The sequence below is a fragment of the Leucopleurus acutus genome (assembly GCF_964270905.1).
Source record: "Leucopleurus acutus genome assembly, chromosome: X".
NCBI classification, from domain to species: domain Eukaryota; kingdom Metazoa; phylum Chordata; class Mammalia; order Artiodactyla; family Delphinidae; genus Leucopleurus; species Leucopleurus acutus.
In genome coordinates this window covers 37,075,451-37,147,539 of record NC_139148.1, presented here as the reverse complement: position 1 = coordinate 37,147,539, position 72,089 = coordinate 37,075,451, and positions in this window count along the sequence as shown.

Sequence of the window (72,089 nt, the reverse complement as noted above, 5' to 3'; positions counted from 1 at the left end):
TCATACTCAAATTAATCCAATAGTATATTTTCTGACTCTCTCATCCCTTCTATTTTTAACCTTTTGATTCACTAGGCAAATTTACTGTGCATAGCTCATGGTCAAGGCTATGCGCCACACACTCTAATAGATACAATTTGTTGAACATGTGTAGACTCTTCCCTTAAGTGGCTTACAGTCCACTGGCCGCATAAGGCCCCCAAGTGGATATCTACAGTGTAGAGTAGCAAGCTATGCAAGTCACATGGGCAACAAGGAAGTAAGGGGCTTAGAAGTGTAGAGGAAGGACCAAGAACCTTTGGCTGGAGTACTAGACTGCATTGAAGGCCCAGCCTCCAAGCTGAAACTTGAAAGATGAGCGGGTCTTCTTCCCTAGTTGAAGCTGAAGGGAAAGCATAGGCCAGGCTGGCAGTAAAGCCAGAAGGTTGCCCAGGGGCACACTGCAGGCCACAAGTGTGTCTAAAACAAGAGGAGCAATTAAGGAGCCCAGGCTGATTCTTATCTGGAATTGAGGCAGAAGAATGGTGAGTTCAAAATAAGATGAGAAGGCTGTTTAAAGCCAGAGTCATTGTTTCAAAAGATTTCATTGGCATCTAGCTGTTCCTCCATATTCAGCCTCCTGTTCCCTCTAGAAGAAATCCCCGCATTGGGCTCTGAGTGCCAGGCTAGGCTCGGCGGACTTAACGTGCTCAGCCTCATGTGCACGAAGCAAAGAAAGCTTTGCTATTGAGGCAGGTGAGAAAGTAAGCTGGGGAGGCATGCTGACAATCCTGGGGGCAGACTGAGTCAGTTTCAAATGTTCTCCTGTTCCAACAGTGAAGAAAAATAAAAGCAAGGGCGGACCAAAGGGAATTGTGGCTCTGATTAGAGAATCAGAGGAGAGTTTATTTTCAGTTGCCTTTTGTAGGAGAGGAAAACAACTGGGGATGTGAGTAGAAAGCACAGAGACAGTGCCTGAGGATGGCCATGTGAACTTGCAAGCATACTGGCAAAAAAATTCCAAGGTTGTGATTATACTTTATGTTAGGAGTATTACGGAATATTCAGGGCTTTTCTTCCACTTGGCGTTATACATATACCCTAACACTGTGTAGTCAAATCTGTCTTCCTGTGTTTTTCTCACTCCACCCAATACCCACCCTCCTTCCCCTGTGGCCCCCTCAATGTGTGTTTGTGTGTGTGTGCGCACACACACACACACACACACACACACACACACACACACACACACGCTGGGAGTGCTTCCTTAGAGCCAAGAAAACTCCATAAACCTGTTCCTTGGCTTAGGGCCCAGCAAAAGAAAATGAGGGGCTAACTTGGAACAAGAATCACTGTGCTGTGTGTCACAGGCTTATTTCCCTAATGCTATTCAAGGGCTCTAAACAAGTTATCAAAAGAACTTGTGAAAGAGTGGGAGTAATTTTCCTTCCTGGAATTTGGTGGACCACAGGTGGGGCAGTGGGAAAGGTCAGTCCCAGTTGTAGGCCCTAAGGGGTTGCATTGTTTGTAGATAAGTTTAAAACAATAATAATGCCAACCAGCGGATCTGCTTTCTTTTCGCCATGCGGGGGCGATTCTACATAAGTCAGTGACAAAATAGTCCTCCTCCAAAAATTCTTTGGTTGCTGTTGCTCCTTTCAAGCTTTAATACTATGATACGTATGTAAACTTCAAAAGAGCAATCTTTAGTGATTATCCTTCAATCAACATGGGATTCTCTAAGGAAATGAATTCAGAGAACTCCCAGTCCTAGAGCCAGCCCTCACACAGACTCAGCTACATGAGTTCCTTTCTAGAGAAGATCCGACTCCAAATCGCTTGGGCTCACTTTTTGTTGTTGTTGTTTGTTTGTTTTCTTCAGTTTTTTAAACAGTTTTATTGGAGCATAATTGCTTTACAATGGTGTGTTAGTTTCTCCTTTATAACAAAGTGACTCAGCTATATGTATACATATATCCCCACATCCCCTCCCTCTTGCGTCTCCCTCCCACCCTCCCTATCCCACCCCTCTAGGGGGTCACAAAGCACTTAGCTGATCTCCCTGTGCTATGCAGCTGCTTCCCACTAGCTATCTATTTTACATCTGGTAGTGTATATATGTCCATGCCACTCTCTCACTTCCTCCCAGCTTCCCCTTCCCCTTCCCCGTGTCCTCAAGTCCATTCTCTACGTCTACGTCTTTGTTCCTGTCCTACCCCTAAGTTCATCAGAACCATTTTTTTTTAGATTCCATATATATGTGTTAGCATACGGTATTTGTTTTTCTCCTTCTGACTTACTTCACACTATAGGACACACTCTAGGTCCATCCACCTCACTACAAATAACTCAATTTCGTTTCTTTTTATGGCTGAGTAATATTCCATTGTATATATGTGCCACATCTTCTTTATCCATTCATCTGTTGATGGACACTTAGGTTGCTTCCATGTTCTGGTTATTGTAAATAAAGCTGCAGTGAACATTGTGGTCCATGTCTCTTTTTGAATTATGGTTCTCTCAGGGTATATGCCCAGTAGTGGCATTGCTGGGTCATATGGTATTTCTCTTTTTGGTTTCTTAAAGAACCCCCATGCTGTCCTCCATAGTGGCTGTATCACTTTAAATTCCCACTAACAGTGCCAGAGGGTTCACTTTTCTCCACACCCTCTCCAGCATTTACTGTTTCTAGATTTTTTTTAACATCTTTATTGGAGTATAATTGCTTTACAGTGGTGTGTTAGCTTCTGCTTTATAACAAAGTGAATCAGCTATACGTATACATATACATATATCCCAATATCTCCTCCCACTTGCGTCTCCCTCCCACCCTCCCTATCCCACCCCTCCAAGTCATCACAAAACACCGAGCTGATCTCCCTTTGCTATGCGGCTGCTTCCCACTAGCTATCTATTTACATTTTGTAGTGTATATATGTCCATGCCTCTCTCTCACTTTGTCCCAGCTTACCCTTCCCCCTCTCTGTGTCCTCAAGTCCATTCTCTACATCTGCGTCTTTGTTCCTTTCCTGCCCCTTGGTTCATCAGAACCATTTTTTTTTTTAGATTCCATATATATATGTGTTACCATATGGTATTTGTTTTTCTCTCTCTGACTTACTTCACTCTATAGGACAGACTCTAGGTCCAACCACCTCACTACAAATAACTCAATTTCGTTTCTTTTTACAGATGAGTAATATTCCATTGTATATATGTGCCACATCTTCTTTATCCATTCATCTGTCGATGGACACTTAGGTTACTTCCATGTCCTGGCTATTGTAAATAGTGCTGCAATGAACATTGTGGTCCACGTCTCTTTTTGAATTATGGTTTTCTCAGGGTATGTGCCCAGTAGTGGCATTGCTGGGTCATATGGTGGTTCCATTTTTAGTTTTTTAAGGAACCTCCATACTGTTCTCCACAGTGGCTGTCTCAATTTACATTCCCACCAACAGTGCAAGAGTGTTCCCTTTTCTCCACACCCTCTCCAGCATTTATTGTTTGTAGATATTTTGATGATGGCCATTCTGACTGGTGTGAGGTGGTACCTCATTGTAGTTTTGATTTGCATTTCTCTAATGATTAGTGATGTTGAGCATCCTTTCATGTGTCTGTTGGCAATCTGTATATCTTCTATGGAGAAATGTCTATTTAGGTCTTCTGCCTATCTGTGGATTGGTTTGTTTGTTTTTTTGATATTGAGCTGCATGAGCTGCTTGTAAGTTTTGGAAATTAATCTTTTGTCAGTTGCTTCATTTGCAAATATTTTCTCCCATTCTGAGGGTTGTCTTTTCATCTTGTTTATGGTTTCCTTTGCTGTGTAAAAGCTTGTAAGTTTCAATAGGTCCCATTTATTTATTTTTGTTTTTATTTCCATTTCACTAGGAGGTGGGTCAAAAGGATCTTGCTGTGATGTATGTCATAGAGTGTTCTGCCTATGTTTCCCTCTAAGGGTTTTATAGTGTCTGGCCTTACATTTAGGTCTTTAACCCATTTTGAGTTTATTTTTGTGTATGGTGTTAGGGAGTGTTCTAATTTCATTCTTTTACATGTAGCTGTCCAGGTTTCCCAGCACCACTTATTGAAGAGGCTGTCTTTTCACCATTGCATATTCTTGCCTTTTTGTCAAAGATAAGGTGACCATATGTGCATGGGTTTATCTCTGGGCTTTCTATCCTGTTCCATTGATCCATATTTCTGGTTTTGTGCCAGTACCATACTGTCTTGATTACTGTAGCTTTGTAGTATAGTCCAAAGTCAGCGAGCCTGATGCTCACTTTGAATGCAGTTCCTGTCTCCAATCCCCAGCCACAATGAAACAGTAGATTCAAAATAAAGAATGAGAGCCAATGATTATAAAGACAAGAAACAGAAAATGAGCTACTTCAGTTTTTTCACTTCATGGATGAAATCTCTGCACTTAGTGGCAGTCATCCTCTCGGAAATGTTTCCTCATGTGCTTTCCTTTTTTTGTGTCTTTTGCTTATTGCTTTTCAAAAATGACAGTAATGTAATTAAAATTTATCAATCTTGTACCTTTTGGGGTGTTTTTGGTACTGTAATATTTATTTTTTAAGTGGTGTAATATATTCGAAGTTCATTCAAAGCAAATGCTCATGTTTACCTTTCTTTTCTAACTAGTATATTGTTCATTTTATTTCCTGATTATTCCTGAAGATAATTTTGTTAAGAAATGATCTCCTCTGGTTGTCAATACACCAGGCACGGCACTGATTGAGACCCGCAGTTTCCCACTGGTGGAGCTGGAGGTCTAGAAGTCCTGGAGAAACTTGAACCATAACAGGTCTCAGTAACCCACCTGGGAAGATACAGCTCAGAAAAAGGGGAGCAGAGCCTGGGGCTCCATTAGATACACTGAGGGGTGGTCCCCGCTCCTTAAACCAAGGAGTGTTATACAGTAGGCAAGGAGGGCAAATTCCGTACTAGAAACCAGGCCAAAAAAAAAGACCAGTCCAGCATGGAAGATAGGATCTTTCTCAATAGCAACCAGCACTAAAATAAGTAAAATATAAATTCCACATGCAGCCAGAACACATACAAATATATATACATACATATTATTGAAATAGTACTTCAGCTATACTATGGGTGATGAAATCTGTCTATTCTATTCTACTTCACTATTTTAAAATGTTGATTGTGACTCAGTAAATTGATTCCATGACACACTATTAAGTAGTAAGCTGTAGTTTAAAAAATACTGATGTAAGGGAAGGGAATCTTGAACTTTCAGCATTCAGGTAATAATTTAGTTTGCTGGTCTTTTACTCCAGAGCAAGCTTTGAAGAACCATATATTCCTTCTTATTCTGTATCCTGGAGCAACCTAAGCTCAGCCTTCACTAAGAATCAGAAATGAGGATGAATCAGGGCCAAAATAAAATTAAAACAGGACCAAAAGGCATGTTAAGGTAAGAAAAGGAGACCTGGGAATTTTCTGACACTTTTAACTAATAAAATAAGCACTCTTCAACTAAGGATACCTCTGTAAGTCAAGGGCCTAATTTATTAGTGCAATAGAAAAACAATTATAAATTTCAAGGATAACTTCCCCCTCTCATTTTCTCTAGTCTCTCTTTCTGGAATTCTTAGTCAGATGTTAGACCTCCTGAATGAATCTTCTTATTTCTTTTCTTGTTGTTTTCATCTGTGTTGGTCAATTTTGTGTATCAACTTGGCTAAGCTAAAGTACCCAGTTATTCAGTCAAATGTAATCTGGGTATTGGTATGAATGTATTTTGTAGATGTAGTTAACACAATCAGATGACTTTAAGTAAAGGAGAGTATCCTCCATAATCTGGGTGGGTGACACAATCAGTTGAAAGGCCTTTTAAAAGCAGAACTGGGGTTTCCATGAGGAAGAAGAAATTCCACCTGTGGATGGCAGCATCAGATCCTGTCTAAGAGTTCCAGCCTACCCTTTCTAATGATTTTGAACTTGCCTAGTCAGTCCCTATAGGTCACATAAGCCAATTTCTTGATATAAATATATATGTCAAGGTTTTGTTTCTCTGGTAGAACCCTGACAGATAAACCATCTTTTTGTACTACTTTTTGGAAGATTTTCTTTACCTTATCTTCCAATTCTTTATACATATTTTTTATTTTAGTAATAATATTTTAAATTTCTAAGTGTTCTTTCTTGTTCTCAGATTTTTCCCTTTTCATAGTATCCCATACTTGTTTTATTAATACGATATTTACTTTATTTCTTCTGACTTTCAAACTCTCTTTTCTTGCTCAAATTATCTCTCATCTCTGGAATTGCTTTTTTTCTATTTATTTATTTAAGTCTCTTTTCATATTGGAGTTTTTCCTTAAATGCCCGCTGGAGGTGGGGAGAGGGGATAAAGAAAGGGAGTTCTCCATATTTGGATATTGTTGACCTGTAACCTCTGCCATTATAGTGTGTAGCTATTAGATGCTAGAATGTAGAAAATTTTTATCTGGGGGCATTTAATTTATTTTGAGAATAATTCTCTCATTTTCGCTTGAGTGAAAGATACACCGTATGTGCTGCATTCAAAGTAGATGGGTGAGTTTTGTGTTTCATAGAAACTAGTCCTCCATATCTCTCCCTTATCACCCCACGTTATATCTGTAGTTCTGCAGGATAGGCTGTGCCCTCCTTAATTGTAACCCCTTCATGCATGCTATGGGCTATGGCATCTTTTGCCTGCCTCCTTAGTGTAAACTCTTGCATATATTTTTCTGTCTTCCAGAAATTTGTTGAAATATCTCACCTGCTCCCAGCCCTCTCTATCATTCTTGTCATTGCCATGAGTTTAGACATTTTTATTCCCTTTCCGTCATTTTGGTGTTGGGAGGAAGAGGAGATAAACGCATGTGGCCGATTCATTAGATTTGATAGAGAATTTGGCTATTGTTTTTTATAATTTGAGTATTAAATATTGATTGAAGGTGATGATAGTGATGGTGATAAGAATGATAACTAAAAGACACAAATTCTGTCAAGCAAGATAATGATAGCTACTTTTGCAAAATACCATTTTCTCTCCTCTCTTTAAGAGCCCTGGATGGTTCCTCACTGATCATCAGATCAAAGCCAGATGAAGCCCTCAAGGCCTCCCATTAAGTGGTACCACCTTACCTTTAGGCCCTTCTCTTTCCTTGGTCACCAACTGAGAACTTGTTCTCATGACCTTTCTCTGTTTCCACCCTCAAACTCCAGACTCTCTACCTTTACCCCTACGGCTCCTTCTGCCTAGAACACTGCTGTCTACATTCTAAAATGTTCACTCCCAACTATACCCACTCAAAGTCCATGATGCCTTCCTAAATCAACCCCAACTGTATGCTCTTTTCTTCCCCTGCAGTCCTCATATACTTACACTCACCTGTTACCTCCATGCATTTATTCCTTCATGCTGTAAACATGTAGTGAGCACCAACTATGTACCAGACATTATGCTAAGCACTAGTGATGGAGAGATGAGTAAATCAGAGATGACCCTTACTTTTTCAACAGCGTGTTCTCATTGCATGTCACAAGTGCTCAAATTTTCTCCCCATATTCCATCATCTATTTTTTGACATTGGCCTTGAAGCAGCTACTCACATAGTAGGTGCCTACACACATTATTGAGTTAGATTTTTTCCTACATTCTCTTGCCCTTTAACATTTTTAGAAGCAGTTATTTCCCTTCAATTTTTCCTCCATTCCATTTAGAAACCCTTTATCCTCTCAAACAAGCTGGAGGTTTGATAGGCATTTCCCGATACCATCTGCCAAGGATATCAGAATGTATGTGTAATGCTCAAAACTGACAAATACACCAGCCAGAAAGGCACACGCAGGATCCACAGAGCCACAGGGCTTTTGGAGTCTCTCTGCTTGCAAGCAGCTACAGACATGAATCCAGCAAAGTGCTATATTCATGCCTATCCCTACCTCCATCTCTATCTGCCAACTGTCATTCCACTGCGGAGAGGCAGTCATTAGCAATGGTCAGCCACTATCCCAGTACACACAGCCTCACACACACTCATTTGTACAACATAGGCGCTCACCAAGTGCACACAGAAACAAAGAATACTTTGCTCGCCTATCTCTGTGTCCATTTTGCTCTATGTGGTCCTCAAGCCTTTTATGTAAGAGGTTCATGAGAATTATTGTAGTTTCTCACATTTCTTTCCTACCTACTTCTGTGTTCAGGCTATGTTTTGAAGTGTTCATGTCACAGTTTGGGCTTCCAGAGAGCAGAATTTGAGACAGAAATTAGCATGCCAAGGCATTTATTATGGAGTATTTTACAGGTTCATCCCTGTGAAAGGGAGAGGAAGAAAGCTAGAGTGGGCAGAAGGAGAAGCTGGGCTGTGCTGCCAGCGCATCAAAGGTTCAGCCAGTCCCACAGGTAGCTATGGAGCTGGGATGGCCTTCAGTGTTATCTGAAGTTAGGACAAGGGGGTCGAGCCTTCAGACTACACCCCAGAGGGAAGCAAGATCTTGGGCAAGGCAGTTTTATTCAGTGGAGGCAATCTCCAAAGACACAGTTGAAGACTGTCTACAGGCAGCATTTCCAGCAGCTGGGGGAGTAAGTACTTTGTTCCTAAAGGGGGATCAGCCCATCATGGCAACCACCACAGTTGAGTTTCCTGAAAGCCTGTGCTCTAGAGAATGGTGCATTACTGAAGTAGGTGTGGGCATATCAAAATCAACTCAAATGCTTCCTGGACTAAAGTGGTATTTTCTCATTCAGTTACCCTGAGGCCTTAGGGGGATGTTACTGGCGAGGAGGCTCCCACCGCTCTCCACTCAGCACAAGTTCTAAGAGCTTCTTTGCCACAGAAATAACAAGGGGATTAGGAGGAACGTCACAAGCTGTCAAGTTACAGTATATCCTTTCAGATCAATGAAGAAAAAAGAATCAGCGCAAGACAAAGGCAGGGAGAAATAAGAATCTGTGCTCATACATTTACATGAGTGCCGTTTGTCCCTTTTTAATATTTATCCATGTGCTGCTGTCATTTACACAAGGCCTAGGCTAATCTTTTGTGTATAGTAGGTGCTCAATAAACATTTATTTAAAGAATGAGCAAAGCAACCTCAGGAACGCCATTCCCCTATTCAACAACGGTGAAGAAAAAAAGTAGTGTTGGAGAATTAGTAGGAAAAGAGTATTTCATTACTTTACTGTTTTTTATTTATGGCTTATTTTCTTAAATGTTCTGGGTGGTGACTTTTTTGCTTGACCACTAAGAAGGTATATGTGGTTAAACTCACTAAGCAGTACTCACACTTACTCCTACCTTTTAGGGCGCCCATTTCAGTCTGTGTTCCAGAAATGATAAGTTAAAATCCTGCTTTGGATTGAGCCCTTGCTCACTGTACTGTCTGCTTTTCCTGTGGGTTGCCAGGAACGAATGGTGAAGGTCAAGGTATATGTCTCTGACATTGATGATATTTTCAAAGCTTGTTATTTCAACAATGAAAACAAATCAGAAAGACAGAAACGAAAATGTCCACTGAGTGCATCGTATCTAAATGCTGTTGGTGTTATTTGTTAGACAACAGATGAGTCCTGTGAACAAGAAACTTCTAAACTAAAAGGTTCCCCACGGAGAGCTTGCAGCAGTTTCTTTGTCTTTCTGTCCAAAATGTTTAATCAGCCTGACCCTGATAGCCAGTTGACTACTGTAAGGCAATTGAGCCACATTCTCCTCACACTCTAAGCCTTCTTTTTCAGTCATCTTAAAGAAATTACCCTTCCATGGCCGCACTGATGCTCTGGGCTTAACACTGAGCAAAATGACAAGAGCATGATGTTCTTTAGAAACACAAAGTGAAGACAGGCCTAACTGGAAACCTGTGTCATTTCTCTTGAGACTGTCCCAAGCACTCTCTTAAGGTCCTTGCCAACACATAAATCTCAAAATCACCAAGGCTGTACCCAGTGGCCATTACCCATTTGCTCACAGACACGTAAAGAGATGGGTTCTACCTATGAGATACTGCTGAGCACGCAGTGCATCGTATAAGCATTTTTCCTTCCCTGCTGCTGTTGCCACTGCTCTGACTGCTGAGAAATCCTCCCTCTATTTTTGTGGCCAGGCTGTACTCCTGGTGCCAACTCACAAGAACAAACTACAATCTGTACATCAATGGGTTACAATATCCTGGACTAAGGAAGTAACTATAACCCAAAATTGGAGCCTGGACTTTCACTACAGACCACAAGACATCAGTAAGTCCCCAAAGATTCCCTCAAGCTGGTTTCTAGAAAAGGTAATAAAAACAAAGAAGATAATTTGACTATTCACAAAGTACAAGGGTATTTGTAATATATGCTAAATGCCCAAACTTATGACCACAAAATTTGGCTTTAAATTACCAGGAACCATTCATGTCTAGAGTTTTTAGTTACAGAAATTTTCCAAGATCCTGCTGTTTTATAATTTAAGATCTAATTTCTGAGTCAAGTTCAGTTAATTCAGTTGTATGGAGAAATTGTTAAAAGAGTGAAAAAGAGCTCCTTATTTTTAATCAAATAAAAAATTTATTTCTACCATGGGAGAATAGGAAAAAGAGTGGAAAGAAGAAAATGAAGGTGTAGGAACACCTTTAAGGAGCTGCCTTCTTCATCCATAGGGATGGGGCAACTATGTATTATGTGACCCTGAGCCTCAGGTCAGAGCTGATTGGATCCAAGGATGACTCTGCCTCCAAACTGGATCAATCACAGTCTTTTTCCTTGGAATGTACAGTTGAGATTCTGAACAGCTGGTTAGTCTCCTGTGACTGGAAGAGAGGACAGATAAATGTGGGAACAGCAGGCCTTCTACCATGCATGGGGAGAAGGCAGCTTACAAATAATAAAGAGTAAGGAAGCCACATTGGGAGAGATCAAGAAGTGTGACAGACAGGCAAGCTCAACCTACTGTTTTAACTTTTTACTCTTGTTTCCAGTTCACAAAGAGGCTTGGCTCCATTTGCTTCATTTGAGCTCTGTGATTATCCCTGTATTCTCATAAAAAATTCCTCTTTTTGGCTTAAACAAGTTTGAGTGGGTTTCTATTTCTTACAACTAAAAGAACCTTGTCTATGACAAGCAGGATTCTTACTCTGTTAACATCACTGAGTAGTAACTATGATTCACACTCTATCATTTCTTGTTTGTAGAGTCTCCAGTATATGTTAGCTACAGATCTGAAAACTGTAAAACCTCTACATTTTCCATCTCAATCAGACATGAGACCAAATACACTGAGAAGAGAATGCACTTGGGAAACAGGCATGACACCAGAGTACAGAGGTTAGAAATCCCCCTGACCCATGGACTCATGCACTTAAGTTTCAGCAACAGAAATACTGTTTCACTTTCAAAGATGGAGAGCATGATTTAGTCCTCTAAATTATGAGGGGTGGAAAGGAGAAAGAGGAGAGAAGAGTCAAGAATCCTGGCATGGGCACTAACGCACTGGGTGCAACAAATGGGGTGAATGTGTGAACTTCTCAGAATTGATTCAAGTGTTCAGTTTCTCTCTGTTCCCCTAAATAATCTTGCACATGAGACCAGAGAAGCAGCCTGTTGTAAAGAAGATAGTCTTTCTAGCATTAAATGTAGTGTTGGGTCATGCTGTCTCTTACATGTTGGATAAGGGAACAAGAAGAAAGGATAATAATAATGATAACCACTATAATTGTAGCAGCTAACATATCCTAAGTCCTTATTGAGCTATTGTGAGCAATTCATTTACATTAACTCATTTAATCTTCAAAACAGCCCCAATGAGGTAGATACTATTATGATCTCTATTTTACAAATGAAAACCACTGAAGCTAAAAATGGTTGGGTGAATTTCCAAGGATGCATAGCTAGCAATTGTGGAATTGGTATTTAGACCCAAGCAATCTGACTCCAGGGTCGTAACTTCTGGATTGTGTCTCAACAATAGACAAATGGAAGAATTGGCCATTTGAAGTTAAATAATAGGTGTTGAAAACCCCTTTACCCAAATGACTCCCTAATGTCTTTCACTGGGCTTCTAATTCAAGCATCGTCCTCCACTCCTATGTGGGGCAGGATCCTGGCAGGAATTAAAGGGTATTCTCAAAGGGCATGATTTAAAAGAGTTTAATTAAGGAACTGTTTACAAGGTATGGGCAGAATTAAGAGAAAGTAGCAGGAAATGGTGAAGCACTCCAGGGTTAGCAAAAGCAGTAAACTACTATGACCCGCAGAGCTGAATGGGCAAGAAGAGGGAGCAGTTACCAGAACCTGGCAAGACCTGTGGCTACAGGAGAGAATCATGGGTAGGAGCCATGGCTATCAGCAGAGGAATGGAGCCTTACCAAACTTTCACCTTGACAGGGAGGCAACTGCGGGTATAAGTATCCTAACCTCTCTCATTCTCTTCCCGCTCTGTGTTCTCTTGCAAGTGCCTCCCACTGGCTGAAATCAACCAGAACAGAGGCAAAGGGATCCACTGACGCAGCCCATACCACTCAGCTCCTGGGGAAGAGAGCAGAGCAGAGCTGAGTGGAGCATGGATCTAAAGAGGCAAGTGCAGAATATCCAAAACACCTCCCTTCCAATGTCCCAAAGACAGGAAAATATAATTTTTTAACATAAAATAATGAAATAACACAAGACAGGAAATTGAGAGAAAAATTCTGAAACCCCAGAAGATGGAAAACTGATAGAATTTGTTTATGGAAAAAATAACTGGGAACCAGAAACTTAAAGTATCAGGGTAACCATCTTCAAGGGTTTAAGATTACAGCCAACTAATTTTAAGAGTGAAAAAGTCTCTAAGGTACTTCATTAAAGAATTGTCTTAGGTACACACTGTAATGGGCTTTCACACACCTCCCCTTCATTGTTATACAAGGTGTCAACCTTTTAAAAGAAAAAGGTAAGTGATTCAGCCAGCAAAATCAAGTTTATTTGGGAATAGCAGAGGAATTGCAACTGGGGACAACCAAACTATGGCAAACCATAGGCAAGTCCAGAGAACAAAGGAGGAGAGTGTTCTGTTACAGAGGAAAGGAGGAAGTTGGGAGGGGTTGTTTTAAACAAAAGTTCATTAGAGGAAAATGAGAGTTTGAAGTAGTGGTGGCTTCTCATTGGCTGCAGGCGAAAGCAGCTTGTTGTTGGCTGCCAAGAGGAAATCTTCCTTCTTCCTGCTGGACTATGCAAGTTTTGATGAATGGAACACGCGTGAGAGCCCTCCCTTCATGGCTTCCCAACTCCCATTCTGAGTTAGGTTTCCTTAACACATTTTCACAAGAGCATATATAGTGGATATAGCATCTAGCTAAATATGAATTGACCTCCAAGAATCTCTAGAAATTTGAGGAAAGCCATATTATAACAACACAAAGAAACAAAGATGAACAAATAGAACTGGCTTAAAAGGAAATGGGCATATTAAAGGAAAAGAGAACATTTTTTCAAGAATCAAGTTAATATTCAGATTCTTCTCTGCATCCAGATCTCCCCCTGAGAATCAAACTCATTTTCAAATGCCAGCTGGACATACAGCAAAGCAAAGTCCCAAAATAACTGGCTCCTTTTCATCCCCAAACATTTTATCATTCCTGAGTTCTTAATATCCATCTGTAGCATAACCATCTATGCAATCTCCAGACTATAAAACTCACCTTATATATATTTTTCTATTTCTCACCCTTACCTTAAGTCTCATCTCTAACTCCCATTGACTTCAGCTCAGAAATGCCTCCAAAAATACAATTTTCGTCTCAGTTCCCACCATCCCAGGTAAGTTTTCATTGCCTTTAATCTGAACTTTGTCAATGGCCCTTGTGTCAGTCGGGGTTCTGCCAGAGAAACAGAACTAACAGGAGAGAGATGTGTGTGTGTGGGAACTGACAAATCTAAAATCCAGAGGGCAGGCTAGTAGGCTGGAAACCCTTAGGCGGGAGCTTCTCCTGCCCCACACTGGCAGAATTTCTTCTTCTTTAGGGAAATCTCAGTTCTTCTCTTAAGGCCTTTCAACTGATTAGGCCAGGCCTACCTAGATTACCTAAAATCATCTCTTCTACTTAAAGCCAGTTGACTGTAGATGTTAATCATGTCTACAAAATATCTTCACAGCAACACCTAGATTAGTGTTTGATTGAGTAACTGGGTACTGTAGCCTTAACCAAGTGGATACATAAAACTGACCATCACAGCTCCTCATTGGTTTCTCCCTCTCAATGGCTCTTACCCTCCCCTTCAACCTGTGTGTCAATGGATCTCAAGACAGGAGCCACATCAGGATCACCTGGAGGGCTTTATACACACACACAAACACACACACAAAACACACACACTACTCCCACCATATTGCTCCAGGGTTATCTATCTCCAATGCCTATCTAATCATACTACTTTAAAATCTGTACCTCATCACTAAACATATGGTACAGCCCAAATTCCTTAGCTATACTTCCAAAGCCTCAAGATTTGGCCCTAATCTCTCCTAGTTTCAACTTCTGACACTTTGTTTTTTTTGTTTTTTTTTTGCAGTACGCGGGCCTCTCACTGTTGTGGCCTCTCCCGCTGCGGAGCACAGGCTCCGGACGCGCAGGCTCAGCGGCCATGGCTCACGGGTCCAGCCGCTCCGCGGCATGTGGGATCTTCCCGGACCGGGACACGAACACGTGTCCCCTGCATCGGCAGGCGGACTCTCAACCACTGTGCCACCAGGGAAGCCCAACTTCTGACACTCTTACCCACAGTCACAACAGTTACCTCTGGCTCCTCCTTATCAGCCTTGTCCATGCTTTTATTACTCCAGGGGTTACAAAGTAAATTCCTACAGAGGCCAAGCAGATAATTTAAACATGTGAGTTTAAATATGTGAGTTTGGGCAGTGTGAGACAATAGAAAATGTTGCCGGGTGGAGCAGACCTGATTGGAATGAGATTTGTGAGGCAAGGGAAGTGGGGTGGGAAATGGGATTGAGCAGACATAAAGGAAGCAGAATATAGGTGTTACAGCCACTGTTGGTTCCCCATTCTCATGAAGTCATGCAGCTTCGGTGGATAGTTTCCTTATTGTCACTACCCACCTAGAGTGACTTTCTATGACAAGTGCCTGTGACACTCCCTGGGGACTTTGGCTACAAGAAAATGCTCAGCCTACCTCAGGACAGGCTGCAAGCGTCAGGGAATTAACATCCCTTTGATTACTCTTCAACCAAAGAGAGATGGGAGCTGGCAGATAAACAACCCTGTTTCTTGCCTCTGAGGCACATTCCACAAAGTCTCTTAGAGGTTCCTCAGTGGGAATGCACCCCAGTTGCCCACAGAGGTAACCTGCTCAGTTACACCCCCTTCATTGGCATCCTCCGTTCCCTATCTCACTTCCTGTCTCTCACAGTGCTGCCTGGGATCACCTCCCAAATAAGCTGCCCCCAAATCCCCATCTCAGGGTCTGCTTCTTTTCTCATTTTTTTTTAACTGAAGTATAGTTGATTTACAATGTTGTGTTAATTACTGCTGTACAGCAAAGTGATTCATTGATACACAAATATACATTCTTTTTCATATTCTTTTCCATTATGGTTTATCCCAGGCTATTGAATATAGTTCCCTGTGCTACAGAGTAGGACCTTGTTGTTTATCCAGTCAGGGTCTGCTTTTGGGTGTGGTGGAGGATGATCCAAACCAAGACAGTAGGCTAGACATGCATAACAGTGGGAAGCAGGAGAAGTCTAAAAGAGGAAGCATCCAGAGGTTGGAGGGTCAACACAACCGTTTCCTGGAGTCTGAGTGACAGGGGAGAGGGCCTACGCACCTTCCTCTGGGTATGTTCAGCCCAGCTGGACCCGAAACCTCCACAGAGGGCACTATATAGATGATTTTACTGAACTATTTACCTTACCCATCTTTCACTTAATTTGTATTTCCACCTTAGAAAATTTAGATGGAATTGAGGTTTAACTCTAAGAAATTTACGTTAAACAGACTCAAAACCTAACTTGATAAAGCTGAGCCGTAAAAATATTGTTCCTGCAAATAAACAGAAACTTTTCCTTTCCCATCTGAAGTCAGATGGAGAGGAAATAAATTAGAAGGTGGCAGAGTGTTCTGCATCCCAACCATTGTTTATGGCTCTCTTTCCTTAGCTATTCTAAATCATGCATTGCCGCTAAGGGTCATAAAGATATCACTTTCTCCACTCAGCAAGAGAAACGAGAGGTGAGGAAGGAGAATGTTATTTTGCAGGAAGGGAAACAGAGCTCTGGAGATTTATCTGGGCCTGCCTCAGAGGAACTGGCTGACCAGGAAGTTTACATTCAGAGCATCAGAATTCCAGGCATTTGCTTAACCTAGAAGGCCCAGAAATGGATGAGATGCCAGGCCTTTTGCAAACACAGTCACAGCCAGATCACTAGTATCTTCCAATTAAGTGATATTACACAGCTCTTCCCCACTGAGAAACTTGTAGATATGTGATTGCTGGCAACCTCCAACCAAGAGTTTTCTGAAAGACTGATATTAATAAAATTTCAGTTCAAGCCATGGACACATTTAAATAGCATCTACTCTGTGTAGGCGCTGCAGTAGTAGAAGGTGTGGGACATCCATGGGTGTCCAGGTGGTTAATGAAGGCAACCATCTTTCCGTGAGGGGACTGCTTACCTCCTCTGCCCACTCAGTGCACCAAATCTTAGCAGCAATTGCAATTCTGGAACTTCCTTTATGAATTAGCTATATTTAATGAGACCTAGAGGGATTCATTAACAGAGGACTTTGTGAAGAAAACAAAAGGTTCATTCAAATAATTGAATCCACCTTTAGTAGCAATTAAAATATATGTGTTCCTCTATATATTCGTGTGATAATATAAAAATCCTAGTCATGCACATGCTGTATATATTTGTGATATGTATATCTAAAACTCTGAGAACTCCCATACCTTGATCACTTTGTATGGGCCAAGGACTGTGCTAAGCATTTTCTATTCATGAACTCAGTTAATACTAACAAAACCCTATGCAGTAGCTATTATTACCATCATTTTGAAAATCAGGACAATGAGGCTCGGAGAGATGAATCAACTTGCCCAATGACACACAACCAAGAAGTGGTAGAGATTGGATTTGCACCCATAAACAGTGATTCAAAAGCCCATGCTCTTAATTACTATATTAAAAAAATTAATTTACAAGCTCTCCTCACATTATTTAACTAGATGCACAGACTTGGGATTAGAGATTTACTTAATCTTTGAAACGAGATTATAAGGCCCTCAAGAGAAGATAGCTATTCATTCTTTTCTAATTAATTAACAGACATTATTGAACGTTTGTTAGATACAGAGAACACTATACCACGTACCCAGGAAACAAAGATAAATAGGACAGAAAGCCTTTCTTACACTGAATTTTATTTATATCTATCTATATCTGTATCTGCATCTGCACCTATACCTGTACCTATGTTTTTAACCAGAGAAACTAGTGTAACTCACATAGAGTTGACAGGAAATGGTCAAGGAACAAAACCTAGGCTCCCGGGGCCAAGGAAGATGTTTAATGCTTCCTCAGTATATCATAAAGGGGGCAATTTCTGGGTAGTAGGGAGATGTTTGATGTTGTACTATAGAGAAAAAGGAGAGTATATTTGTTAAATATTCTGGCTCTAGAATCAGACAGACCTTGTTTCAAGCCATGGCTTCAACAGTGTGATTTTAAACAAGCTACTTAACACCTCTGTATTAGTTTCCTAGTGCTGCTATAACAAATGACCACTAACTGCGTGGCTTAAAATAACAGAAATTTCTTCTTTCATAATTCAGGAGGCCAGAAATCCTAAGTCAAGGTGTTGGCAGGGATGGTTCTTTTTGCAGGCTCTGAGAACCGGTCCCATGCCTCTCTCCCGACTTCTGGGGGTTGCTGGCAATCCTTAGCTTTCCTCAACTTACAGCTGCATCACTCCAATCTGTTTTTACAGGGACTCTTCTCTCTGTGTCTCTGTGTGCCCTCTCCTGTAATGACTTCTGTCCTTGGATTAGAGGCCCACTCTACTCTTGTATGACCTCATTGTAACTAATTACATTTGCAAAGGCTCTATTTCTAAATGAAGTCACATTCTGTAGTTCTGGGTGGACATGAATTTGGCAAAGACACTATTCAACCTACTACACCCTCTAAGCCTCAGTTTCCTCACCTGTAAAATGTAGATAACAGTAGTACCTCCCTTATGAAGTTATTGTAAAAATTAAATGAAAGAATACATGTATAGTCCCAGTACATAGTAAGAAGTCAACAAATGTTAGTAATAAATAACAGCTGTAACCTTAATGACCAGCCTGAGATATCTTGCTACCATAAGACAGAGCAGGCTCCATGGCCACTCTGAGCAAAGACCTAAGGCAGAAAGATAGAGGAACTGGGGATGACAGGTAGCTGGAGCATACTCTATATATTTATTTCAGTGTGTCGCATTGCATGAGCTAAGGGATAAACCATTTCAAAACAGGAATAACAGAGTGATGTAAGTAAGGCATTGGTCAACTGTACACCAAGTGTGGAGACTGAACAACCACAGATAGACCAGCTCTTTTAATTAATATAATAGCTCTTTTACAAAGAAGGGGCCAATTTGCACTGGCATGGATTATAGAATAGAAAAGAACCACAAGAAGACAATGTAAGTGACCCGGTGTTTCAGTTATCTATTACTACATAACAACCCACCCCAAAGTTTAGTAGCTTATAACAACCATAATCCTTTATTCTCTGGAAGAGATTGTGTAAAACTAGTGTTAGTTATTTAAATGTTTGGTAGAATTCTCGAATGAAACTATCTGGGCCTGAAGATTGCTGTTTTGGGAAGCCTTCGATTACAAATTCAATTTCTTTAATGATTATAGATCTATTCGTATTGTCTATTTCATCTTGGTGAGTTTTGGTAGTTTGTGCTTTTTTGAGGAATTAGTTCATTTCCTCTAAACTGTTGATTTCATGAGTGCAAAGTTATTCATAGGGGTTGTGGGATCTGTACTAATAGTCTATTTCATATCATTACTGATATTGGTGATTTGCATCTTTTCACTTTTTATCTGTATCAGTCTTGTTAGAAGTTTATCTATTTTATTGATTTTTTAAAAATAACTGGCTTTTTGATTCATTGATTTTCTCTGTTCTTTTCCTATTTTCAACTTCATGTACTTCTGTTCCTTATTATTTCCTTCCTTATGCTTGATTTGGACTATTTTGCTCTTGTTTTTCTAGTTTCTTGAAGTAGTTGTTTACTGACCTGACACCTATCTTCTTTTCTGATATAAAAATTTAGTGCTATAAATTTCTCTCTCAGTACTGCTTTAACTGCATCCCACATATTTTGATATGTTGTCTTTTCATTTTCATTATGCTCTGCTTTTTATTTTCTTTGAGACTTCCTCTTTGACCCATCAATTATTCACATGTTTTTATTGGAGTATAATTGCTTTACAATGTTGTGTTAGTTTCTGCTACACAATGAAGTGAATCAGCTATATGTATACATATATCCCCTCCCTCTTGGACCTCCCTCCCATCCCCCCCAAACCCGCCCATCTAGGTTAGGCATCCCCAACCCCCTGGGCCATGGACTGGTACTGGTCCAAGGCCTGTTAGGAACCAGGCTGCACAGCAGGAGATGAGCGGTGGGCAAGTGAGTGAGAGAAGCTTCAACTGCTGCTACCCATTGCTCCCCATCACTCGCATTACTGCCTGAACCATCCCCCCCATTGCTCATATTACTGCCTGAACCATCCCCCCATTGCTCATATTACTGCCTGAACCATCCCCCCCATTGCTCATACTACTGCCTGAACCATCCCCCCCACCCCCAGTCCATGGAAAAACTGTCCTCCACGAAACTGATCCCCGGTGCCAAAAAGGTTGGGGACTGCTGATCTAGGTCATCACAGAGCACCGAGCTGAGCTCCCCGTGCTATACCGCAGGTTCTCACTAGCTATCTATTTTACACATGGTAGTGTATTTATGTCAAACCTAATCTCCCAATTCATCCCACCCTCCCCTTCCCACCTTGTGTCCACACATCCATTCTCTATGTCTGCATCTCTATTCCTGCCCTGGAAATAGGTTCATCTGTACTATTTTTCTAGGTTCCACATGTATGTGTTAATATACGATATTTGTTTTTCCCTTTCTGACTTACTTCACTCTGCATGACAGACTCTAGGTCCATCCATGTCTCTGCAAATGACCCAATTTCATTCCTTTTTATGGCTGAGTAATATCCCATTGTATATATGTGCCACATCTTCTCTATCCATTCATCTCTTGATGGACACTTAGGTTGCTTCTGTTCCCCGCCCAGACAGGAGGGGGTTAAAGCAGTGGCTGATTAGGGTTCTCTTGCTTGCTCAGGCCAGGGAGAGGGAGGGGTATGGTTGTCATAATTGGAATGCAGGGCGAGCCTGAGGCCGCAGAGGCCAGCGTGACATTGCAACAGCCTGGGGTGCACCGTGTATTCTCCTGGGGAAGTTGTCCCTGGATGTCGGGACCCTGGCAGTGGCGGGCTGCACAGGCTCCTGGGGGGGTGTGGATAGTGACCTGTGCTTGCACACAGGATTCTTGGTGGCGGCAGCAGCAGCATTAGTGGTTCACACCTGTCTCTGGGGTCCAAGCTGATGGCCTCGGCTTGCACCTGTCTCTGGAGCTTGCTTAGGCAGTGCTCTGCCTTCTGTGGGCACACGGGGAAGGAATCCCCTCTCCTTTCACACCCTGAAACAAAGGTCTCTTGCCTCTACGGCAGGTCCAGACTTTTTCCCGGACTCCCTCCCGGCTAGCCGTAGCCGTGGTGCACTAACCCCTTCAGGCTGTGTTCACGCAGCCACCCCCAGTCCTCTCCCTGGGATCTGACCTCCAAAGCCCGAGCCTCAGCTCCCAGTCCCGCCCATCCCAGCAGGTGAGCAGACAAGCCTCTCAGGCTGGTGCAGGCTGGTTGGCACTGATCCTCTGTGTGGGAATCTCTCCACTGTACTCTCTGCACCCCTGTTGCTACGCTCTCCTCCATGGCTCCAAAGCTTCCCCCACCACCCCCCATCTCCACCAGTGAAGGAGCTTCCTGGTGTGTGGAAACTTTTCCTCCTTCACAGCTTCCTCCCAGAGGTGCGAGTCCCGTCCCTATTCTTTTGTCTCTGTTTTTTCTTTGCTCTTTTGCCCTACCAGGTACTTGGGGAGTTTCTTGCCTTTTGGGAGGTCTGAGGTCTTCTGCCAGTGTTCAGTAGGTGTTCTGTAGGAGTTCTTCCACATGTCGATGTATTTTTGATGTATTTATGGGGAGGAAGGTGATCTCCACGTCTTACTCCTCCACCATCTTGAAGGTCTCCTCATCTTTTTTTCTCAAACCATTTTCTTTCTCCCAACTTCCTGGTTTCTGGATTCCTGGCTCTGTACTTCATACCTACTTTGCACTTCTTGCCCCTTTGGTTTGGCAAAATTTTGGATTCCTCCTCTTGGTTTCTTGGTCATCAGCCTTGTGCTTAGCTTTAAGCCTAGTTTGCTTCTCTCACCTCCCCAGCCTTGGATGAGAAAAATCCCTGCTCCAACCCTAGTCTAAAGGGACTCCTGTGGTGGTGTATGCAGATGGAGTTCCATTGTTCGCTGACTCAAGCTCTCATTCATTCTCTCTTCTCTCCCTCTCCCTCTCCCTCTCTCTCGTCCACAAACTGTCTGTGACCTTTATTAGTGCATGCTGCAGGAGGGGCGGTGGCTCACTGTGTTTCTCTGGTTTGGAGCAGGAAGAGAACAGTTTCCAGGCTGCAAAATCCTGAACCAGCCCCACTGCCATACACACACCTTTCCCAAAGGACAAATAGCATGGTCATGCATATTGCAAAGAGAATAAGAGATCCAAACAACCTCCTCCATCCTACTTCTCCCCCACCTTCTGCATCCAGTGGGAACAGTACAGAACTCTGTTCTTTAGCCATTTGAGTTTCAAGCCTGCTCTGTGGGGGCTACATTTGCACTGAATGTAAATATTCATTAATATATTTAATTCTCATCCTGAATATCTTTCTGTTTCATTTTTGTCTGTTTAGTGGGCTGAGACCGAGTCTGACTTTTCCTGTATATCTTCCTGGTTCGGCAACACATATAAATGGGCACTTAATAAGTGATTTTGGTCATGATGGCATAATTAAATCTTTTTGTATTGGAAATTACACATGACTTCACTCAAGGGCTGGTCTAGTCTAATTGTGTTTGTGTTCATTTTCTTGCTTTTTCCTTTCTCCTGCCTAATCCTGTCTCAGCAAAGTGGGCTTTAAATTCCAAGAAGGCTCACATGGGATTTCAGTCCCAATACCCTCTGTTGGTTGACCAAGGACAAGGAATTAAAAATATGTATATATATGATCCACCTGAAGTGGGTATACAATGATCCAGCCTTTAATGTATTCAAACCGCTAATGCTGTCATTCCTAGTGAGAGGAGAAGGAAGGACTGCTGTTACTCTGCTTAAGAGGCCTCCACTTGTTTCCATAGCCAGCGCCTAGAGAATGTCTTGTCTTTAAGGAAAGCTTTTATTCTTTGGAAAGACTCCAGCTTATTGTTCTTACTGAAAAAAACAGATCCAGTTTTGGGAGGCAATGCCTATTGTCTGGAGGTGAAAGCTGCTCTACATATGAGCCTGACCTAGAGGCTGAAAAAGAGGACAAGGGGACTCTACCTTTGACCCCAAATTTACATGTTCCCCAAGGAAACGTTGAGCAACGTGTTAGTCACACAAACTCACAGACGTATGTGGCCACAAGGATAAACAGCTATTTAAATGGGTGACTCCAGGATACCAGGTTTCTCTTTAATGCTAAAGATAAATGTTGCTAACGATCCCATTTTATTATTTTCCATGGTTTACTTCTGCGCTATGTATAACACAGTAGTCACTAGCCATATGTGGTTATTGAAATTTAAAGTAATTAAAATTAGATAAAATCCACTTCCCAAATCTAACTAGCCACATTTAATGTGCTCAGTAACATGTGGCTAGTGACTAGGTATTGGAGAGTGCAGCTATAGAACATTTCCATCATCACAAAACGTTCTATATTGAACAGTGCTAGTCTACCTTAAAGCACATCGAAACAAACCTATTCACTATAGACTGGAATTGGGTTTTTATACCTTGCCTAGTACCCCAGAGTATAAATGATGAGTTAGGTAGTCAACTGACAAGGTACCACAGGCATAGAGAGGCTCTAGAACAACTCATTGTATCCTGGAAAATTCTGGCAAGAGGCTAGCTCTGATTGAATCCTTTCCAGATTTAGTCTTCTGTTGATGGTCATTGCAGACCTCACACAATCGTAAAACTTGCAGCTTCTAGAGATGCCTTCACCCAAGCATGGGGCTGGTTGGAGTGAGGGTGTTGGTAAGCTCATGTACCTCTGCCATTCAGTCTTGTAACTTGCCTTTGTTATCTCTTCACACCCGTCTATAATATTTCACATTTTACACTTCACACATTTAAGGAATGCGGTAAACAGTCCAACAGAAACCTGGAGAGAGAATTTTGCTGAATTCACAGGGAATGGATGTGTGACAAGAATAAGAGGGGGGAAAATGTGGCTTTCACCTAATTGAGTTTATCACTCCCTCATGATAAGTTACTCCTTCAAGTTTGGACCTCTTTTCAATACAAATATGCTACCTGTGCGAAGAAACACAATGTGTATGTAATACTCAATAACACATCAGATGCCTTTACAGAGGAGCAAGAACCAGGGGGAATTATGCAGTGAACAAATAAAGCTTAATGATGAAGTGACAGAGAAAGGTCTGTATTCTTTACTGGTAACTCTTCTAGGAGAAGACTTGTGGTTCTATCCTTTCTTTCCCCTTTGGTTTCCTTAACTTAAATAACAGCTGCAGTGTTCAAGCACAAATTCTTCTTAAAGACAGGAATTAATAGTCTCCTATTCACTTTTATCCTCCTCAACCGCCCTTTTTCAGCTTCCCCTCTGCTAGCTCTGCCCACTGGAGTTAGCGAGTACAGTCAGCTCCTTTTTCACAGGCTGGCCCCTTTCCAACGCCAGCCTTTATGCCCAGTGTTAGATGTGGCTTCTTAAGAATACTTTGCCATTTCGCTCACCAGGCTTTCATTTCCTGGCACCTTTAAGGTGCCACTCCTCCTTGTACAGCAGGTGGACTCCTCATTAAAAAAAAATCGATGTGCTCTTTAAATAAGAATTTCAGAAATCAAATTATTTTCTGTGAAATCAGCAGGCTCTGTTTGCCAGGGCTCCCCATTACACAGAATCTGTCATATCAAGATATCTATTATTCTCCCTGTGGGAAAACAACAACAACGACAACACAACTTTCTACTGTTACTCGGAAGAAGGAAGGTTCTTCTCAAAGGGGACATGATGAACTGAGCTACACTGATGTACTATTTGTGTTGGATACTAAATGCATTACTCTGCACATGGCACTTATTTGGATAAAAGGGGACATGACTGCAGAGGAGATACTTCCAGTGGGGAGAACAGAATCAACTTCCCACACCTTGGCAAGCATTTGATTAGAAGCTCAAACCCACCCTTTTTCCTCGAGCCCTCCTCCCAGCCTGGTAGATACCTGGGACGGCACTCTCCTCCAGCCAAGAAGGAAGAAAATGAAACACCAGTCCACAGTGGCTGAGATTTTGAGTGCAGTTTGCCCCCAATGCTATTAGCACCTCTTTCCCCTGTTTCATGAGGCACGGAGGTCCTCTGGGCCAGAGGGGTTGGGAATGGAGAACAGGGATGGAAAGGGGAGTTTATGTCCTACTTTCCATTTCTGCTCTGCAGCGCCGTTTCCACACTTAAGTAAATAGCAGGCTAACAGAGGAGCAGTGATTTGAGCCAGTGTGCCTCAAACAAAATGGCTTTCCTCTGCATTGCTTAAGTAACATTTTCTGAGCTCCAGCTAAAGATAAACAGTATGGCTCACTATATGCTGGACTACTCAACAGAGACAATCACTGATGCTGTTAAAATCAGTATTTGAAAGAAAGCTTAAGGGATTTTAGGAAATGCATCCATAGAATTGCAGCTAGTGGCTTGTTGCTATCAACATAAGGAAACCACTTTGTAATGGTTAGCAACAGCCTGGGAGATGATTTTTCCTTCGTCCGAATTCTATTACTTTTGGTCCTTTTGTTTTTAGTTTTAAAGGCTAACAAAGAACTCTGCATATCAAGTTATCAAATGTGTGTTTAAGATTATTGAAGCCATCACAGAAGTCTTTAAAAATGTGACCCACATTTACCCTCTTCTTGCGGCTAGTGGAGCCCGGTAACCCCACGCCTCACCAGATTCTGCCGTGCACTTCAGAATTATGCCCAACCTGCTCCACACAGAGGACAGAGGCATCATGCTCTTAGCTGGATTCCTAATTGTATTTCTCCTTTTTCAATAAAGCAGTGAAACTTCTTTGCTGTATTGTATATAGCAAAACAAGTACTTCTTTACTTATTTCTCTTCTTCTTCATGACAAAGGACGCTGAATGTCACAGAGAAAATTAAGCAGAAAGATTGAGGTTGAAGCAAATTGTCATTCTCCTTGTAGCACTCTTCACACTTATCACTATGTCTGTTTCTCCCAACAGACTGGGCTTGAGTTCCCCAGGAGACCTTGAGATAAGGATCAGAGTACAAGTACTTTATTTGGGAAATAATCTTTGAAAACACCCACAAAAGAGTAGGGAAGTGAGACAGGGAAAAACAAGACAGCCTATAAACGCTCCATTATCAAGCTAACTACACTGGGCTTCATCCAGTGGGGACCTACCAGAGCCAGCGTAGAGAGGAGGGAGGTGGGCTGTTTTTTTGTTTGTTTGTTTGTTTGTTTGTTTTTGCGGTATGCGGGCCTCTCACTGTTGTGGCCTCTCCCGTTGCGGAGCACAGGCTCCGGACGTGCAAGCTCAGCGGCCATGGTTCACGGACCCAGCCGCTCTGCGGCATGTGGGATCTTCCCGGACCGGGGCACGAACCCGTGTCCCCTGCATCGGCAGGTGGACTCTCAACCACTGTGCCACCAGGGAAACCCCTGGTGGGCTGTTTTTTACCTGCTCCTGTCAATCATGATTGAGGGCTGCACCTAAGGAACATTAATTTCCATCACTTCTGAGATTTCCTACACGCAGGCAAGAGGGCTCTGACAACCAGAGAAAGACCCCAGGCAATGAAATACACATGCTGACAATCGTTAAGTGGGACCCATATGCACTGAAATAGTAAAGACAAGGTACATTCCCACCAACAGTGTAGGAGGGTTCCTTTTATCTCCACACCCGCTCCAGCATTTATTGTTTGTAGACTTTGTGATGATGGCCATGCTGACCGGTGTTAAGGTGATACCTCGTTGTAGTTTTGATTTTCATTTCTCTAATAATTAGCGATGTTGAGCATCTTTTCATGTGCCTTTTGGCCATCTGTACATCTTTTTTGGAGAAATGTCTATTTAGATCTTCTACCCATTTATTTGATTGGGTTGTTTGTTTTTTTGATATTGAGCTGTATAAGCTTTTTGTATATTTTGTAAATTAATCCCTTGTCAGTCACATTGTTTGCAAATATTTTGTCCCATTCTGTTGGCTGTCTTTTTGTTTTGTTTATGGGGTTCTTTTTGCTGTGCAAAAGCTTTTAAGTTTAGTTAGGTCCCATTTGTTTATTTTTGTTTTTATTTCCATTACTCTAGTAGGCAGATCCAAAAAGATATTTCTGTGATTCATGTCAAAGAGTGTTCTGCCTATGTTTTCCTCTAGGAGTTTTATAGTATGCGGTCTTACATTTAGGTCTTTAATCCATTTTGAGTTTATTTTTGTGTACGGTGTTAGAGAATGTTCTAATTTCATTCTTTTACATATAGCTGTCCAGTTTTCCCAGCACCACTTATTGAAGAGACTCTCCTTTCTCCACTTGCCTCCTTTGCTGTAGATTAATTGACCATAGGTGCTTGGGTTTATTTCTGGGCTTTCTATCCTGTTCCACTGATCTGTATTTTTGTTTTTGTGCCAGTACCATACTGTTTTGATTACTATAGCTTTGTAGTATAGTCTGAAGTCACGGACCCTGATTCCTCCAGCTCTGTATTTCTTTCTCAAGATTGCTTTGGCTATTTGGAGTTTTCTGTGTTTCCATACAAATTAAAAAATTTTTTTGAACTAGTTCTGTAAAAAATGCCACTGGTAATTTGATAGGGATTGCATTGAATCTGTAGATTGCCTTGGACAGTATAGACATTTTGACAATATTGATTCTTCCAATCCAAGAACACAGTATATCTTTCCATCTGTTTGTGTCATCTTCGATTTCTTTTCTTATAGTTTTCAGAGTACAGGTCTTTTGCTTCCTTAGGTAGGTTTATTCCTATGTATTTTATTCTTTTTGATGTGATGGTAAATGGGATTGTTTCTGTAATTTCTCTTTTTGATCTTTTGTTGTTAGCGTATTGAATGTAAGTTGGTACAGCCACTATGGAGAACAGTATGTAGTTTCCTTAAAAAACTAAAAATAGAGCTACCATATGATCCTGCAATCCCACTCCTGGGCATATATTCAGAGAAAAACATAATTCGAAAAGATACATGCACCCCAATGTTCATTGCAGCACTATTTATAATAGCCAAGACATGGAAGCAACCTAAATGTCCATCTACAGACAAATGGATAAAGAAGATGTAGTGTATATATATATATATACAATGGAATATTACTCAGCCATAAAAAAAGAAAGAAAGAATGCCATTTACAGCAACATGGACAGAGAAAGACAAATATCATATGATATCACTTATGTGTGGAATATTAAAAAATGATACAAATGAACTTATATACAAAACATAAATAGACCCACAGACATAGAAAACAAACTCATGGTTACCAAAGGAAAGGAATAAATTAGGAGGTTGAGATTAACATATACACACTACTATATATAAAATAGATAATCAACAAGGACCTACTATATAGCACAGGGTACTTTACTAAGTAATCTGTAATAACCTATATGGGAAAAGAATCTGAAAAAGAAGAGATATATGTATAACTAAATCGCTTTGCTATACACCTGAAACTAACACAACATTGTAAATCAACTATACTCCAATAGAAAATTTAAATATTTTTTTTAAAAAAGGAAAGTACAGATAGGTATTTTTTAAAAGTTAACTCATTTGGCAAACAAATCTTATGCAAAATGTTCACCATATAACACATGTACAAGAAAACAAGTTTTCAAAAGGAGAAAAAAGTTGTGCATTCTATGGATTTCCACTTACATGTAGAATCTCCTTCTCATGTAAACTATCACAGTAATACTTTAATTTGTATAATTAAAGCAGTTGTATATAAAAATCATAGGTTTAACTTTTTTCCTGCAAAAAATTAAAAAGAATTTTTAAAAGACACGGTACAGGGCAGACCATGGACAGCATCTGCTACTGCCTCAAGCCCCCTTGCTTTCCTGCGTATCCACCAGCAGATGCTCAACAAATGTTCGTTGTCTGGCTGACTTTGCATCCTGCATTACCACATCCTACACTCCACTATAACTAGTATTTGTTTCCTCCATTAAAAGGCCATGCATTTGACCAGTTAGTTCTCAATTCTCAATACCTATGTACAAAAGAAGAAAATAAGAAATCCCTAGTGGGATTGAGGTGGAGGGAAAACAATGCTGGAACCCTTCATTTGAACACCACTATCTACTGCCACTATTTCCTATTTACTAGAGATAAGGTCTCTGAGATTTTCTTTGTTCTCCCTATGGTAAATGTTTACCAAGAATAATCACCTGCACTACCGTAAGAACTGAAACGGTGGTAGGAACAATGACGGTGTCTTGCCTTCCTCCTCAGGCCCTTACTAACAAGCAGTCCTGGCAAGAGGAATGCTTTTCAATAACTTGAAAAGTATAAATCCCAGATAGAACAAGTTAGTATGAAGGTGAAGGAAGGTGTAAGTTAGTGCTGGCTCCATGTTTAATCCTCAGCTCCAGCAGACACTGGGCACAAAGTGGTTGGGTAGAAAGATGGCCACTCCTACATTATTCCCAAACCGAGACCCAGTGGCCAGTGTTCACCCCACTGTCCCCAGCCCACCATTGCCATATGATACCAGCTGCTAGGACTATCATCTCTGCCAGAACACTGACCTCTCTCCCCTGGGACTACTGTGCCCTTCAGGTAATCCTTCCCCTCAAAACTGCCTGTTTCAGCTAATCCTCAGCATCTGTAGAAAACAACACAAAAAGGTCAATTCCCCCATGGCTCTGACTTATATTCTCTTCTGTTACAACGAAATGTAGTATTAAAAACACTGAACAGAAGAGACAGATAAAGCAATACTGGGAGAGTGGGAAGATGGTTTGCAGGAAGGGAGAGAAAGAAAACAGTGCCTCTGGATCGTATTAAAACGTACACACACACACACACACACACACACACACACATATACACACACACACACACACACGCACGAAAACACTTATGTTCTCAGAATTCCTCCATGGTACAAGGATGACACTGCTTCACAGTCAGTAAGTAGACCACTTGAATTCTGTTTCCGTGAAAAGCCAAAGCAAGGTTCTTTTAACAAAACTGTACATCTATCATATTCGGGTAACTGACGTTAAAATAATGGTGCTCAAAGGATCAGTAAGTGGACACTCTGATGTGGCACCCAGATCCCCCTTCAGAAGGGAGGACGGACTATTGCCCTAGCTGTTGGTAGTGCTATCAGAAGGTGGCCCTCAGCTGTCAGCCCTCTTTGAGGATTGCCTCTGCTAAAGTAAACTACCTCACCCATGGTCATGATTCCTTTCCGGGTAGCTCGCATCAAACGTTTGGTCAATGCACAGATATAAAGGCTGGACCCCCTTGCTCCAACTCAAGAAAACTCTGAGGGGACATCCAAGGCTCAGAGCTCCCTGATGAGATGGGCGTAGGTATCAATAGAGGTTGCATTGTAGCTTGATGCCTTCTCCTGTTCATTCCTGCTTCCTTAACCTTCTTTCCATTCCTGCTGACCCCAAGGGCTCTCCCCTGTAAACTTCCTGCATGTTAATTTCCATCTCATAATCTGCTTCTTGGGGAACCCAATCTGTAACAGGGGCTTAAACCCTCCTAATCCATTAAAGAGTAGATTACATACAATGAAAAAATTCACTTTCTGCATATTTCATTGTACAGTGCTGCTTTGGAAATTGCTAATCAATATACGGCCATGGTCTCTTAATCAATATGGCTGATTAATTAAAGGACCGTACTTCTCAGCCATGTTGGTATAACAAGCAGGCCTGAGATCAGGTCTAGTGTGCAAGTGGAAAGAGGTAATAAAATGAAATCACACTTTTTTTCACATTCTTCCCTTTCCATATTAACACAGATAATAATAGTAGCAATAGCAAACAAGATGTATTAAGGGCTTACTGTGTGCCAGACATTGTTCTAAACACTGCATTATTTCATTTAAATTTCAAAGCAACTCTTTGAAATACATACTATTATTACCTCCACTATACAAATGAGAAAACTAAGGCATATAGAAATGACACAACTCTCATAAGTGATCTGGATCCAGGCAGTTGTATTTGAGAACCCAAACTCTTATTGATTACAGTGTAGCTGCCCCCCTACTAAAAAAGTGACTGTTAATTGAATGTCTTCCTTCCTGAATGTTACTCTGGTACATTGCCCTGGGGTGTGAAAATCTCCAAAATGCCAAAGGTACAATGCAATATAACTGGGGTTGGCATTAAAAAAGTGAAGGATTCTGAAGACTGGGTCATAAAACTTTTGCGAGTCAGGTGGTTCCACATCTCATCAGATTACTGAGTTGCCAGCTGATAGGTCATTTAAGATTATTCTTGAAAATAGATTTCCATATTCCATGGATTTTTTGGTACATAACTTGCAAGGAGTTCAAATAACAGAGTAAAATTAATATAACAAACCTCTTCCCTTAATATTATTTATGGCTGACTTCATTTTAAAAAATTGGAATAAAATCATGCTAAGCCCCATTTCACTCTAGCAATAAAAAATATTCATCCATAGATACATGAAATACTTTTAAAGATCCCCATTTGCTTTATTAGAAAATGTATTTTCAATAAAGTTTTACTTTTTATGTTTAATGGTTACCAAAATTTGTAATATATTTGTATTATTTTGATCAGTGGGGAACTAATTTTTATAACAATTACTCAACCCAGAAGACATTTTTAAACACTTAGAGCTTGTAGTCATAGGAAATAAAAATAATAATGATGTTAATTTATATATATTTTAGTGTAGAGAGTATAATACAGTGATTAATAAAATTCTCTCAAACACACAAATATACTACATTAAAATAAAATCCTGTGAGGGAAGCAGAATGGAACAGGAGTTTAGTGAGATAAAGGAAGGATATAGAATTTTTGTCTGCTAAAGAAGAGCTTGCTCGTGTATGTTTTAAAAGAGTGATAGCTGGTATCAAATCACTATGATATTTAGATTCCTTTGGATAATTCCACTATAGATTGAATAATCCCCCCCAAAAATTTATATGTTGAAACCTAACCCACAATGTGATGGTAGTTGGTGGTGGGGCCTTTGGGAGATGATTAGGTCATGAGGGCAGAACCATCACGAATGATATCTGTGCCCTGATGGAGACCCTAGAGAGAGAGAGCTCCCTCTTCCCTTCTCCATGTGAGGACGCAGCAAAATTATGGCCATCCATGAACCAGGAAGTGGGACGTCACCAGACACCAAAACTTCTGGCACCTTGATCTTAGACTTCTCAGCTTCCCAAGCTGTCAAAAATAAATTTCTGTTGTTTATAAGCCAGTCGGTCTATAGTATTTTGTTATAGCGGCCCAAACGAACTAAGACAGGTTGATGTAAGAGTTTTATTTTTAAATGTCAATATTTGTAATATACCACAAATCACATCCTTTACAGCTATTTAGGTTTAAGATTTAAAAATTTAAATGTCAACTTAAAAATGTCCTAGGGGCTACATAGTTTTCATTGAAATTCTTTTTATTTTAGGAGGTATGCAAAAATTAAAAGTTGGAAGCCCACTAGACAGGAACAGAGGTCTGGAATGGGGGCAGGCAGTAGGCATCTCAGCCTCATGGGGCTAATGCCCAGCCTGCTGCATTTCCCAGATTCTAAAAAAATGGATAGCCTTTGTAGCATTTCTCCTTCAGAGAGGATCTGGAAAAGGTGCTGCTTTGAAGGGACTCTTGCAGAGGGAAAAGGTCTGGTTTAGAGTCAGTAGAAAAGGATGAATGATGAGCAGTGCTCTGGGTAGGAAGGTGAATGCAGTCAAACACCCTAGATATTAATGCTGAAATCCAGCTCGTGTTCTGCTCAATAAGTCTTGTGCCTTGGTACAGAGCTACTTTCACTTAGAGGAAGGAGCATCTCTCTATTTTGGACAAAGGCCCTGAATGGGTTAGCAGGAGCCATGATTGGGTCCCTGCCCATGTGAGGAGTGTAATAAACAGAAAATTTCCCAGACATGCAGATATCTGGCTGAACTCCTGAAGGCATTGATTTGGCACGCTTCTGCAGACAAAAGAAACCAGCAAAATGTTGCAACGCCTCTGAAGAGGTATATCAAATAAATCAGAACTTATTTCTACCTTTGTACCAAATGCAACGTGTTCCCAGCTGGGACACTGTGTGCAGCTCTGTTCACAGCACTCAAGAAGTACATAAAGGATCAGGAGGAGGTGTAAGAAAACCAAATGTTCCAGGTGATGTGGTGAAACAGGATCCTAAATGAGCAACTCCTCAAAGAAGACAAGGTTGACAGGCAATTCTTAGGTTGGTCAGTTTTAGCCATAACAATGGAGCAAAGCTCTATTGGTTATTCTGTCATTCAGAACTGGCAAGGGTTTGGGTATTAGCTATAATAGCAGGGCATAAACATTGGGGCAGATTCTTAGCCCTCTGGCAAATGGGTGGTGTCTAAGCCTACTCCCAAATATATGATTCTTACTTAGATTTAAGAAAGAACACTGAGTACATTTGTATTTGGGCTGTGCACATTTAAATTCTTAGCTTATAGCAGTTTCAAACAAGTTCCGATTACTCCAGGATCCCACAGTAGGGCTCCTGAGGCTGAGTGTTTCCAGGGATTTTAGTAAAACAGCTCCAAGCTTTTTTTTCTTATAGCTTTGCATTCTCAAGACTCAGGTGTGAACCAAGTGCTGGTCAGGCTTGGCAAGCCCCCTGGAACTGCCTCTTCCCTGCAATGGCTGAGGCTCTCCTACCAGGTCATCAAGAGGAACATGGAAAGCTCTAAGAAAAAGTGCTGAGAGTTACTAAACCCTGGAGACAGCCTCTGGAGAGCTGCTGTGGGATTCTTGAACAGTTTTTAATCTCATTTGTGAGAGACACCCTTCCTGCCTCTAGCCAATGGTGTGCTGGAGCTGGCTTGTACCAGATTAGCTGGTTGACAGCTTGAAACTGGCCACAGTGGAAGTATTTACACCATGAAAATTACCAAATGTTACAAATCAGGGCTTTTTTTGAGAGCCAGTTGTTAAACATTTATCAGAACAGGGCAGATCCACCCAAGAAGAGACCACCATGCACTCGACAGCAGGACCGAAGGTTCCAGTGCACCTGTAGAAGCTGCTAATACCCCATCAACAGCTAAGGAGGGACAATAGAGACTGTGAGGGCCAGAGGGGCAGTAGTGGCAGCCAAGGCACCCAGCGGAGTAGAGTTGTAGTCAAGCAGAAAGATGATCTGTTGTCCCCCTGGTTAGTCCCTGGAATTCCTATTGGCCGAGGGAAGTGGATATTTTGCAGGGCCTAAAGGCCTTAAATCAAACTGGGGCAAGGGTGGGGAGGCAGGCAGGAGCAAATGAAATCTAAGCTCACCTTATTAATGTAACACAAGGTGTTAAGAAAAAATATCTAAACCTTGAAAATAAAGTCCTTTCAATGTCATATTGGGGCAAGCTTACTAAGGATTGTCTACTTATCTACAGGAATGTACCTTTGTTTGACTTTGCTATTTACTATTAATCACTGCCTCAAATTGTGTGAAATTAATGTTAACTTGCAGATCTTTTCCAGTTACAATGCAAATAATTTCTATCCAATTGAAAAGGAAGTCCCAACGGTTACGGTGTTTTATTGTCCTGTAGAACATAAATTAGTTTTGTATCTAATAGCAATTTATTTTAATATCCTTTTTAAATGCCTATAAATACTCAGTCCCTCAAAAATGCTCTTTCAACCAGCTTTTACCATGTTACCAATTCTCTCATGAATGAGTTACTAAATCTCCAACATGTGTTCATACTACATGCATATGAGTTGTGCTTTTAACTTTTTGAAAATTATACTTTGGCAATGTAACTAGGCTTTTGTAAGGTAAAAGGAGTTCATCTCAGCTGATCCTAGGGATAAATGTAATTTGGAGCCTTGTCATGGAGAGTTGCAATGGGCGCCGTCTGACAAATTGATACAATTTCTGCTCTTTATAATCCTACATTAGTGGACCAGCTCCCCAAGGAATACCGAAGACATTGGCTAGGCTTGGTGGGATTATGAAGTTGCCATAAATCATTAGTCCTGTAGACAGAATATATCTGCCCAAACACAAGTATTGATGTCTTTAGTATCATAAAGCTTAAACCTGTAGGGGGAAAAGATTCATGCGTATTTGAATTGTTAAGCTATCATCTGGTTTGTGTCTGGAAATGTCTTGAAGGGTGGTGTCTCACATAACCTCTACAATGAATCATTCTTTATAAACGGATTTGCTTGACTACAGAAGCCCTGAGAAAAATCTCCATTGTTCTACAATTCTGCTGTAATGTCCGAGAGGCTCAGAAATCTCAGGCAACAGAGAAGCAAAGCTGGTGACAACAGAACAGTGCTGTGTCCATCCCGCCACTCTTTCTACAGGCTATTGACGAAGACGGATGGCTTTGACGGTAATCTGCTAACGTCTACTCCATGTATAAGAGTGTCTAGCTCTTCTGTTCAGTGTTTTCCTTTTTCACGAGCATCCTGAGGAGTGACAAACAGTGACAGAATCCCTGAAAAATGTCCCATTCAGACCCGGGTGATGGTGAGTCCCAGTTCACATGCCCTTGAGATCCTACATAACACAAAGCACGATATTTTGTGTTGACTGCTGACGAGAATCTTGCCTCGCACACGCCTTCAACGACAGCCCAGTCCTGTGGAAAAGCTTGACCTGTCAGTTCGGCTCCCTGCGGCATCCACCTCACCCAGAAAGCTGGTTCAGTCTCCTTTTGTGCAAGAAGTTTGGGCTTTCTCTCTTTTTAAGTTTATTTTAAAAATTTGAGATCAAACTACTGTGTGCAAGAATCCATTGTGATGAGAGATTTGTCCTCAATCCCCCTTGGGCTGGTGAGCCCAGGAGCCCCGAGTTTAGAGTTGGACTAGGGGAGAGGCTTGATTAGCACACAGTTCTTGGCACGTTGACCCAGAGTGAAGAACAGTAATTATTCCTATTATCTCTAGCTGAAACTTTGTATCTTAAAACCTACAGCCAAAGCCAGAGAAGCCACTTTGCTGAGACCCCAGAGCTTTCTGAACTGGCATAAGCAGCCAGATTGGGCAGATCTGTGTAAGAATATCACATACTGCATTGCAGAGCAGTGTATGAATCGTTAAATTATCACTGACTCTAAGTCCTCACTATTCCAAAGGATAATTGGGAAGAAGTGGTCTATCCTTACACCTGAAATTGCATCACAAATTTAAAAAGAAGCCATCCAAAACCCATTAAAAATCATGGCAAAGTCACTGAGAGAAGTATACTGATAGTAGATTAGTCTAGAAATGAAAAAAAAATCATGTGAAATAGTTTCTGCAGCAAAGAAACGCTGAGGCTTCCCTTTTTATTTATGTGATGTCTGGACCGATTGCCACGTAAAATAATAAAAGATCTAAAAGTTATTAATAAAGTACTTTGTGCTACTTTAAATTCAATTCATAACCTCAACTGAAAACTTATTTGCACCTAAATTTATGATAAAATCTAGATGATGCGGTTTCTTCCCTCCCTCAAAGACTGACACAATAATGGAATCTTAATTTAGGTTTCATCCTTGGCTCAATCAGTTCCTTAATTCCTGGATTTTGTACTTCAATACAAAATATCTCAGTTTAATTTCGTTCTTATGATGTTTGTCCCCAGACTTTGCACTTTTCAACAATGTTTAAAATCGCATACAAATCTGCAAGTCAGCAAATGGCCTCCTTTTGATAAAAAATACTTTGTTTCCTGCCGTGGAAAAATAAGGATAAGCATTTCATTCACTGTGAATACACACAGTAAGAATGGGTATTGAAACATTATCACATTTCTATCCCACTCTGTAAATTTTTATTAAAGATTAAAGTTAATACATCATCTAGTTATATTAATATAAAGTTTGCTCATACTTCTTCCAGTGAATGGTGTTTTTGATAATAAATTAATAAATGGAAGCAAGAAAGATTATCTACTTCATTCTGAGGATCTAAGAAACTTCCAATAAAGATTTCTGGATTGACTGCATGGACCCAAAAGTGTTCTGTTAAGAAATGAGTAATAAGAATTTAAAGAGAGCCTGCTGATTTTGGAAGGAGGGAAATAGTCATTTCTTGGTTGTATGACCTCAGTAGAATTTTCCACAGCCAGCTGCCCTCTTTTTCAACAAACTTGAAACTTGTCATAATTTCCTATATTTTCTTAAGGAAAAAAAATCGTCAGTGTGGGCAGTACATTTTTAAAAGGTCAAATGTATTTTCTACAGAGACTGTACTGTGTCGTTATTTCCAGATAATTTTGAAACTAACACACTTTGGCTGCACCAAGGCACACCACTAAAAAGGTTTTATTCTTTAAATCCTGTAGAGTAGATTACCCTTTGTTTATAAACCTGTTTACTTGACCTTCAGTCCATCTCCTTGGTGTTTTGAAAAGAGATTAAAAAGAGAAATGAAGTCAGTGGCTTCAAAAATTTTTATCAGTATTTGGAGAAGATTCATTTAACCGTTATTTAAGACAAACATCAAACAAGCAAGCATTTTTTAATACGAGGACAGGTTTTGCATTCAGCGAAAATCATTATAAGAGAAAAGATTCACCTTTTTCTCCACTTAGCAATTTTTGGTCTGTTTGTTTAAATGCAAGCAAAGAAAGAGTCTATGGGAACCAAAAAGGGAAAGGCATATTAAATTAAAACTTATGGAAAAGTTGAAATATAATATCTGGAAAATTAATTATATTTTACTTATTAAATCATAATTTTTTTCAAATTTCACAAAAATCGGTATGTAGAAGAAAGAGTAACTAATGTAGACCTGGACACTGAAGATGAGAAAAGAATTTGGAAAACTCTAAAAAAAGAGTATCTGATGGTTAACACAGAGAAAAACGTGTTTGCATAAAATAAAAATGGCCACTTGCCATTTACTAGCACTGACCCCAGCCTAGAGGGCAGGGATATAGCTTATTAATCACTTCTATATATAAAATACAGACTGATGAACAATTTAAAATTGAAATATGATAAACTACTTATGGATATTAACTAGATTAAAGTACATATTTCATTGAACAGTGGTCTAGAAAACAGTATCAATCAAATATTTTCACTTGAAGGGAAAGACAAATGTTTTATTCATTTCCAGGATATTACCTAAACTAATTTTTATAATATATATATGGGAGGCTTTCTGAGATATTAAAATATGTATATATTAAGTAAATCATTCATTCAACAAATATTTATTAAGCACCAATTATGTACCAGGGCACCATAATTTTAATTTTACAGTGGGGAGAAAAAAGAATATGATATGATACATTAAATAGCACAATTCAAATGCTACCTCAAATCCTTCTCAAAAGGAGGCTGTGAATAAATACACATCTTGAGGGATCACTTTTAATGACAGCAGGTTTCTCTTTGGTCTAAGGTCAGAATCAGACAACTTTCATAAAACGGCCCAGGAAAATGCCCAAGGCATCACATCACTGAGATGGTACCTTCTCTAAGCTACCAGGACAATGTGTCATTTCCTTTATATTTATGTTTTGCTTTGGGTTCCACCCTAAAGCAGACCCCAAGACAAGCATTCAAGTAGGAGGAGTTTATTTGGGAGATGATCTCACCAAAAACTGATATGGAAGTAGACAATTGAAACTGGGGAAGGGAGGAACACCAGTACCAAGTTCGTCACACTAGTTACCACTGTGCATAGCTGGAGTTAAATTCCAGGAGCCAGCATAGGATGTATGCCTCAGAGTCACCCCACCCAAGGGGCAAGGGGGCTAGTGTCCGTATACATCTACTCCCATCAGTCCTGACTGGACAATGAGGATGAGAAAGGAATTTTGAAAACTATGAGCATCTAGTTGTTAATATGGATGTTCCTTACCTCTTTCCCAGAACAACTGGCCTAGCCTGATCAACAAGTGGACAAAAGTAGGGCTTGGAAGCCAGAGGAAGACTTCGGGTAAGGAAATGCAGATTCTAGTAGCTGGAAGTCCAGCCCACCAGCACACACTGAGGTGGGGTATTAGTCTCTTAGAGCTGCCATAACAGCTAACCACAAACTAGGTGGCTTAAACACAGAAGAAGTTGATTCTCTCAGAGTTCTGGAGTCCAGAAGTCTGCAATCAAGGTGTCATCAGGGCCACACTCCTTCTGAAGGCTCCGCAGAGAATCCTTCCTCACCTCTTCCAGCTTCTTGCGGCTCCAGGTGGTCCTTGGCATTCCTTGGGTTGTGGTTACATCACTCCAGTTTCTTCTGTCTTAACATCACCTTCTCTTCTGTGTTTCTGTGTCTTCTCCCCTTCTCTTCTCTTCTAAGGATATTTGTCTTTGGATTTAGGACCCACCCTAAAGTCAAGATGATCTCATCTCAAGATGCTTAACTTAATTACATCTGCAAAGACTATTTCCAAACAAGGTCATATTCACACATTCTGAGGGTTAGGACATGGATTGATCTTTTAGGGGGCCACTATTAAACCCACCACAGGTGGAACGGGTGAGGGGGTATGAGCAGGACCTCAACAATGTCTGCTGCAATCTAGTGATTCTTAACAATCATCATCAACCTGTTCTGTATCCTCTTATTCCTAGCCCGCCAGCACAAACCACTCACCTAAGATCAGCTTTCAGCTACGTGTGTGCTGTTAACTACCAACTTTTTTCCCCTTCCTCTATGTATTTTTATAGTGTGAATGCTTATCTTATACAGAACTGTGGATTTATTGGTTATTTATCAGACATAAATTGATCTTTAAGAGCTGTAACCACAATAAGCAGGGATGGGATGCCCCTTACACTTACAACAAATCTTTCTTTGAACAAAACAGGGTGTATGTATGTGTGTGTGTGTGTGTGTGTGTGTGTGTGTGTGTGTATATAGATATGTATATATATATATATATAGTGTGTGTGTGTGTGTATATATATATAGTCACTGTATTAAGGCAATATCCTAAAATTCTTTCAATAAAAGGTAAGGTTTGGAATGAAAAAGTTAGGCTGTGTGTCACAAAATAATTTAACTGAAACCCCCAGAGTTTCACACTTATGATTGCAGCAAGTCAGGAGAACTGTCAAGCCCCACACAATGGGTGAAACATTAATTGGGGCCTATGCCTTGCATATTAGAGTATGTTTCTCCAGATCTGCCACAGCCTGCAAAATCAAAACAATTCCCTCAGCAAGTGAAACAGCTAGCGAGCAAATCCACGACACCGCCACTGCTGTTCATGAGCAGGTGTCTGTCAGTTTTTGGTGGGTGTTGGATTTATTTTTTCCAGATTAAAGGGGTTTGTTTCATGGATATGTTTCTGCTTCTCACTTGTCTTGTAAGATTTCCAAAAAGGTCCCTTTGGAGGGAGGTAGGGAAGGATCCTGAGTTGAGTAGCACTCTGGGAGGCAATACAGATAAGTATGCTGAGAAAATGGGGACAGATTCTGGGAAGTGGGTTGTGGGATAAAGGGTAGGATGGAGAGAAGCTTGGTCATAGAGGAAGCCATAGGCAGGGACCCACTGATACATCATCCCTGACCCCATCCTAGCCTGGCAGCCCATTCAGCAACTTCTGTTAATTGGCACTTGTCCAAGTCATTCAATCCCAGCACATTTGGTTGAAAGTGGAGAAGCTGTGAGGGGAGGACTCTCATAAGAGAGAATGTACCATTTAGCCACTCAAAAGTGGGACTCCATCAATTCCAAATATAAAGCACATAATGTGCATTCGTTCATTTATTCACTCATGTACTCAATCTCTAGTGAATGTCTATTGAGTGACAGGCAATATACTATATGCCTAAGAATCCTAAGATCCTAAGAGTGCCTAAGATCTCCATGAGTCCTGTCCTCACCTCTTTTCCCTTTGAGTTTGGTCACACTGTCTCAGTCTATGTATTTGTCGACAAAAGATAGAAACTTGTGTTTTCTTTCTAGAAAATCAGATTTTTAAAACCATGATCACACGCATCTAAGGCCCTCATAATCACCCTATGTTACGTTAAGTCTAGATGCAATATTAAGTAGATTACAGAACCCTGCCACTATTCAACGATAAAAAGGAAATGAAAATTGCAAGCCAAAATTTAATTGTTTTTAACATGTTTGTTGAAAGCAAGAGAAGTGAAGGATTAAAAATAATATCTATTCTTCTAGGAAGCTGGGACTTCCATTTAGTAACAGATGATTTAAGAGCTGTGGAGTACTTCACAGGTGAAAAGTGATGCAGCAGAATGCCTTTAACCACGAATTTGAAGGATGAATTATAACCTCTTTTGGCTTAATCACTCTGCTGACTGCTCTCCAGCTAGACACTTAAGGATGACTAAAATTTTTCAGTCTCTATCTAAAGTAATAAGCGTATAGACATCAATGCCAGAAAGGCAATAAAATCTAGACTTTTGGAAGATGAGGCAGGAGTTCAAAGTTTTACAGTCTCTCCAACCCTTTCCCCCAGAAATTTCTCTTTGCCTCTGAATTATCCAGTAGGTTTTAAAATGTAGTGAGCAAAGGAGTTACTTGGGGAGCTGATTAGTATCATATTCTTAGACCCCCCCCCACCCCTGCCAATTTAGGTTTAGTAGTTCTGAGGTAGGATCCAGGAAATCTACCTTATTAACAAGCAATCTCAGAGAATTCTGTTGCAGGGGGTCTGCTGATCACATTCTGAGAAACAGTGATCCAGGGGAAATTCATCCTGAATTTTCTACTTTTGCCCTCTCTAACAGCATGGTGATAGCAAAGATATTTTCTTGACTTTTCAAATTTTTAATGGTTTAGTGAGCACTTACTTTATGCCAGGCACTGTGGTAAGAATCACACTAGCTGAGATTCACGATGATATGTCTTTTTTTTAGGGTACCCTTTAATCCTCACAAATACCTTGGATATTGCTAAAGAAGAAATCTTGAGTTTATTGACCTGAAGATTTAGAGGACAGAGTTTGGAACTGAGGAGGGAGAAATTCTGGAAAAGAGGGCACCACAAAGAGGGAAGCCACAAAATATGCATACAAACACTCCTCAAATCTATGACTTACTTCTGAATTGTAACACATGGAATAAGAGTCCAAGGAACCTAAAAGAGAAACAATAGCTAGACAGCTGAAAAACTGAATAGCAATTTTAACAACTGCCCACTGCAGGGGAGAGTTTGGAGTTTGGGTAGTCTCAGGTTAGCAGGGCAAGCCTCAAACTTAAACACCTCAAACTTTCCATTGCAATTTCATCAGGGCCACATCTTTGTAAGAAATGCCACATGCTGGGATTAAGGGATTCATCCAAGGACAAAAGGCAAAACTAAAATAGACCTGCCTTAATGAGGCCAAAAACCAAATCTCCAAGAGATCAAGGTGATCCACCAGTAATTTAACTGCCTACTAAAACAAAACTCAGTACCCTTCAGAGGAAGAGAATAAAGAATCTCAATAATATATCATGCACTGTACAAGAAAAAATAATTAGATTTGTGAGGATAAAAAGCAAATAAGAATAAGTGAAAAAAAATCAGTCAATATAAACAGACCCATAGATGATCCAGATGTTGTCATTTACACACAAGGATTTTTAAATCACTGTGATAAGTGTGTTAAAGAATTTACAGGGAAAAAAATGAGTAAATAGTGGAGGAATAGGGGGTTTCAAGAGAGATTCTCAAACTGCTAAAAAAAAAAAGAGAGAGAGAGAGAGCCAAATAATTCTAGAACTAAAAAAAACATAATATCAAAATTTAAAAATTCACTCAATGGCTTTGACAGTAGATTGTACCCAACAGAAGAAAGAATCAGTAAAAGTGAGAACAGGACAATAAAATCACTCAAACTGAAGCACAGAGTGAACAAAATTTTTTTAAAAAGAATGAAATGAACCACAGTGACATGTGGAATGGTATCCAGCAGGCTAACATAAGTGTAATTTGAGTCTCAGTCTGAGAGGAGAGAGACAAAGTGCATCAAAATTATCTGAATAAATATTGACCAAATTTTCTCACATTTAATAAAAATCAAAACTCCACATATTGAGGAGCTCCATGATCCCCCCCACCCACACAAAGCAGCGTAAATACAAAGGAAGCCGAATATACGCACATCATAGTCTAAATGTTGAAAGCCAGAAATAAAAAGAAAAATTTTAAAGTAGCCAGAAAAAAAAAGCACATTTATATACAAAGGAACAATAAGAATGATGTCTGACTTCTGATAAAAAGCAGTGGAGGTCAGAAGACAATAGAAATAAAATGCTCCAAGATTCTGGACCTTAAACTAAAAGGAACGAAGCTCTGATGGTAAGATTTCTGGTAGTTTGGCAGTCAGGATGGGATAAAACATTCTTTGGTGGGGACCTTTTACATGCCCCTTCAAATTCTTTTGGGGAGTGATAGCCATTGTAGTTTCTTGAGTAGGTGACATGATAAAATAAAAATTGGGGGTAAGAAGCATTTGCAGTTAGATACAGGATGGACTAGATGGGAAAGAAATAAGAGACAGAAAAATGGGAAATCAGTTAGGAAAGTGATGTCACAATCTAGGCAAGAGATCATTTTTTTGTCAAAGTAAACAAGCACTGCGCAATAGTGTCATCAAACAAGGCCTAGGCCTTAGGTATCAGACCCCAGAACCTCATTGGTCTGGACATTGGTCATGGCCCCTGCTCTGAGATGCATCTGCATACTCATCAAGCTCATGGAACCAAAATGATAGACCCAACAAAACGCTGACTCATCCATTTACCATGAGAAATACAAATGTCAAGAGTAACAAAAGACTCAACATGGCAGATCAGCACATTCCCTCTCTATATGGGAGGCCAGAGATTTTAATGACTACGGTCAACGCAAGAGAACTTTAGGCAACATCACTAATGATTAGAGAAATGCAAATCAAAACTACAATAAGGTATCACCTCACATCAGTCAGAATGGCCATCATCAAAAAATCTACAAACAATACATGCCGGAGAGGGTGTGGAGAAAAGGGAACCCTCTTGCACATTGGTGGGAATGTAAATCGATACAGCCACTATGGAGAACAGTATGGAGGTTCGCTAAAAGACTAAAAATTGAACTACCCTATGACCCAGCAATCCCACTACTGGGAAAATACCCAGAGAAAACCATAATTCAAAAAGACACATGCACCCCAATGTTCACTACAGCACTATTTACAATAGCCAGGACATGGAAGCAACCTAAATGTCCATCAACAGAGGAATGGATAAAGAAGATGTGGTATACATATATAATGGAATATTACTCAGCCATAAAAAGGAATGAAATTGGGTCATCTGTAGAGACATGGACGGACCTAGAGACTGTCATACAGAGTGAAGTATGTCAGAAAGAGAAAAACAAATATCGTATATTAATGCATATATGTGGAATCTGAAAAAATTGGCATAGACGCTCTTATTTACAAAGCAGAAATAGAGACAAAGGTGTAGAGAACAAGGGGGAAAGGCAGGGGTGAGATGAACTGGGAGACTGGGATTGACATATATACACCCTTGATAGTATTTATAAAATAGATAACTAATGAGAACCTACTGTATAGCACAGGGAACTCTACTCAGTGCTGTGTGGTGACCTAAAGGAGAAGGAAATCTAAAAAAGAGGGGATATATGTATACGTACAGCTGATTCACTTTGCTGTACAGTATAAACTAACACAATATTGTAAAGCAACTATACTCCAATTAAAAAAAAGAGAACTTTAGGTGATCCTGAGAAATATTCTTCAGCTGAAATAGCCTGAGCTTCCTCACCTAGCACAGGGAGTCTTGCCAAGGATGCTCTACCTGCCACTCTACTTGGCCCTAATTCCCTGTACTGTGCTTGGAAGGATCCTGACGGTGTGCAAGTCCCTTTCCACCACCATCCAGGCTGTTTTGTTTTTCATAAATGGTAACAGAGCAGTTCTGTTTGCTCTCCAGTCTTGCTGGTCTGAGAGCTATGCTACCTCTTTAAAGCACTAATTATCCCCCCGGATCTATTGCATATGACCTTTAAAGTTTAACTCTCAAACAGAAATCTCATTTCAACTTTTTAAGTTTCTAAGTTGGCATCTCATTGTGGCCTCCAGGAACGACAACAATGTGGATCTGCATTACACTGGATACAGGAACAATGGAGAAGACGGAGCAAAAGAAGCTGTTAGCACAGAGTTAAATGGCGTAATGCAGAATCAAATAAGGGTTGATCAAGAGCAACAGGACAGTGAACAGATTTTAGAACCAAAAATTAATTTTGCCAGCACCAAACTCCTACTCAGCGCCAAAATGCCTTGCCTTCCAGAAACACTCAGAAAATATTTGTGGAATGACAATGGAATGGGAGCTGAAGCTCCATCGGCTCAGGTCTTGTAAATCCTCTGCAAATTCCAGGAAGTACTCAAGTTGCTCACCATCCCCATGGCAGGGAGGACACACTAAAGGTGAAGGAAGTAATAGATTCTGTTGGAGTAAAAAGAGTTGGGGTAGAGTGGAGATATATGTAGATTGAAATCCTTTGGAGGCTCAGAGTCATCTCCCAAGGGGACTCTTATCGAAAGGCTAGTTATTACCTAAGCTTAACTAGGACAGTATGAACTATTTTGCTATTCATTCTGAACAGTTCTAAGAACACGTATTTCCAGCTTACATATAGTGCCTTTACGCTTCTTGTTCATTTATGTCCAATTCTATTTGACAGATGAGGAAATAGAGACTCAGAGAGATTAAGTAACTTTCCCAATACTAACTTGTGTTTCCCAAGCAACACAGTTAGTGGCAGAGCCAAGCATGTGAACCACGGCAATCTAGCTCTAGTGCTCATACTCCGATCCACTACATTATACCTCTCTCACATTGTGTCAGACCCAAGATCTCTGATTCATAATCATCAAGCCCCCCTGGAGCAATAAGGAAATGTTAAAGCAGAGCCAGTGTCTGGCTTGGTCTGAGGCCCTTTTGCTAAGTGGACGAAATGGCTTCTGCCTCCAGAACTGACTCCTGACCTCAGGACCAATGCCATCTCACTATGTGTTCTGCGCCTGGCATGACCAGAACCAGGCTCTGAGCAGGAGCAATGGAGGAAAGATGCAGCTCGTCTGCCTTTGGTATTATGTTAGATTGTGGATTTGAGGTCCCTGAACCACTAAGATAAAGTTCTTTTTTTCTTAGCACACCTAAGTTGGCAGATGCTAGCATTATAGCTGAGCAGATGTTTTCCCTAGAGAATCTGTTTCCAATACCTTATGATGAAGAATCACCTTCAGAGAATAAACAAATGTACATACGTGTACGCTCCAGCAAGACAAAACCATCTATTTCAGATGGGAGACACAAATGCTCTGTGTGTTGGGAAATAGATATCAGACAGGCTGGAAGTCACCCAAGGATTTATTTTTTAGTGTCATTTCTATTTGAGGTTTTTCACTGTCCTTCCCTGCTCCCAGCAATTGCAATTTGGAACATTAATTCTAGATTTTATTGTTTATTTCCCTCAATGTAGTTTGCATCAAACTGACAAAAGGCATTTTTATAAACCAAGTATACTAAATGTGCTTATTTCACATATTTACACAGTACTTGAACTTAAGCCAAAGAGAAAGTAGGTAACCAGTATATAGCAATGTTTCTTTTTTTAAACATTTTGCAAGTTTTTCTATTGGTTTATTGTTTTGCTTGTCTGTTTTTAATGGCCAAATTATTCCTAGAGGTACGAAGATGCTCATGCATTTCTTTTCAATGTTTACAAGTGTTTATAACTGATCAAGCTTATCTGTCTCAGAAGCATATTGTGGAGTCACTAACATCATATTATTGAATAATTATATTTCATTCTTTACTTACATTGTCCAGTCAGTTGATATTTACATGTTAAATAATTCTTAGTTTCATGAGCATCTATGAATAAGGAAAAGGCAAGTAGGAGGTACATATTACATAGTCAATCTTAAATTTCAATTAGCTATGTGTGGTAGGCTAAATAATGGTCCCCCCAAAATAGGTCCACATCCCAGTCCCCAGAACCTGTGAATGTTATCTTACATGGCAAAGACTTTGTAAATGTGATGAAGTTATAGATCTTGAGTTGGGGAGATTATCCTCAGGTATCTTTATAAGAGGGAACCAGAGGGAAATTTCACACACATGGAAAAGGAGAAGGCAATGTCACCATGAAGGCAGAGAGTGGAGCGATGAGGTCACAAGCCAAGGAAGGCAGGAAACCACCAGGAGCTGGAATGGATTCTTCCCTAGAGCTTCCAGAGCCTCAAGCTGGCCCTGCTGGCAGTTTGAGTTCAGACCACTGAAACTGATTCTGAACTTCTGGCTTCCAGAACTGTGAGGGAATACATTGCTCTTGTTGTAAACCACCAAATCTGCGGTAATTTGTTGCAGCAGCCATCCAGGAGCTCAGAGGCCAGAGAAAATGGGTATTATCATATATATTGTGTTCTGAAAGTTTAATAGTAAAAGGTATCCAACTTCTAGGCTATAGATTCCGCAGGGAACAAAATGGAATTTGTAGTACAGGCTTCATTAGATGATGGATGGCTAAACCAATCCTAACCCTCTAGGAGTCAATTTGAACCGTGGGGAGGGCAGGATTATGGAAGTGTGTGAAGTGTGAACAACCATCATAGGGCAAATTAGGTTGGCCCACATTGTGGTAACGACATGGTCTCCCTAGAAAGGACCAGGCATCCATTTCCAGAATCTGATCATCAAGGCCTCATTGCATCAGGGAACAAGCACCCACCATGGACTGTGCAGAACGAGTGTTCAACGACATTCTCTAGCTTCCAGAATCACAGGTAGTATTAGACTGATCAGGCCCAGCTCTCTCCACTTGGGTATGAAAGCCAAGCTGACTCCCACTTGGACTGTGTAAGCCCTTGCATTCCCAGAGTATTTGGGTTGAGGTGGGGTTATGGGGGGGAGGAGATGAAGAAAAAGAAAGAGTTTTGTGAGAGAAAGAAACTGGATTTCTAAGAAATTTGGTCTTGAGCATTTAAATGGACATATACAAGGGATATGTCATTTATATCATGTTTGTGGAATACATCACGTGAGTTACAGCTACTAACAGAAACAATGATGTCTATTAAGGTTAACAGTTGTTGAAATAGTACTAAGGGTAAATGCATTCTAATTGCTGGTAAGATCCCTGAAACACATCTCTCCTTTCATAAGTAATGGAATAGAGAAAGGGGCTGAATTTTCATATTAGTCTTGGCACTAATGTCTTGTTAACCCTTATCATCATCATAAGATTTATATGCACCTCTCTAGATCACTCATTGCCTGCCAGGGTAAAGGGCTCCAGGCATCTTTGTCGTCTATTTGTAAGCGCAAATCATCTGCAAAGCAAAGGGTGATGAGTTGGGCACTTTCTGTAAAGCTAACCCCTTCTTTTCCAGCCAGCCAACTTGCTAACAGTTGGTGGGAACATAGAAGGAAGGCATCCTTATGTTTGGCAATTCTTCATCCCTCTCCAGATGTTCCTCACTCTCTTTGCTACCAGCTGAGGCACGTCCATTCCAGAAGTGTTTAACAAGAGAGAATTCAATAGAGAAAACTTAACCTTGGATAGGAAGGATGAGGAGTACGGGGTGTGCATAACATAGACAGCTTTCGGTACGATCTAATAAATTATTGACAACATCAAGAATAACTTCTTTTCCAACGGAACCCCAGGAATCACAGAGTTGCCAGTTAGGTTCCTACTTTTACAAGGAAATAATGTCAATAATAACAATAGCAAGAAGACCATAAACATCTTTTCTCCCTCACAGTGCATATCAGCAATTCATGCACAGCAACTTTATAGAATTAATCAAATGTATCTGCCTAAGGCCATCTAGTTTCTCTTTTATTGTATTCTCTTTCACTGGTTTTTAACCTGACCTTCCTGTAAAAATACTTCTAACTCATCTTTGAAAATTACCACAAGCTGGATAGAGAAGGATAAAGGGAGACAGACCATGAACAGGGAAGTTGCAATCCTGAATAATATATAAACTAAAATATGAATGATACCATCATTCAAAAAGCAACTGGCTCAAAGGAAAGATGGTTCTGAGAAGCAGAAAGGATACAAGAAGCTTGGGTTCTCATTTACAAGCAAGAGAATTACTCATACTTGTGGGCCACTATAGGAGAGGAAGCTCTTAGAACCCACACTTATCAGGATCTGGGAAGCCTCGCCCTACGGATGTGGAAATCTCCATCTGTGTGGATAACCCCAGTACTCATGGGCTGACAAGGCCAGTCTGGGTTTTGCTGCTGGGGTATGGTTCAGGTTAAGGCTGAATTTGTTATGGGAATGGGTAAGCTCCTGATTAAGAATGTGGTCACTAGAGGCAAATTTTTTCACAAGCAACCAGAGGTTGATGCCTCTATAGTGAGCCAAGCTAGAGAGGCTGCAGAAATCCTCAGTCAGAGGCCCACACCACAGTTAACCATGAGGTTACCTAACCCTAACCCTAACCCTAACTCTAACCCTAACCCTAATCCTAAACTTGAACAATGTAAATAAGGCCCTTTGTTCTGGAAGAAGCCGCATACTATTTGAGTCTCTCTGCCTCTGAGGTCATGATTGATGGGTATAAAAGAGCCACATCATTTTATTATCCACAAGGTCTTCTCGACATAGAAGCGACTCCCTCTTTATTTCATGATTTTTAGCAGCTGTGTTTTGCATGATTTGTGCTGTGTGTTTTGGTAAGCTTCATGGGATATAAGTGCCCCTCAAGTGGATGGAGTGGTCATTCAGGTTCCTCAGTCTCTTCTATCATAAATCATCACTGTTTCCCCCAGATTCCCCTCCAAGGATTGTAGCCATTAGCAGGCTCCAAAAAACACACTTTTGTGGCATAAGTCAGAGAAGTGGGATTGTAGGTTCAAGGACCAAAGAGGAATAGAAATGCAGGAGCAGGTGGTGGTGATATCATACCAAGAAATTGCTAAAGCCAGCTCCACACTACAAGAAGATGCCAAGTTGCCTGGACTCTTGAAAGGAACATGGGGACTACAACATTCTGTCATTCTTGTTTCATCTTACATTTCTCTCTCTTCCCCACACAATTATTATTTATACACAGTTTTTTATAGAGGTAAAATTTACGTGAATTTGAAAGCAAAAATCTTAACTGTGTAATTTAGACAAATGCCTATGTAACTCACATTCCTTATCCAAATATAGAATGCTTTCATCATTTCAGAAAGTTCTCTCGTGTCCATTCCTGGTTAATTTACACCCCCAACCCAAAGACAACCACTTTTCTGGGGTTTTTTTCACACCATAGATTAGTTTTGCCTATTCTAGATCTCCATAAATAGAATCATGTAGTATATGCTATTATTGCTTTTTTTGTGTCTGGGGTCCTTCAGTCAGCATGTTTGTGAGATTCATCCATGATGATACATAGATCAGTAGTTCTTTTTTTTTTTTTTTTGCTTAATAGTATTCCATTGTATGAATATACCACAATTTATTTATCTACTCTGTTAAAGTTGGACATTTGAGTTGTTTAAAGTTTGGATGGTATTATAAATAAGGCTGCCATGAACATTATTATAGATTTTTCATGCATGAACATGTGTTTTCATTTCTCTTGGGTTAATACCTAGGAGTGAAATTCCTAGGTCAAAGGATATGTAACAGATTATTTTATAATATATAAATTAAATTTATGGGTTCCCCCAAGTGACTTGCAAATGTGTTTCTTTTAACAAAATCAAAACATCTTTTTAAATTATTTTTCAGGACAGAAGTAGTCCCTCAAGAATATACTTTTGCAGTGCTAGGTAGCAACATGACATCTACAGACACTACTTGCTAAGAATGTACCATTTTGGGCAAAACCCCAGGGTGACCCTTACATTTATACAGGATTGCCTTTTGAGAAATCAGCTTTATATAAGGTTTTTCACACCACTCCACAGCAACCTTAATTTTCAATACATCTTCCATCTTTCTTGATTTGAGTCTACTTTTTACAAGGATGGGCAACTGACATGGTAAGATTTGAAAGATTTGGGTTTTAGCACAGAAGGATGAGAAAGAATAGTTTTAAGTTTAGGCCTAGAAAAAAGGATCTTCTATATCACTCATTGTGGCTAACCAGGAATTATATTGGAATAACAGTAATAAAGAGTGTATATTTTCTGGGCCTTGTCCTCTGGCCAAATGTTTCTACCAGTTCTGTGTGGTGATGGAGGAAATGTTGAAGGGGGAAAGTTGGTTGTGGTAGTAGAGAATTTAATGAGTCCAGGTTTTGAGTTCTCTCTATTCCTAGATCCCCATACATCTTAAAATCAATTTACACTAAGGCCCTTCCACTTTACTTTCCACTACTATCCGTCCACTACTGACTTTCAATCATAGTATATAGTCAGTCATCTAGAAGAGGTACCATTTTCCTGCTTAGTGACAAAAATCTTAGAGATATGAGAAGGTTTACCACTTGCAGTTGTACACAACTCCAGGGAGGATATATCTATATGGGTAGATGCCTTCTGAAGTTGTGTGGTATACAATCTGCACAGCCATTCATGATATACAAGAAGATATATATGAGGGAACAAATGAGTACAGAGTCCCATCAAATTAAAGTAGATTGATAGAGCTTAACTTATTAATCATGATCTTTCTTTATTTTGTAAGTAATTTCACAAGTAACTCAGCCAATCCTATTTTAGCCTCGATCCTTAGATTACGTTTAGGCTACGGTTTATCAGTCCTTCTTCCCCATCTTTCCCTTATATTCTCAGCCCAAACCTGAAAATTTCTCTTCTATCTCCTTCTCTATCTAGGACTCAGATCGATCCCTTTAATTTGGCTTCTCTTAGCCAAAAGATATCTCATTTGAGCAATTTTCCACAGGTTTTCTATTCTGTGAATTTCTGTGAACTAATTTTTCTCTGCTCATTGGCTGTGAAGCTTTTCCCAGTGGAAAATGTTTATAAGAAACCAGCTCCAACTATCACAAGTAGCCATTTTTACTCATTTTTCCTCTTCAATTGCTTTGTGGTTTAAACATCCAAAGTTTCCCTAATGAGCTTGGTCTCTAATAAAGTGTTAAAATATTTCCTATTAGCACAAAATATGCCACACAGGGTGAAAACCGTGGACAATAAAAGACAAACTGGGTTGCAGACAGAGTACCATCTAGGCCTCAGTTTTCTTATCTATAAATCAGATGAGAAACAGTAGGTCCATAACATGACTGTTCCATCAGAATCCCTTGAGGATATTGCATAAATCCAGATTCTCAGTCTCCGCCCCCAGAATATTCTGGTTTATCTTGTCTAGGGATAGGGCCTGGGACTCTGCAATTTTAAAAGCACCGTTTTCTCTTTCTCTCTCTCTCTCTCCCCCCATCTATTTTTCTTTACATACCATAAATACCATGTGCTTGTAGAAGCAAAGCAGGTGAGTTTGCTTCTAGTAAAAATGGAGTAAATACACTCAATCCTATCTCCCCATCTGACTATCACTAAGAAACATGCACAAAAAAGCAGCTATCAGAAGACAAGGAAAGAATGGCAGGTGTACTGGTATAGAATTCAGTACTTAAAGGACAATGCAGCAATGAGTTGCCTGTTTGGTTTTTTTTCTGTCTTCTATACCCTGACTTAAACTCTGTGGCAGACCAAAACCAAAACTGCTGACAGGCACAAATAAAGTCAGACCCAGACACTCTCTCTAGCCAGAGAAGCAGGAGTAGGGGTCAGTGTGGGACAAACCCCTTTCAACTCTCCAGCATGAGCAATCAAACAAGAGTTCCCTGCCCCCAGCAAGATGGAGATGGCCCCAAGCCATTTTGAGTGCCAGCAAAGAAAAGGCAGCCCCATCCCCCACTGGTATGGCAGACGGTACCCCTGCGGAGTGGAGGAGTGTAGCTTGACTCTCGCTGCACTGCACTGAGCAAAAGTGGTGGCAGTGGCAGCTCCACAGGCTCTTTGCTCTCACTACTTTGCCCCAAGTTAGGCGAAGTCACAAGAAGAGCATGAAAATGCAGGGACAATAAAGTTCTGGTTTTCTAATCAGACCACTAGGAAAAGGACCCCTGGGAGTCAGAGATAACTATTGACATGATGAAGCTAGAAAAAGGGATTTAAAAAGAATGCTTATGGGGCTTCCCTGGTGGCACAGTGGTTGAGAGTCCCCCTGCCGATGCAGTGGACACGGGTTCGTGCCCCGGTCCGGGAAGATCCCACATGCTGCGGAGTGGCTGGGTCCGTGAGCCATGGCCACTGAGCCTGCACGTCCGGAGCCTGTGCTCCGCAACGGGAGAGGCCACAACAATGAGAGGCCCGCGTACCACAAAAAAAAAAAAAAAAAAGCTTATGAAATACTAGCTCAGACCCAAACTGCTCGTGTGTGAAACCAGCTGTAATGAATACAGCAAAGGCTTTTTAAAAAATTAATTAATTAATTAATTAATATATTTATTTATTTGGGGGTTTGTTTTGTTCTGTTTTTTTTTTTTCCATGCACTTCTCTGGCTTTTATTTTTTTAACGTTTTTGTTGGAGTATAATTGCTTTACAATGGTGTGTTAGTTTCTGCTTTATAACAAAGTGAATCAGTTATACATATCCATATATCCCAATATCTCCTCCCTCTTGCGTCTTCCTCCCTTCCACCCTCCCTATCTCATCCCTCTAGGTGGTCACAAAGCACGGAGCTGATCTCCCTGTGCTATGTGACTGCTTCCCACTAGCTATCTATTTTACATTTGGTAGTGTATATATGTCAATATATATACACTACCACTCTCTCACTTTGTCCCAGCTTACCCTTCCCCCTCCCCATGTCCTCAAGTCCATTTTCTAGTAGGTCTGTGTCTTTATTCCCGTCTTGCCCCTAGGTTCTCCGTGAACTTTTTTTTTTTTTTTAGATTCCACATATATGTGTTAGTATACGGTATTTGTTTTTCTCTTTCTGACTTACTTCACTCTGTATGACAGACTCTAGGTCCACCCACCTCACTACAAATAACTTAATTTCGTTCCTTTTTATGGCTGAGTAATATTCCATTGTATGTATGTGCCACATCTTTATCCATTCATCTGTTGATGTACCACAATGTTGACTGCAGCTCTATTTACAATAGCCAGGGCATGGAAGTAACCTAATTTATTTATTTTTGGCTGTGTTGGGTCTTCGTTGCTGTGTGTGGTCTTTTTCTAGTCGTGGTGAGTGGAGGCTACTCTTCATTGAGGTGCGCGGGCTTCTCATTGCGGTGGCTTCTCTTGTTGCAGAGCACAGGCTCTAGGCGCACAGACTTCAGTAGTTGTGGCACACAGGCTCAACAGTTGTGGCTCGCAGGCTCTAGAGTGCAGGCTCAGTGGTTGTGGCACACGGGCTTAATTGCTCCGCGGCACGTGGAATCTTCCCGGACCAGGGCTCGAACCTGTGTCCCCTGCATTGGCAGGTGAATTCTTAACCACTGCATCACCAGGGAAGTCCAAGCAAAGGCTTTTTAAACTCAACTACACCATATATCACTGCCCAGGTCTCAGACTGACACTAAGAACATGCAAAGGGGTACAGACTGGAAGAGCACTGCAATGGCTTTGAAGATTAAACTGACATTGGAACCATATACCACAGAAGCTGGTTCAGGACTTGCAGTCTAGATTCAACAAGGTTAACTGCTGGCTGAAACAAAATTTTAAAATAACATTCTCTGGAAGATTTTTATAGGAATCAGAGTCTCATGGTATTCAAAATGTCTGAATACAGTCCAAAATTACTCAGCATACAAAGAATCAGACAATCTGAAGAACTGTCAAAGGAAAAAGCTATCAAGAGATGCTAACCTTGAGATAACAAAATATTGCAATTACAAGATTTTAGAGCAGCTATTATGACCATGCTACAAGAAGTAAGGATGAATACTCTTGAAAGAAATGGAAAGATATAAACTCTCATCTGAGAAACTGGAGCTATATAAATGAACCAAATGGAAATCCTAAAACTGAAAGCTCTAATAACAGAAATAAAAAATTGGAAGGGCTTAATAAAAGAATGGAACTAGAGGAAAGAATTAGTAAATTTGAAGATACATCAATAGAAATTATACAATCTGAAAAGTAGAGATTAAAAAGAAAACAGAGCCTCAGAGGCCTGTGAGACAATATCAAAAGGTCTAACATTTATATCATTGAATTTCTAGAAGGAAAGGAGAAAGAGATATGACCAGAAAAATATTTGAATATATAATGAGTGAAAACTCTCCAAATTTTGTGGAAGACAAAATATAGAAACCTAAGAAACCCAAAGAGAATAAACTCATAGAAAACTATGCCTATACACGTCATAAATAAACTGATGGAAATCAAAGATTAAAATAAAATCTGAAAAGCAGCCAAAGAGAAACAATGTATTACATATAGAGAACAAAGATCCAAATGAGTGCAGATTTTTTCATCAGAAACCATGGAGACCGAAAACCAGTGCAACAATATTTTTAAAGTGCTGAAAGAAAAGATCTGCCTGTCAACCCAGAATTCTATACCCTGTGAAAATATCCTTCAGGAATAAAGGGAAAACAAAGACGTTCTCAAATGAAGGAAACCTAAGAGAATTCATCACTAATAAACTTGCTTTACAGAGATTTGTCAAGTACAAAGGAAATAATGACTAAAGGAAACCTGAAAAATCAGTAATGACAGAATAGCAGCAGAGGTAGTAAATATCTGCCTAAATAAAAGAGATCATTTTTGTCCCTTAACTTGGTTAAACAATATAATGCTTGTCAAAAGGTAAAATCATAATGCTCTCTGATGGGATTTTCACTGTAGGTAGACATAATACATATGAAAACTTTTGAAAGGAGGAGGACTAAAATGACCAAATACTTATACATTTTCTTTATTTTTTGTGACATGGTAAGATATTAATGCTAATTAGATTGTGTAAAGTTTGATGCATTTATTGTATTCCCTACAGCAATCACTAAAGAAATAATTCAAAGACATATCACGAAAAACTCAATAGAGATTTAAATGGAATTCTAAAAAGTATTTGAATAACTCAAACAAGGCAAGTAAGGGAAACCAAAGGAATGAAAACCATAAGAGAAAAGCAGAAACTAATAATAAAATACAACTATGTCTGTAATTTCATTAAATGTAAATGGTTTAAACAAACCAATTAAAAGACAGTGATGGGGGCTTCCCTGGTGGCGCAGTGGTTGAGAGTCCGCCTGCCGATGCAGGGGACACGGGTTCATGACCCGGTCCGGGAGGATCCCACATGCCGCAGAGCGGCTCGGCCCATAAGCCATGGCCGCTGGGCCTGCGCGTCCGGAGCCTGCGCTCCGCAACGGGAGAGGCCACAACAGTGAGAGGCCCACATACCGCAAAAAAAAAAAAAAAAAAAAAGACAGTGATATTTAGATTGGACTTAAAAACAAACAACACACACACACAAAGAAGCAACTGTATGCTGTCTGTAAGAAACCTACTTGAAACATAATGATTCAAATAGGTTAAAATGAAAGGACAGAAAAGAATATAACATACAAATACGAATCAAAAAAAAAAGTTGAGGTGAGCATATTAATATTAGACAAAGTAGACTTCAGAACAAGGAAAATAACCAGGGACAAAGAGGGGCACTATACAATAGTTCATTAAGAAGACATAAAAATTCTAAATGTGTGTACAACTGACAACAGAGATGCAAAACAAATGAAGCAAAAGCTTAAAGAACTAAAAGGAGATATAAATTCACAATTATATTTGTAAATTTCAACATTCCTCTCTAAGCAATTGATAGAACAAGTAGTCATAAAATCAGTGAGGATATTGAAGGTTGAAAAACATCGTCAACCAACTGGATCAAATTGACATTTATACAACCCTCCACCCAACAACAGCAGAATATACATTCTTTTTCAAGTGTTCACGGAAACATTCACCAAATGAAACTATATCCTAGGTCATATAACAAACAAACTTTGTTAAATTTATAAGAATTAAAATTACTCAAAATACATTCTCTGGGGGCTTCCCTGGTGGTGCAGTGGTTGAGAGCCCGCCTGCCGATGCACGGGACATGGGTTCGTGCCCCGGTCCGAGAGGATCCCACATGCTGTGGAGCGGCTGGGTCCATGAGCCATGGCTGCTGAGCCTGCGCGTCCAGAGCCTGTGCTCCACAACGGGAGAGGCCACAACAGTGAGAGGCCCGCGTACCAAAAAAAAAAAAAAAAACATTCTCTGACCATGATATGATTAAACTAGAAATTGACACCCTAACAGAAGGATGTCTGGAAAACCCTCCAAACACCTGGAAATTAAACAACACACTAGTATATAATCCATGGTTCAAAGAGGAAGTCTCAAGAAAATTAGAAAATATTTTGAGCTGAATAAAACCAGAAATCAAGTGTACCCCAATATGTGAAATGTACCCAGAGTAATGCTCAGGAAAAAAATGCAGCATTAAATGTTTATATTAGAAAAGAAGGATCTCAAATCAATATTTTCAGCTGCCACATTAAGAAACCAGAAAAAGAAGACAACTAAACCTAAAGCAAGCAGAGGGAAATAGTAAAGAGAAGAAAATAAATTAATAAAATTGAGAACAGTACAACAACAGAGAAAATCAATTAAACCAAAAGCTGATACTGTGGAAAAAGTCAGTAAAACCAATAAACCTGTAGCTTGATGATCAGGTAAAAGAGAGAAGACACATATGATAATTACTGGGAATTAGAGGAGATAGTGCTACCAACTCACAGACATTAAAGGAAAATGAAGGAATGCTGAAAACAATTCTATGCACATAAATATGACAGGTTAGACAAAACTGACCAATTCCTTGGAAAACAAAACCTACCAAAACTCACCGCAAGAAAAATATAAATAACTTGAATAGCCTTATATCTAGTAATGAAATTGAATTCATAGTTAAAATTCTTCCAAAAAAGAAAACTCGAGACACAGGTAATTTCACTATAGAATTCTACTAAGCATTTAAGATAAGGGGACACCTCAACTCATTTGATGAGCCACCATTACTCTGATATCAGAAACAAACAAAAACAATACAAGAAAAGAGAATTTCAGGGCTTCCCTGGTGGCGCAGTGGTTGAGAGTCTGCCTGCTGAGGCAGGGGACATGGGTTCGTGCCCCGGTCCGGGAAGATCCCACATGCTGCGGAGCGGCTGGGCCCGTGAGCCATGGCTGCTGAGCCTGTGCTCCACAACGGGAGAGGCCACAACAGTGAGAGGCCCGCGTACCGCAAAAAAAAAAAAAAAAAAGAGAATTTCAGATCAATACCTCTTCTGAAGTAGATGCAAAAATCTTCAGCAAAATCTTACCTATTTAACCCAGCAATATATTAAAAGAACAGTACATCATAACCAAGGGGGTTTATCCTCAGGAATGCAAGGATAGTTCAACATTTTAAAATCAATCTATGTAATCCACTACATTAACAGACTAAAGAAAAAACATGATTATGTCAAAAGAGGCAGAGAAATCACCTGACAAAATTCAGCATCCATTCATGATAAAAACTCAGCAAATAAGATATAAAAGGTAATTTCTCAATCTGATAAAAAGGTATCTATAAAAACCCTATAACATACATCATATTTAGTGGTAAAAGACTGAATGCTTCCTCCCTATGATTGGGATCAAGACAATAATGCCACTCTCATCACTCCTACTCAGTATCATACTGGAAGTACTAGCAAGTACAGTGAATCAAGAAAAAGAAATAAAAGGCATATAGAATGGGGAGGAATAAATAAAACTATCCATATTCCCAGATGACATGATTGTCTACATAGAAAATCCCAGGTAACCTTCAGAAAAGCACTTAAAATTACTAAGTGAATTTGGCAAGGTCACAGATACAAGGTCAATGTTCACACAACCATATATTTGTACACTAACAATGAACAATTGGAAACTAAAATTTAAAAACAATACATTTACAATAGCCCCCCCCATGAAGTACGTAGGTATAAATCTAACAAAATATGTTCAGGATTTACATGTGGAATTACATAAAAATAAAGATACAACTTATCAAAAGGATGCAGCAGAAACAGTGTGTAGAGGGAAATTTGTAGCATTACATACATATATTAGAAAAGAATAAAGATCTAAAATCAGTAACCTAAGGATCCACATTAGAAAACTAAAGAAAGAAGAACAATTTAAGACTAAAGCAAGGAGAAGGAAAGAAATAATAAAAATTGGAGCAGAAATCAGTGAAATTAAAAACAAGAAATTGAGGGCTTCCCTGGTGGCCCAGTGGTTGAGAGCCCGCCTGCTGATGCAGGGGACACGGGTTCGTGCCCCGGTCTGGGAGGATCCCACATGCCGTGGAGCAGCTGGGCCCGTGAGCCACAGCCACTGGGCCTGCGCGTCCGGAGCCTGCGCTCCGCAACGGGAAAGGCCACAACAGTGAGAGGCCCACATACCACAAAAAAAAAAAAAAAACAAGAAATTAAGAGGGAAAATCAACAAAAGCAAATGCTGGTTCTTTGAAAAGATCAATAAAGTTAATAAACCTCTAGCCAGGTTAACCAAGAGAAAAAGAGAAGACATAAGTTGCTAATATCAGAAATGAAAGATGGACCATCACTACTGATTCCATGGAAATTAAATGGACAATAAATGAATACTATGAACAACTCTATGCCCACATATTTGATACCTTAGATGAAGTGGACCTACTCCTATTAAGATGTAAACTACCAAAACTTACAAAAGGAAAAATAGGTATGCTGAATAACCCTATCAGAAAAACTGTCAACAATTAATAATCTTTTAAAAGAAAGCACCAGATGCAGATAATTTCACTGGTGAATTCTACCAAATATTTAAGGAAGAAATTATACCAATTTCCAAAATATCTTCCAGAAAATAGGAACAAAGGAAATACTTCCTAGTTCATTCTAGGAGGCCAGCATTGTCCTAATACTAAAACCAGAAAAAGACACTGGAAGAACAGAAAGCTACAGACCAGTATCTCTCATGAACATAGATGCAAAAATCCTGAACAAAATATTAACAAGTTGAATTCAACAATGTGTAAAAAAAGTATACGTCATGACCAAATGGGATTTATTCCAGGAATGCAAGGTTGGTTCAATGTTCAAAATTAAATCAATATAATCTATAACATCAGCAGGCTAAAAAAGTAAAAGCATATATCAATAAATGCAGAAAAAGCATTTGACAAATCCAGAACCCATTTGTAATACAAACTCTCAGCAAACTAGAAATAGAGGGAAACTTCTTCAACTTGATAAAGAACATCTACAAGGTATCCACAGCTACTATCATACTTGAGACTGGACTTAAGTATGGACACTTTCTGCCCAAATCAGGAACAAGGCAAGGATGTTTTCTCTCACAACTCCTATTCAACATCCTACTGAAAGTCCTAGGTAGTGCAAGAAGACAAGAATAAGAAATAAATGTATATAGATTGGAAAGGAAGACATTCTTTGCATCTGACATGATTACCTATGCATAAAATCCCAAAGAATCTACCAAAAAATCTCCTGGCAGTAATAAGCAAGCATAGCAGAGTCATAGGATAGAAAGTTGATATCCAAAGACAATTGCAGAGCTTCCCTGGTGGTGCAGTGGTTGAGAGTCCGCCTGCCGATGCAGGGGACATGGGTTCGGGCCCCGGTTCGGGAAGATCCCACATGCCGCGGAGCGGCTGGGCCTGTGGGCCATGGCCGCTGAGCCTGTGCTCTGCAACGGGAGAGGCCACAACAGTGAGAGGCCCGCGTACCGCAAAAAAAAAAAAAAAAAAAAAAAAGGACAATTGCAGTCCCATATACCAGCAATGGTCAGCTAGAATTTTAAATTTAAAGATAATTAGCATTTATAATAGCACTAAAATATATTAAATACTTACATATAAATCTCTAAAAAATGGATAGGATCTATATGTGGAAAACTGCTAAGGAAAGAACTCTTCTCAAGAAGAACTAAATAATGGAGAGACACATGTTCATATATTGGCAGACTCAGTATAGTTAAAATGTCAGTTCTCCCCCAATTGGTCTTTATATTTTAAGCAATCCCAATGAAAATTCCATTAGGATTCTTTATACATATAGACAAGCTGATTCTGAAATTTTTATGGAAAGGTAAAAGAAGTAGAATAACCAAAACAATTTTTACAAACAACAAATTTGAAGGATTCACACTACCCAATATTAAAGCATACTCTAAGGCTACAATAATCAAGACAGATTGATATTGACCAAAAGGATAGATGAAGGATAGACATATAGATCAATGGGAAAAATATTCCTGAAATAGACCCATATAAATGTGGTCGACTGACTTTTGACAAAGTTGCAAAGGCAATTCAGTAGAGAAAGGACAGTCTTCAACAAATGGTGCTGGAGCGATTATACATCCATATGAAGAAAAAAAAAATGAACCTTGACCTGTACTTTACACTGTATACAAAAAACAAAACAAAAACAAAAACCCTCAAAATGGATCAAATACCCAAACTCTTAGAAGAAAACATAGGAAAAACTCCCTGTGGCCTTAGATTACACAAAGGCTTCTTAGATATGACACAAAAAGCACCCTAAAAGTCCATAAAAGAAAAAGTTTAAAAAATGAACATCTCCCAAATTTAAAAATTTTGCACTGTGAAAGATACTATAAAGTAAATGAAAAGACAGGCCAGAGACTGAGAAAAATATTTGAAAGTCACATATCTGACAAAAGACTTATATCTCAAAACTCTGTAAGAAAATAAACCACCCAATTTTTAAAACTGGGCAAAAGATTTGAATAGACATTTCACCAAAGAAGATACATGGATGACAAATAATCACATGAAAAGATGCTCAACATCATTAATCATTAAAGATATGCAAATTAAAGCTAACATGAGATACCATTATACCCCTCTATCAGAGTGGCTAAAATAAAAAATACTGATGATACCTAGTGCCAGTGAGGCTGCAAAGCAACTGAAACTCTCATATGTTGCTGGTGGGAATGCAAAATGACACAGCCACTCTGAAAAACAGTTTGGCAAAATCTTATAAATTTAAATATACACTTACCATATGACCCAGCATTCCCACTCCTAGGTATTTACTCTAGAGATATGAAACTTATGTTCACACAAAAACCTGTACATGAACATTTATAGCAACATTATTTGTAGTCACCAAAATCTGGAAGCAACCCAAATATCCCTCATTAAGTGAATGGATAAACATACTGTTGTAGTCAGCAATAAAAAGGAACAAACTATTGATAGTTGCAACAACATGAATGAATCCTCAAATACATTATGCTAATTAGAAGAAATCAGTCTCCAAAGGTTACGTACTATATGATTCCATTTATATGGTATTCTCTAAAAGGCAAAATTATAGGAACATAGAATCCCTCAGTGGTTGCCAGGGATTGTGCATAGAAGGAGTGTTGGAATGCAGAGTTAGCAAAAGGGAATGTTGAGGGGTGTTGGAATTTTTCTATATCCTGTTAGTGGTGGTTACAAAAATCTATGCCTGTGTTAAAAATATAAAGTGAATTTTTCTATATGCAACTTAAAATAATACAAAATAATAAGTCTGAGCTACTGACATTTTAATAAATTCAATAAAGATAATTTTAAAAGAAACTCAAGAAAAGCAGGAAAAAGGCATCATGGGAGCATGTAAAACCATGTGGTTGGCCCCAGTTGCCTCTTAAAGAGAAAAGGTCCATTTCCTTTTGGTTAACATGTCTTCCTTATTTTCAGGTAATAACAATTATAACGTTCTAACATTGCTGTTACTTACTTAGATGTGTTCATAAATGAAGGCTACAGGCTTATAAAATCACGTCTAAAAACTGAATCAACTCCAAGCGAATTAACTCTATTGCACTGCCAATCTAATTTATTGTATAGAAACCCATCATTCGGTTGACCCTAAAACCCTTGAGTCAAAAAATGGCAAATTCAGAGGCCATGTATAAACTTGACCTAGGATTAAAGAAAAATTGTTCTGCCAGATAATGTCTCAATTTTTTTCATATTTGTAATGGTAATGATATTTTTTGTTCCTGTAGTCTTGATTTCAATTTCTGAAAGTAACCAAACATTGTGGTTTTTTTAAAGGGTTTCCAAGCAAATATATGAATTCTTCCCAATCCAGAGGATGAAAATATTTGTAGTGAATCCAGTTTGAATAACGTAGTGGCCTTGTTTTTGCACTTAGCAAAGACGGTTTCATCAATCACAGGAAATGACACTTCTGACAGAAAGAAAATAAGATGTAAATTAACTAGAGGAGAGAACAGAGCAGTGACTATTCCATTTGGAATAAGAAAGGCTCAGGAAAGCAAACTGTCATGCAGGAGTTATGATCCTATTGCAGTTTCATCACCTAATTTCCAAATAACTTGCAGCCTTCCTTCCAATTATGAAATCTGCATTATTTGACTTGTTAGAACTGGCCTACAGGGGAGAGAATTATTTGGCAAAGGCTGAAAGGGAGCAACCCTTTAGGAACTTGGTGCTTCTCCTGAAAGAAGTACTGTCCAATAGAAATATAACATTAGCTACTTATGTAATTTAAAATTTTCTTGTAGTTGCAGTAAAAAGTCAAAAGAAACAGGTGGAATTAATTTTAATATATTTTACTTAACCCAATATCTCCAAAATAGTATTATTTCAACATGTAATCAGTATCAAAATTAATGAGAGTTTACATTTGTTTTCATACTAAGTCTTCAAAATCCATTATATATTTTACACTTGTGGTATATCTTAGTTAAGAGTAGCCACATTTCAAGTACTCAATAGCCACAGGTAGCTAATGGCTACCATATTGAACAGTACAGCTCTAAAGAGTTTTTATATCCATGGAAAATGTGAGACAGGATCATCTGCTTCAATCGGTCTTTGGAACTAAGAATAGATATTTTAGAAAAGAAGTAAAATTGGAAGAAAGTTGGCCAAACTGGAGAAGATGATAAAATATATGATTGGGCTTTAGGACAATTAACGTTATCGGTTAACCTTATTAAGGGTCACAACAAATAATAGGCCATGTGTTGTTTCCTTTGAGAAAAACCTAAAAATTCCCTTGCACCATGAACCTTTCCTGATTAGACCCATCTCTCTGTACACCAACTGATCACTTGACTTTTGTCTCTACCTCTTCTTCATTTTCTGCCCTGCCCCATCCATGACAATGGAAACTGCATAGGCTATGAAAGAAAATGACCAAGAATTGCCCCTCCAGGTTCAGCCCCTGCCTAATGTCTCTTGCCCTCATCATCCCTGTCCCTGGCCCTGAAAGTGCCTATGCATAGAGGTAGTCAATGGAATAGAGGCAGGATATAATACAACAGAAGTCAGCACATCCATGGGTGGAACCTAGAATTAACATCACTGACAGGCATTTCCCTGCCTCCCATGTACGCCCAGTCCATGGCACTGAGCTTCTACCCAGAATTCTTTTCTGAACACTCCAGAATAACTCAGTGTCTAATTATTTCCACCGCCATGATTTATCATCTAGAGTAGCATGCCCAAACTTGCTCTACCTGTCAGCTCCTGGGATCAGCCTGCCTACGTGTTCTTGATGGTATTATTCTCTGAAGCTGGTTCAGTTTGCCACACTTCTGTTTCTTCCTCTTGGAGGTCCCAATCCCCCAACTCCACACCAGCCTTGAGCTCACTAACAATATGAAAACTTACTAGACATATTACATTGAACAAATAAGTTAGCCTCAATATCCTCATTTGCAAACCGGAAGTTAACCTTACAGGGTTATTATGAGTATCAATGAGGAAATACATGAGGAAATGCTTTGTAAACTATAAAGAACTAAGTAAGTGTTAGTTATTAAGTTTGCTTATTACTTACTATCCTCACGTCATTGTACTCACGTAACAAACAACCACCAATGTTGTAGAATACAGCACTTACATTCCGAAAATGTATATAACTCACCTTGAATGGGAGTGTAGGGTTTTATTTAACTAATTACTGTATAGGGAATCTTAAACAGTCTAAAAGAGAGGCAGAAGCAAGATGGGAAACAAGATTATTGGGGTCAAGGTCACCATATATGACTTGCATACTTGGGTATTTCTCCTTTTGAAATGTCCCTTTCATAATCTTTCTTGGTCAAGTTTATGTTCTGTAGTTAATGCTTCGACGGCAAACCTAACAGAAAATGTGAAAATTATGTTTTTATTCTTGGGAAAACTTTGGAGCAACCTGAGTTATAGTCAACATTGTAAAAAATTAGTTTCTTCTATAATTTCCAGAGAAAGAAATGCCAGAAAGCACAGATTATTTGGATAGTGAGACAAGAGATTTATAAGTCACTTCATCAAATAAAAACTGTAAGAAGTCAGATTTAGAGTTGCTGTCATAGCAGCCCCATTCCATCCCAAACCCTACAAGTCTAGCCAGAAACTCACTTGTGCTTCTGATGGTACAAGACTTGAAAGAAGAAACTATTTCAACTCGTTTTAGAAGCAATTGACCTAGACACCAGCAGAGAAGTTAAAACCAGCTTAACTCATGGGATTCCTAAACTCATCATATTTTACTAGAGAAAAGTATAAGGAGATTTACTGGCATCATGTGTGATATGTACAAGACTCAGTCATCGAGCATGCTGGGACTTTGAGGATGGTTCAACAATGGAAAGGGATTAGCTATTCTTAAGGACAAAGCCTGGACGGGAAACACTAACTCAGCAGTGAAGACCACTGAGCTAGCCAACAGGCAAATCACCTTTACCCATGGCAGTACAGCAGACTCTGGCCCAACGTAAACTAGTGTACCTCATAAATGGGGTCTGTTCAAGAATGCAGCCAAGGTGAGGCATGTAGTCATGTTGCATTAGTCAGATCCTGGCAGGAAAAATTCACCCCAAGTGGCTCAAATGAAGAGCCTTTAATTAAGGTCTACTTACAAAATTGTGAGAATTAGGGAACAAACAAAGGACGTTGAGTCACCCAGAGACTAGCAACAGCAGGAAGCCACTACCACCCTCAGACCTCCAGCTCAGGAGAGCTGAAGCCTCGGAGGAGAGGCCTTCTTAGTTGTAGCTATAGCCCGGGAGAGATGCCGCTGGTTCCAGAGCTGAGCTCTGATGGAATGCCAGAGCCTCCATCTGTTGGCCTAACTTAGGGGTCAGCAAACATTTTCTATAAAGGGCCAGAGAGTAAATATTTTAGGCTTTGTGAGCCACACAGTCTATGTTACAACTACTCAACTCTGCCATCGTATCATGAAAATATCCATAGATAATATGTAAACAAATGAGCATGGCTGTGTTTTGATAAAAACTTTATCCACAGAAACAGGCAGTGGACTGGACCCATGGGCCAAAATCCAACCCCAAGGGGGCCCAGGTGAAGCGGCCCACCAGAGTCAGCCTCCTATAACACAGAACAGGGCAGACAAGTGGGGAGAGAATGGACCTAGACTCAGGGGAAACACACTAACAGAGAATAACAGGCACACAATTCTTCAGGTGGCCCGTTTGGGGCACAGCAAGCATCCAGTTCCAGCATGGAATATGGAGAGTAATGTCCACTGCCAAAGGCAGAGAAGGTGAACCTAGGGGGATGGGGCCCAGGAGCAGAGGCTTCAGTCAAGGAAGCTGGAGCTCAGAATGGCATCCAGACCTAGAACAGGAAAGCAGCCCACAAATCAGGAATCAAGCCAGAAGCTCAGCCACCCATCTGAGGCCACCTGAGATATCTGACAAGGAAGGCTGCAGCAGAGTGAGCCCGGGGGTGCCTGGAGTTTATGCCAGGCTAGTGTTTCTGAATTCCTAATAGCTATTAATCTTTGGGATTCTGCAACGAGAAATCAGAATTTCGGGGTATTCTCAAGAATTCTCGAAATCAAAAGCTATTTTTAAAATACTTGCAACATTCCTCATATTCTTTACTCATTATTGCTGATATCTGAAAATAAATATTTAATAACTAAGAAATATTAAGTTTTGTAATATTTACAAGGACTATGGCCAATAGCAGGTATTCAAACTGGAAAATGCCAGCAAACATTATTGGGTAGTATTCAAATAGCATAACATTTCTGTCTCTTAACAAAGTTAACAGTACTACATAGAATCACATGTCAAAACTGCCAAGTTAAGGACTTATTTTGCTCCCCAAACTTGTTATTTCTTGGACCACAATCCATAGGATTTGTTTAAAGAATACTATGCATATAGACTGACTAATATTTATTTCATTCGCAAGCATTACTCACTGCTGGCAGCAGATAGGGCCACAAACACACACTTATTAGGTGACAACAGCTGCAAACAAGACTGATTAGATCATGACTATTTTCGACATGGTCCTGCCCCAAAAATGTCAACCTAAACCTCCCACTCGGTGTGTCAGCATTTCCTGCTCTCGCCTTCCATTCGATGTCAGTGGATTCCTTCCAAACAGTAGCATCTCTTTGTTGATTGTTAAACTTTAATTCCTGCAGGAGAATTATAATATGTTTTCTCATTTTCCTGACTTCTCTACTGAGTTTTCTGAAGATTCTAGATTTGAAAAATATATTTCTTGGGAAATGTTAGAAAAGAATTCCCACAAGGAAACTCAACTATGCCCAGCATATACTGAGCTAATGATTACTATACTTGTTTCCATCCTGCCTGGCCAAGGGACAGGTCTGAATGACTGCCAGGCTGGGCCTCCTGGATTTAGGATCAGGTAAGAGGTTTAAGATCCTTCTGTCCCTGTGGGGTTAGAGAGCAGCTATGTAAGAATCTGAATCAGGTTTATTTCAGGGCTAATCAGACTATGGGTCTTAGACCTCTTGATCTACAGAAGCCCCTGAAAGGAGGACTATAGACTGTTGAGCTTTCCAACAGTCATAATATCATAAATTTGAACAAAAATTCCCATGAGGTTTAGTGCTAAGAAAGAAGAACCCTGACCAGGACTTCTTGCTACAAAAATGGCTTACCAGATCCCAAATATATGTTCAGTTCAACAGCATTAGGAAAATGGTGACCTTATAAGAATAGAATCATTTGTATTTTTAATTTCTGAATGGAAAATGGATGCTTTATTGTTGAAGAGCCAGCTGTATGTACTAGTTTAACGTGGTTCCATCTTTCCACCAATACCCTTCTCCTACCTCCTAGTACTTCTTTCAGTAGGACCTCAGACACTCCAGGTTGCCTTTTCAATCATACATTTATGTATTCATTCAACAAATGGTTATGGAGTATTTATTACATGCCAGGCACCCCACTGGTCTCTGAAGATAAACTATGTGCAATCCTGCCTTCATGAAGCTTATAGTATAAATAGTAGAGGAGATAAACAGAATAATTAGTCAAAAATCTACACCCCTAAAAAGTATAAATTACAGACTATGAAACATGCTATAAGAAGTAACGAGGTATGTAATAGGGAGATGGAGTGCCTCAAGAACAGGAACAGTAGACACAAAGGTAAGAAGCGAGAAAGTGCTCTGTGAGTTTTGAGGAAGTGGAAAACTCAAGTATGACTGGAGTATGGGTATGGTAGATGTGGAGAAAGGCCACCAAGAGCCCACTCCAGGAAAGGACTTGCCCCAGCTGTCTGCTCCTCCAGGATCTGCCAGGGCTACAGAGACACACTTTGCCAGACTTCATACCTGGAGTCATGCCCAAGCTCATTCTAGGTAGGATGTCAAGGCCAGAGGCTTGACAAGTTTGGTGAGCAGAACTCACTCTGGAGCTCCCCACTGGGTTGGCTGAGCCTTTGTTGAGCCTGCTTCAAAGTTTGACTTCTTCCTCTGCCCTATGCTGCTTCTTCCTCATTTCCTTTCACAGATATTGGTGTTTATTTGTAAACACTGTGTATCCCAAACTTTGTCTCAGTGTCTGTCCCTGGAAAACTCAGAAGGAGGGAAGTATGATGAGTCAGCAGGAGCCAGGTCATACAAATCTTGTTAAAAGATTTGGGTCTTTATTCTAAGAGCCACTGAAAACCATCAAGAGTTTTAAGCAGACAAAGGTCATGATTTGATTCACATATTGAAAAACTGACTTTGGTTGCTATATACAGGTTCAGTTGGAAGAGAAGTAAGAGTACATGGTAGGGAAGGAAAATTATGACTTCGACATTGGACACATTGAGTTTGAGGTGCCTTTGTGCCATCCAAGTAGAGGTCTTGAATGGGATTTGGATCTGGTCTGAAGTCCAGAGAAGTCTGGCTTAGAGATCAGCAAAGTGCCTGTGCTCCCAAAATGCTTACCTTCCAACTTCAACTAAAGTTGAAAAATAAAAAGTTGAAATGAGCAGCAGGATAGGAGGAAGAAAGATGGTAAGAGAGAAAAGTACTTCCCATCCCTGCCTTAGAATTCACCCTCTCTTACAGCTTCCTTCCTTCACCTGTGAACCCACAAACTCTCCAAAATTAAGATTCAAGATGTTTTTTAATGTAGAAAGAGGGCCTAATACAAGAAGCAGAATAAGGCAAGATAACAGTCGTTTCTCTAACCAAGAATTTTTGCAAAAAAAGGATTCTTGCTAGTTGGATGTTGGATATTTGGGGAACTTCCTGTGTAAATAAATTCTTAAAATAAATTAGAAGGGGCTTCCCTGGTGGCACAGTGGTTAAGAATCCGTCTGCCAATGCAGGGGATGTGGGTTAGAGCCCTGGTCCAGGAAGATCCCACATGCCACGGAAAAGCTAAGCCCATGAGCCACAACTACTGAGCCGGTGCTCTAGAGCCCGCGAGCCACAACTACTGAACCCGCATGCCACAAGTACTGAAGCCTGTGTGCCTAGAGCCCGTGTTCCGCAATGAGAGAAGCCACCACAATTAGAAGCCCGTGCACCGCAACAAAGCGTAGCCCCCCGCTCACTGCAACTAGAGAAAGCCGGCGCACTGCAACGAAGACCCAACACAGTCATAAATAAATAAATAAAAGTTTAAAAATACATTAATCATAAATAAATAAATAAGAAGCCAAAACTAATATTCAAGATGCCATTGGAAGTACTCTTCTCTGTCCCCTTAAAGGATCTGGACACTGTGAGGTCCTCTTGAGCTTCCTGTATGTTTCTCTGAGGTTCTGAGGCACCCAGAGCTATCACATGGCCCCTACACTGGGCCTGTCAGAGACGTGGCTGGAGCAGGCAGAGGGAAGCTGCAAAGGTCAGCCTGACAACCTTGAACATGCAGTAGAGGCTTGATCCTCCACAGCCAACCATTTGGGTGGCCTTCATTAACACGTGGCTCTATCAGCACCCAGGTCAATTTAAGGTCATGTTAAGGCAGCACCTATAATCTCTTGAAGTATGTCTTCAAAAAACGACCAGATTTCTCACCTACACATTGGCAGTTTTTTTCTCCCTGAGTCCAACATTCTGGGAAGCCTCTAACTTCTGAAATTCTTAACGGGAGTGTCAAATCTTATAGCAACGACTCGCAAAGTAACTTTTTGCTAACACAAAGCAGCGATCCAGAGTTAGGAAAGCTATAGGCCTTCCCACCAGGGAGCATACTGTATCTCTCACTATCAGAGACAAAAGGGCACACATAACACAGACCTCCCAGGTATCTTCAGCCAGGTCTCCTATTTTCAACGACCCACCCTGATTCTATTAAACCTCCTAATAATATCTCCCTGTGCCATCACAGCAGTTCAATTGTGATTCCTGAGTTCTCTCTTTCTTTAAAAATCTGAGCAATACAGACGCTCTATTCTCAAATGAAAAAGAATTAAGAAAAATACCCATCAATTTTACAGTTTGCTTCTGAATTAACTTTGGGAGGACTCATTTTTCTTGGCCCATACATTTCTTCATAATCAGGGCAATCAAACAGTCTTTGATTTGGCGAATGAGTTGATGAAAAAAGCCGAATCAACCATTTTTTCAATTTGATGTTTTTCATCCTACTGAAATTGCTTTTTTTGTGAGATTTCAGAAAGGGAAATACAGTGGTGTTTTACTTAAAATGAATTACCTGTACCCTTAACCACAACGGGGATAATTACCACATCTTTCAACTCCTAAGGACTATAAGCTTTTTTGGCTTGTAAGCTTCAAGGACACTCTAACCACAATATATAGTTTGAATATAATATTCCTTTGAATCTCATTTCCCAATCTACTTTATAAATTACTGCTTTTCCTCTTTTAGACTATTCATAAATATTACCCCTGGGGCTTAAAAGTTCTTGTTCAGTCTTATCTTAAAGTTGCATTTTGGGCAGTGTTATCTATGTTGGTTGTGGTATAATTATATTTAGGAGTGTGAGAGAAGCTTGTGGTCCCTTAAAATAATTAGATTTATTTTTTCTCTTAAAGTCCAAAATTAGTTTACAAATTGACAACTTCCCACCTAATTGGTTCTTAATAACTAACAAGATTCTAGTGTTTCGGATGATTTTGTCAGTGAACCAAATCCTTTCAAAAATTGAAAATATTAAATATAGCAATGCAAAGTTATTGTATCTATCTGCATATTGTATTCTTTGTGTTTTGATTTGCTTTAAAATTTTTACTACAGTAAAAGTCTCAGTGTTGTGTTTCGTTTCTAGATGGTTCCTGGAAAAATCACCAAAGAATCAGAATCAGCATTATTTTCAGAGACCACTGGCCAGTGATGCTAATGACCCCTAGGAAGTTTCTGCAGGAAAAGTATCATACTTTCTCAGGGCTTTCTCTCATGTCTGTCAGTGGCAGAGATCACTCCTATGCTCTTCTGTTCATCCTCCATTAAAGAGAATTTAGGAAGGAGATTTTCGTAAACCACAGTGGCCTAATCTGAAGACCCTTTGGGCTGTAAGCAATGGAACAGAACGTAACACCAAAGCAGCATTCACTGAGCTGAGCTGAGTGGAACTCTCAGAGTGGGTGCTTATGGGAGAATAGGCTGATGACAGCCTCACTCTGGAACAGCTGCTGCAAAGGGTATAGCCTCACCTCCAGGGAAAGTGGGAACAAGGAGAATGGGGTGGGTATGGAGCAAAGAGCAAGGACCATGTCACACAGAGGCAAGATTAATATCTCGCTGGTGGCTTGAGCTAGAAATACGCAGCAGCACAAAGAGTGTGTATACCCAAGGTCTTTAAACAGAGCAGGTGGTACTTCAGTGACTCATGCCCTGAAGGACATCAGGTAACCTGGGGAAGGACCAACATCAAGTCTCCCCCTTGCAAGGTCTACTTACATAGATAGAACTTACAAATATAGAGTAGGTCATTGTGGAAGTTTTATTTTTATGGCCACACATTTTGTGACACTCTACCTATCAAAGGGCAGGATCTATATCTTCTCTTCTTGAACCTAAGCAGGCTTGTGACTCACCTGTACACAACAGTATACAGTAGAAGTGATGTGCGACTCCTGAGGCTATGTCAGAAAAGGAAAGGCAGCTTCTAATTTAGAATGCAAATTGAATTAGGCCTGATCATTTTTGTTTTGGTCTCCTTTGTGATTTTACCATTTTCTTCCTGCCTGCAGTAAAATCTATGCAGCGTCTTCCTCTTGTATTTGAAGGAGCTGAGCTCGTTGCTAATAAAGCAGACCTAGTCCTCACAATGGCCTGCCTCCTTTCTCCTTCAGTTGCCCTGGTGGATTAGTCA